We start from the raw sequence: 72,089 nt of genomic DNA on the forward strand, positions 1-72,089 counted from the left end.
GTTCCTGCCAATCTAGTCCATGAGATTGAGCAGGTTATAGGAATGAAGAGAAGTGCAGTCCCATTCAGATATTTAGGTGTTAATGTTTCCTCTAAACGTCTGTCTATAATGGACTGCAACTGTCTGATTGAGAATGTGGTTGCTAAAATTAGAGCCCTGGGGTCTAGAAAGCTTTCTTATGCTGGAAGGGTTGTGCTGATCCAGTCTGTCCTTAGCACCTTGCACTGTTATTGGGCTCGCATATTTATCTTGCCTAAGACTGTCATTGATGCAATTGAAAAGATATGTAGGCAGTATCTCTGGTATGGTAAGGATCCCAAGGAGAACCCTGCCCTGGTTGCTTGGGAGAAGATTTGTCGACCTAAGAAGCAGGGGGGTCTTGGTTTCAGGGACCTTCAAACCTGGAACATTGCCACTATAGGAACGTATGTCTGGTGGGTGCAACAAAAAACTGACCATCTGTGGGTTCGTTGGGTGCATGCAGTCTATATTAAATCTGTTAACTGGATGGATTATGAACCTCATAGTGGTGCTAGCTGGGCCTGGAGGAAAATTTGCCAGGTCATGAATAGGCTCAAGAATTTACTCTACACAGGTGAGCCTTATACAGCTCAGAAAGGGTATTTCTTTCTAAAACCTCTCACTGATAAGGTTGCCTGGTATCCTTGGATTTTAAACAAGTGGATCTGTCCCAAGCATTCTTTTTTCTGCTGGTTAGTAGCACAGAATAGGCTACTTACTCAGGATCGTTTGGTGATAGCATTGTTTTGTGTCGGTCTAAGAGGGTGATTTTATCACCCTCGTGTCTTTTAATATGGGTCGTTTGGTTCACTTTTCCTAACAATTGGCAATCGGTTATATGGTGGTAACTTGTGCATTTTTACTCGGTTGAGCACATAATCCTTATGCATGGAACCCGAGCGGCAATAGAGCACCTTTCAAAGGTCAAGATAAGGCACAAGAAGATCACTTGTAACCCGGAAACAAGTTGGGAGAAGTAGGAATGAAGACTAGAAGAAATGAAGGCAATTGAAGAGGTCTAGCTCGTGGCAAATAGAAATCCCAAAATGCGAGCCGGTCAGCGCACCTGCGCAAACAAAGTGCGCAGTGCGCAATATTGCAGGCAGTCGAACAAAGATTACAGCAGCTCTCGCAGCTACCGCTTATGGTTTTTCTAATCTCGTTTGTGGGCTTCTTAAGTGGAAATCTTTCTAGGTTTTCGTGAAGCCCTATATATACCCGAGAAGTTTGAAGACCTGGGATTATCACCTACCATCATATCATCTCTTCTAATCTCATTCTTAGGGTTTAATCTTGTAATAATTTAGAAGACTTTTTGGATGCAAAGTTGTAATCTTTCTCTATTTCTTTGGGTTTTGAAGACTATGGAAGGCTAAATCCTTCCCTACTTGGTGTAATCCATTGCAAGTTTCCATCTTTATCATTGTATTGACTCCTTAATCTCTACTCTTTCATTTGTTTCAATTTCTAAGTTCTAATGACATGATGAATGTTTTGTTGTGAGAAGTAATTACCCTTGCCTCTTTTTCATTCATCTATTGCTTGTTGTTGCAAAGTTGCTTGCTTTTGTAATAACTTGTTGAAGCATCTCATGATTGTTGTTATCTTGGTTTAAAGTATCAACCTTTGTGAGTAGAAATTGATTGTATCATAGGATTTGTTGGTTTAAACATATCTTTGTGATATCCCATTTACTTTCCTCTTGGTTTTGTTCTTCATGCTCTTGATTACAATTCTTACATGGTTTAATGTTAGAATTTGTAGTTGAAGTAGGATTATCATTGTTGGCTTAGATAGTGGTAATCACATGCTTGAGGATTGTTGTTGGGTAAATGAAAACTAGAGAGAAAAGAGTCTTGCTTTCAGAAAAGTTGGAACTTGTAGAATTGCACCAAGTTCTCTTAATTATTGAATCATCTTACTCACCAAGTGTTTGTTATATTGCTTGTTAGAATAGGATTGCAAATTTCACCTTGTTTCATGTCACCAATCAACTCAAAAACCCCCCTTTTTATGTCCCTCTATTGTTTGTCATTGTGAATAACCATTGTTTGTTTATAATCTTGTCTTTAGTAATCAATAGTTTACAATTCAAGTACTTAGCTTAATAGACCTTCTCTTGGGTTCGACCCTTACTTGCACTATATTACTTTATCATTTAGAGTAGTCTAGAGTATAGTTTGGCTTATAAATTGTTAATTTGGTACGCTAATTCTAGTATATTAACGACCTAGTTTATTGCTTATCAAATTTTGGCGCCGTTGCCGGGGAAGGGCAACATAGCTAGAACTTGAGTTTGTGAATTTTTTTTTTTTTTTTTTTTGCATTTGCATTTGCATTTGACTTGAAAAACAATTTACATATGTTACAATTCTCACTCCCCCACACTTAAATTTCACATTGTCCTCAATGTGAGGGAGTGCCAACTTCTTCAAAAATTTAGTTGGAGGGGCCCGAGCCTTCGCCTTGCTCATATGCCCCCCGGTTCTTTCTTCTTCTTTCTCTTCTTTCTCTTTCTTGTTGGGCCCTTGTGTAGGCCGCATTGACTTGAGCTTCATTGATGGAGGGTTGGTAGGTTGGGTCATTGGGGTGAAGAGTCATGCCGAAAAGGCCTTTAATAAGGCCAAAGGAGTCTTCATGGGCTTTGGCGTCGTAGTAGGAGTCGTCAAGGTATTGGTGGTGCCTTTCGTTTTGCACCCCAAATTGTTGACTCACTTCTTCCCGCCACTTGTTTTGTTCTTGCCACATGGCTTGGTTTTCCGCCCAAGCTTTGGCACATTGTTGTTGCCATGCAAGAGACTCCTCTTGCCTCTTGGCAATGTCTTCAAGGATTTTCTTTTGGGCCAATTCGGCCTCATCTCCTAACCGTTTATGCTCTTCAAATGATTTTCGAAATTGATCAAAACTCTCCAATCTTGGCGCTTGTTGTTGTTGCCAAGAATGGGAGCTCTCAACCCTCCCACTAATCGCTTCCAACGTCCCCCGGGTGTCCTCAAAGTACTTAAACATTCGGTGTTGCCAAGGTGGTAAAGGTGGACTTGAGGAACCTCCGGCCTCAAACATAGGAGTGTCTTGAGGCGGATGGGAGGATGAAGGAATGTGTGGGGTCTCATGGAAGCCCCTCTCAATAATCTCAACTTCTCTTTCTTCTTCTTGTTGGGGATCATGGGAAAATTCAACGGCTCTCCTCTTCCGAATTTTTGGTGGGGGTGGGTTGGGGAGATTGCCCTCGGGGGGACAAAAGAAATCCCGGGAACGTGGTCCACTCGGGAGGGGGCCATTCAAAGGGAGTTTCATGTATTGTACTTTCCCCTCCCCTAACCAATGACAACTCCATGGAACCGTATCCATTGGAAGAATCATGTGAGTCTCTATCAACCCCGCTTCATTGTATAGGTGATTCCCCCACACTTGAGGTTGCTCTTCCGGAATATCCCCAACCAAACTAGCCACAAAAAGAGTGACCAAACCTCCACAATTTATACTTCCTTTCTTTTCACGTTGCTTAGTCGCACCCACCACAAAAAGCCTTGCCCAATCCGGCACTCCCTCCCCCTCGGGCAACATCGCCCACAAACACTCACGGACCCCATCATTGAGTTTGGTAGGTTCCCCCATCGTAAAGAAAAAACATGAAATCATCCGAGTAAGAATCCGGATGGGGGGATTTGTGATTGAGGAGATTTTGTCATTGTTTGTCCGGGGAGTTTTTCTTGTGAGCCCAAACCAAGTATCGTCCAAGGCCGTAACCGGTAAGTTTAAGGAGGAGGGTGGTTTGGTGATTCTCAAAATTTCCCTTACCCGCTCAAAGGTTAAGGTATGCCAAGTTCGGTTCAACCTAAAGTTCACCCGTTCATTCCCTCTTTCCCCCGTGATTTCGATGGTTGAGAGGAATTCTAAGGTGTAGGCGGGGTAGGTACGAAGTTGAAGGTTAATGTACCTCTCTAACCCCACCTTGGTGAGGAAGGCAAGGGTGTGGTCGTAAATACCCAAATCCCTCAAGGTTTCCGGGTGAAGAAATTTGGAGATCGGTAGGGGCTTACTCTCAAGGAACCTAAAGTGAGTCTTAAGGTTGTTTGGTAACCCTTCATCCCCCTTAAAAGGTTTGGGTGGTGCATTTGGTGGAGGTTGGTTGGATGAGTCACCCTTCTTCTTAGATTTTCCCTTGCCAAGACCAAAAACCATCTTGTTCTCTTTTAAATTTGCAAAAACAACCACTTAAAAACAACCAAAAATCTGAAAAATTTTCTAAGGGGCAATTCAACAAACACCTTGTGTGCACTAGCACCAAATTGTGTATCTAAGGTAATTTTGTTGAATATTTGCCTTCCCTAACAGAAAATGATTGCCAACAATCCCCAAACAAGCAATTACAAGCAAGAAATCAACTCAACTACTCAAAGGAAATCGAATTGAAAAAAAAAAGGATAGTGAAGAAAGTTGTTATACCTTCCCGAAAAATCCTCAATCTTGCTTGAATACGGAAGAATGTTGCATAAAAACCCTTTTATAACCCAGAAATCCACTTGAACAAGCTTCAAATCAACCCGGAAAAATTCTAGGGTTTGGGAGATTGGGGGATTTTTGTCAGAAAATTGGAGATTTGATGGTGTTTTTGATGCCAAGGATGAATTTGGTGAAGAAATTGGTGATGAGAAGGAGGGTTGTTGTTGATATGGAGTGATTTGGTTGAATTTTTGTTGAATGAGAGGAGGGGAGTTTGGGTGTTGTCGAAAAAATGCTGGTGAAATAAGAGGATGAAACACGGGATAAGAGAGGATAAGGAAACGAGATTGCAGACTGCGCGGCAGTCGCGCATTCACTCGTTCACGCTCGCAAAAATTGCGCACTGCGCAAGCCTTTATGCGCGCAGTCGCGCCATGCTTCAGCTTTTAACTCTTGTTCTTTTAATTCCAAATTTTCTCCTTAGCCAAAATTTTCCCCATTTCTTCTTGTTCTCTTTTCTTTGGTCTCTTCCTATAACTTTGTTCACCAAACCCGACTCTCATCTCCTCTTGGGCACGCCTTCCAAGAGGGTTCTTGCAAATCACTATATCATTAAACAAACCTCAAGTGCCTTTTTACATGTCAAATGCAAATGAAATTAATTCAACGAAAATTAACATGCGAGTAAATAAATTGCGGAATTAAATTGCGAAAGTAAACTACTCTAAGAAAGCAATTAAATTGGGATAGAATATTTACAAATTTGTCGTTATTTAACGTCGATGGCTCGACTTAGTCAATGTTGGAGAATCAATCTTTATAAATTGGATCTTCTAAAAGAAGATCCTCTTCACCTTGTAGTTCGATTCCTTTGTAGTACTTCTTCAACCTTTGCCCATTTACCTTTATCACTTTCCCCGAGGTCGGGTCTTCCACCTCCACCGCTCCGTGGGGAAAAACCTTCTTGACTTTGTAAGGTCCATACCACTTTGACCTTAACTTGCCGGGAAAATTCTTGAGGCGACTTTGAAAAACCAACACATCTTCTCCCTCTTTGAAAACTCTTCTTGTGACCATCTTGTCATGCCAAGACCGAGCCTTTTCCTTGTAGATGTTAGCATTGTCATAGGCATTGTGCCTAAGCTCTTCCAATTCTTGTATTTGAAGCTTCCGGTGCAATCCCGCCTCATCGACATTTTGATTAAAAGCTTTGATTGCCCAATAGGCTTTGTGCTCCACTTCGACGGGAAGGTGGCATCCCTTCCCATAAATGAGCCTATATGGGGACATGTCGATTGGGGTCTTATAAGCCGTTCTATAAGCCCAAAGAGCATCTTCAAGCCTCTTGATCCAATCCTTTCGGTCGGGATTGACTGATGAGTCATAATTATATACATATTTATGCCTCCTCTTAATTGCTTTTGATACGGTTTTCGTGCTAGTTTATAGCATTTACATGCCTTTTAAGTTAGAATGTCGATACTTCCGCCTTTTGATGTTTAATGCAGGAATGATGCATTTGAGGAGCAAAGGATTGAAATGGGCATCGTGGAGTGAGCATGAAGGGATACACGAAGCATGGCACGAGAATCCATAAGAACGAAGGAAGAGAAGTTAAGAAGAAAACACGAAGAAAAGAGCTTCTTATTACAAGTGCCTAATTTGAAGAGTCATATCTCGAGTTTTACAACATATTTTCAAGTGATTCCAATTGGAGGTGAAAGCCTATCCTCTTAGCTTTCCAACGCCGCGAAAATCGCTTGTTTCTAACAAGTAACGAAGAAATGGCGGCCGTTTGAAGTTCAGTGCGCGAAGCAGGAAATTGGTGCCTCGATCGAGTCAACCTTGGCTCGATCGAGGAACTTCATGCTCGATCGAGTCACCCTTGGCTCGATCGAGGAACCTTCCAGTTTTATAATCCCCGCAACTTTCCTTAAGTCGGTTATGTATTGCTATAAATACCAAAACTCGTACCCTAGGTTATTTTATGCTTTATTTTCAGTAGGTTTAATATAGCTACCTTAGAAAACTCTCTAAAATACTTAGTTTAGTTTATTTATTGTTCTTACTTCCGGATCTAGCTATTTACGGTATTGTTCTTAATCTTTCCTTTATTATTAGTCATTCATTTCATTGTTCATCTTTTATGCTTGCAATCATGTTTCTTATTAATGTTATTGTTGTTCTTCTTTCTATTATGCGTAGCTAAATCTCTTATCTAGGGTGAAAGGGGACTTAGGTTGTTAGAAAAGGGATTATTATGAATTGATTGTTAAATTGCTCTTAATTGTTGTTTGATTATCGTACTACTTCTAATTAGTTAATTACTGATCAGAATTGATTAATTAGTCTTGCATAAACTAGGATTATCACCGACCGGGTTAAGACTAGTATAGGCCACGATAATTGAATAGAGATAATTTAATGATAGCGACCGCATGTTAAATTAGATCTAAAAGAAATATTGAATCGACCGATCATATGACTTTCAACAATATAAATTGCTCAATCAATGAATTAAATTCTACCCTTTGACGACGACCTAGTGAACCCAATCCCTAGACCTTTTTAATATTATTGTTATTCATCTTTTATTTACTTGCAATTAGTTGATTAGCATACAAACAATCAAACCCCCAAAATTGGTTACCTTAAGACGGAATTAAATATAAACAAACTAGATAATCACCGCCTCCCTGTGGATTCGACCCTGACTTACCGCTAGCTATTTTGTTAGTAGTAGTTTAGGTTTACTTTGATTAAGGTGATACGACTTTAGCCTTATCAAATTTGGCGCCGTTGTCGGGAGGCAACAATTGTTCTGTTTGTTTCGTTTATTTTTGTCTTTTGTTTCGTGGAATTTCGGTTCCTTGAGACAGCTTTTATCTTTTCTTGTTGTTTTTCGTGTATGCCTGTGTCTAACAGGTTAGAGATCCTACCGTTTGATCCCGAGCCGGAAAAGACTTTTCGCTACATGCATTTAAAATTTCAAAGAGAAGTAAGTCAAGTGGAAGACTTGAGTACACTTGACTACGAGCGGTATACTTTCGAGAAGACTCGTCCTTAGAAGAGGACACACTTATTTCTCTTGCAATTGTGACTTCTACAACACCAAAGATGCCTACATTAGCAAGTCACTCCGAACCCACTGGTTGATTCCATTCCTAAAGGCTTCAAGCTCCCTACCGCTGATAAGGGAACTTTTGAGATCAAGCCTTCTTACATAAGCTTGATAGAGAGGAATTTATTTGGAGGAAAAGCAGGAGAGGACCCCGCAAAACATATGGAGAAATTCGTTACTTATTGTTGTTCTATTCCTTTAATAAATGGGGTGTCTCAAGATCGTGTCAAGCAAACTCTCTTCCCTTTCTCTTTGAGAGATGATGCAACTGAGTGGTTAAGGGACTTAGACATGGAGACCGACGCGATTACCAACTGGACTTCTCTAGCTCTTGCATTCTACAAGAGGTATTTTCCACCACAGAAAACTAATGCATTGAGAAGTCAGATTACAAGTTTTAAACAGGGTCCTACTGAGGATTTTAATGAAGCTTGGATACGGTTCAAAAGACTAGTGCGGTCCGTCCCTCACCATGGATTTGAGATTTGGTTCCTTTGCAACCGCTTTACAACGGTTGTATGATGATCATAGAGCTTTACTTGATTCTCTGCTAATGGGAGATTCCAAGATAACACTAATGACAAGAATGCTTGGAAGTTGATTGATCGATTGCTACTCACACACAACGAGTATGGTAACCCCGGAGGAAGTAAGAGAGGAAATGGCTCGGATAGTGCGGTCGTGGCACGCTTGGAGACTATATTGGCTCAAATAGCCAATTGAAGACTACCCGATCCTTGGGTAAGCAAGAGATGGTTCATATGGTTCAACAAGAAGTGTCCTGCGAGAGATGTGGTATAGATGGCCACAATGCGGCCAAATGTATGAGTACTATTGAGCAAGTTCATGCCTTCCAATCTTTCAAGCAAGGTACACCATATTCTAATTTCTTTCAAGCTCCTCAACAAGGTACCTATATTATTCCTCCAAATCGTGGTAATCACCACAAGGAGGTTATCAAAGGCCAAATCAAGGAGGTTTTCAACAATTTCAACCTCCTCCTCAAGTTCCAAGTAATGAAGTATCGGAGTTAAAAGCTCTATTGCAACAAACTTTGATGATTCAAAAAAAGCAAACGGCTCAAATCTCCGAACTTATGGCTCATAATAAGATGTTGGATACTCAAGTTGCTCAAATGGCGGCTCAAAATCCATCAAAACAATCCGGTCTTCCTCCTCAAGGTAAACAAGCTCATGAGCAAGTTAATGCAATTTCTTTAAGGAGCGGTACTTCTTATAACGGTCCGGACATGCCCATTAAAGATGATGAAGCTCCATACATGCATCCTAAGGGGTTCGGAAATTTGGAGCTAAGTGACGATGAAAAAGAAACTTGCAAAGATGAAACACGAGATTTGACGAAAAGCAAAAAGACGAAGAGAGTGAACTGCGAGAGGTTCCTCGATCGAGTCGGCCCCGCCGATCGAGGAACCAGCGTGCTCGATCGAGTCACCTCTCGACTCGATCGAGGCACCTCTTCGACGGATGGCGGTGTTTCAAAAGTTGTTTCTAAGGTCAAGCCAGCCGAGCCCATAACTATTGCACTACCTTTTCCTCATCGACAACAAAAATCCAAGCTGGATAAACAGTTTGGAAGGTTTATGGAGGTAGTAAAGAATCTTCAAGTGACAAAGTGCCATTTCTTGAATTGGTAACTCAAGTGCCGGCGTATGCTAAATTTTTAAGAGAAATCTTATCAAAGAAGCGGTCTTTTGATGAAGTGGAGACAAGAGCATTTACTCAGAGTGCGCGGCAGATTACAAGCTAACTCACCACCAAAGCTTAAGGATCCAAGGAGTTTTTCTATTCCTTGTCATATTGGTAGTATAGCTATTGATAGAGCCCTTTGTGATTTAGGGGCTAGTGTTAGTGTCATGCCGTATTCAATTTGCAAAAAGTTAAATATGGGTCAACTCCGTATTACTAATATGACCTTACAAATGGCCGACAGATCTTTAAAGAAACCTATGGGTGTCTTAGAGGATGTGCCCGTTAGAGTAGGGAAGTATTTCATTCCAGTTGACTTTATTGTTATGGATATGGCTGAGGACTCTCAAGTACCCATCATTCTTGGTAGACCATTCCTTCACACTGCAGGAGCACTCATAGATGTTAGGGATGGTAGTCTGACACTAAGAGTTGGGGATGACACTATTAGATTTGTTCTTGATAATACTTTAAAACGTCCTCCTGATTTAAAAGCTTCTTGTCATATGATTAATGCTCTTGATCCTACTTTTGATGATTGTCTTGCTTTATGTTTTGATAGGAATCCATATGACGCCCCTGCTTTGTTGGGTCATATCCATGGAGCAAGGAAGTGGATGAGATAGAGAAGTCGATTTATGGAGATGATCCTCTTCCCGAGATGGTTTACAAATTTGTGTTGAGAGTGTTGAAATAGAAGTCGAATTGGATGCTTTGGAAGCTGAGATTTTCAAAAAGGAGTCAGTTAGAGTTTTTGATGAAGCTTCTATGACAGACGAAGTGCCTTATCTCCTTCCTCAAGAAGATGACCTGAAGAACGATGAACATTGCTCTTATTTTACATTAGATTTTGAGTTTGATGAGCCAGGACATTTTACATTGTTTTTATTCTTTGCTTGGACTTTTTATTGGTGCTACTTATGTTTGTGTGTAGCACATGCGCTACTTTTTGATTTACTATTACGAGCTTTAACTTGTATTGATTATGATTCGTGTGCGCATTTGTTTTAAATGCAGAAATCACTGACAGAAGGGTTCCTCGATCGAGTGTCATGGGGCTCGATCGAGTCACCTCGTCTTTTTGGTCAATAACGTAGCTTGACGATGATAGGATTTGCGAGGATGATTATTTACCCTGCTTTTTGCTGGTTTGGGGGAATCATAAGCTCTTACCCGGTATTCTCTTCCCTTGTACCTTCTTTTATTGTATTATCTAGTTATTTCCCATTCTTTTTGTTAGTTGTGTCCTTTAGGTTCTTTGGATTTTTGTGTGATTGCTATCTTTGAGGCGTCACAATGAGGACACTTTGACATTTAGGTTTGGGGGAGGGTCTTTTATTATGTTGTGTGCTTTTTATTTATGTTGTGTGCATTTATATAAAAAATCCATAAAAATTAAAAATTTTATAAAATACAAAAACATGTTTTTCCTTTGTTTTAGGTCGAGTCTTGGTGAATTGAATAACAATGATGTTAAATTGCATTGTTTTTGCATTTGAATCCCAAATAGTTGTCCATGTACATTGTTTTGACTCGTTAGCCATGAAAACAAAGCTCATAATTCAAGTCTTAACCATATTGACATGCCTTATATTGATTAGATTTGACATAATTACGTTGGTAAACTACTTAAATTCTGAGGTCTATAGAGCTTCCTAGGCCAGGAACATCAATAAACTGGTCTCATTGTCAATTAGGCTTGAGTGTGGTTTCTCCTTGTGGAATGTGTAATATCAAACTGCATAAGTGTGACATTGATTTCTTGATACTTTTATTGCTTTCATTTGACTAAGTACATGTGGATAGGCGATTCTTATCGTTCAAATAAGCCTTACATTACCTTTTGTTAGCCCGTTTGAACCCTTGTAGCCAATATTAATTACATCCTATGAGCTACAATCCAAGAATTTGCCTACCTTTTCGGGACAGTCGCAGTTGCTTGTTTATCATGTCTATTTTGCTATTATGGTTGGGTTGGGACTTATTGTTGTCATGTGGGTATAGCAATATACTTTTAGCAATTGTGTTGTATCCTTGTGTTGAAAAAAGAAAAAAAATATGAAGCAAAAGAAAGAAAGAAAAAAAAAGACAGAAAAATAGAAAAAGAGAAAAAATAGAAAAAGAGAAAAAATAGAAAAAGAGAAAAGAAAAGAAAAGAGATTGCTTCATTTGGTTTTGTCAAGGATCAAAAGGATGGTTGTTAGAGTCTAATGCATAGTTGGAGAGTAATTTATTAGCTCTCATATGTTGTAAAGTTGAGATCATTTCTCTAAGTTGGGTTCATTTATTATCAAAGATTTGGTTTTTGTTTTGGTTTTGGTTAGCGCTGCGACTACCGTCTTAGCTCCACATATCCATAACGTGCTTTGGCACAAACCACTTCTATTCCTTTAACCCATTTGCCACCCTTATTGTCCTTGATACATGTACTTTTGTCTACATATGATGATTGCATATTAGTTGGGGAAATCCCTATCACATTAGATTGCATGCATGTTTCATAAGTTGAGTGAGTGTTTCTACTTCTTTCTATCTTCACATATAACTCACCCTATATACTTATGAGTGCATGAGTGAATCCGCGAGAATCCGACTAATTTGTCTTGCAAGATCGAAAGGTATTTGGCATTTGTATCTAGTATGGTGACTTGAGACTTGAGTTACGTTTTCTATTTCCCGTACCTTTGAATTTGTTTTATTGGTACACTTTAGTCATTACTTTGTTACAGATATGGATAGCTTGGGATTTGTATGTGCATTAAACATTAGCTCTGAGTCGTTTATTCGCCATTTGTATGATTGCCTTTTGTATTGTGTGTTGCTTTGCTTGAGGACAAGCAAAGATATGGTTTGGGGGAGTTTGATGAGTCATAATTATATACATATTTATGCCTCCTCTTAATTGCTTTTGATACGGTTTTCGTGCTAGTTTATAGCATTTACATGCCTTTTAAGTTAGAATGTCGATACTTCCGCCTTTTGATGTTTAATGCAGGAATGATGCATTTGAGGAGCAAAGGATTGAAATGGGCATCGTGGAGTGAGCATGAAGGGATACACGAAGCATGGCACGAGAATCCATAAGAACGAAGGAAGAGAAGTTAAGAAGAAAACACGAAGAAAAGAGCTTCTTATTACAAGTGCCTAATTTGAAGAGTCATATCTCGAGTTTTACAACATATTTTCAAGTGATTCCAATTGGAGGTGAAAGCCTATCCTCTTAGCTTTCCAACGCCGCGAAAATCGCTTGTTTCTAACAAGTAACGAAGAAATGGCGGCCGTTTGAAGTTCAGTGCGCGAAGCAGGAAATTGGTGCCTCGATCGAGTCAACCTTGGCTCGATCGAGGAACTTCATGCTCGATCGAGTCACCCTTGGCTCGATCGAGGAACCTTCCAGTTTTATAATCCCCGCAACTTTCCTTAAGTCGGTTATGTATGGCTATAAATACCAAAACTCGTACCCTAGGTTATTTTATGCTTTATTTTCAGTAGGTTTAATATAGCTACCTTAGAAAACTCTCTAAAATACTTAGTTTAGTTTATTTATTGTTCTTACTTCCGGATCTAGCTATTTACGGTATTGTTCTTAATCTTTCCTTTATTATTAGTCATTCATTTCATTGTTCATCTTTTATGCTTGCAATCATGTTTCTTATTAATGTTATTGTTGTTCTTCTTTCTATTATGCGTAGCTAAATCTCTTATCTAGGGTGAAAGGGGACTTAGGTTGTTAGAAAAGGGATTATTATGAATTGATTGTTAAATTGCTCTTAATTGTTGTTTGATTATCGTACTACTTCTAATTAGTTAATTACTGATCAGAATTGATTAATTAGTCTTGCATAAACTAGGATTATCACCGACCGGGTTAAGACTAGTATAGGCCACGATAATTGAATAGAGATAATTTAATGATAGCGACCGCATGTTAAATTAGATCTAAAAGAAATATTGAATCGACCGATCATATGACTTTCAACAATATAAATTGCTCAATCAATGAATTAAATTCTACCCTTTGACGACGACCTAGTGAACCCAATCCCTAGACCTTTTTAATATTATTGTTATTCATCTTTTATTTACTTGCAATTAGTTGATTAGCATACAAACAATCAAACCCCCAAAATTGGTTACCTTAAGACGGAATTAAATATAAACAAACTAGATAATTACCGCCTCCCTGTGGATTCGACCCTGACTTACCGCTAGCTATTTTGTTAGTAGTAGTTTAGGTTTACTTTGATTAAGGTGATACGACTTTAGCCTTATCATTGACCGTTCTTTCCAAGATGTGTTTAACCTCCCGGTTAGAGACTTCCGCTTGGCCATTTGTTTGGGGGTGATATGCCGTAGAAACTTTGTGAAGCACACCATATTTTTGAAGCAAGGTTGAGATCACCTTGTTGCAAAAATGAGTCCCCCTATCACTCACAATGGCTTTTGGGAAGCCGAATCTTGAAAATATATTGCTTTTGACAAATGCTTGCACCGTCTTTGCATCATCACATTTTGTGGGGATGGCTTCCACCCACTTAGACACGTAGTCGACCGCCAAGAGGATGTAGATGTATCCATAGGAGTTAGGGAATGGCCCCATGAAGTCTATTCCCCAAACATCAAAAATTTCCAAGTAGAGCATCGGTTGTTGGGGCATTTCGTTCCTACGTGATATGTTGCCAAAACGTTGGCATCTATCACAAGTAGTAACGAAAATATGAGCATCTTTAAATAACTTGGGCCAATAGAAACCGCACTCAAGGATTTTACGTGCCGTTCTATGAGGCCCAAAGTGACCCCCACAAGCGTACTCATGACAATGCTTTAGGATGGATGGAATTTCTACATCCGGCACACAACGTCGGATGACTTGGTCTTGACACATTTTCCATAAGTATGGCTCATCCCATATATAGAATCTAGAATCGGACTTGATCTTGTTCCTTTGACTAGATGAAAGTGAGGTGGGAAACTTCTTGGTGACCATGTAATTGACAAGGTTGGCATACCAAGGCTCAACGGCCTTCATGGAGTAAAGGGATTCATGTGGTAAGCTACCATCAACTACCCCCATAGTCTTCACGAGATCTTCATTGATGTGAAGCCTACTCAAATGGTCGGCCACCACATTAGCACTCCCTTGCTTGTCCTTGATCTCTATGTCAAACTCGCTCAACAAAAGCACCCATCTCATGAGTCTTGCCTTGGTGTCTTTCTTGTCTACAAGTTGCCTTATAGACTTATGATCGGTATAGATGATGACCTTTGCACCCAAGAGATAAGCCCGGAATTTTTCAATGGCATACACCACCGCTAAAAATTCCTTTTCCGTGACGGTGTAGTTCCGTTGAGCGTCATTCAAGAGTGAAGAAGCATATTGGATCACATATGAAGCTTTGTCATCTTTTTGTCCCAACACGGCTCCAATGGCAAAATCGCTTGCATCGGTCATGATCTCAAAAGGCCGATCCCACTTGGGTGCTTGAATGATTGGGGCCGATACAAGTCTTTCCTTCAACAAGTCAAATGCTTCCCTACAATGATCATCAAACACGAACTCCACATCCTTGTGCAAAAGTTTGCACAAGGGGTTAGCTATTTTGGAGAAATCCTTAATAAACCTTCGATAAAAACCCGCGTGTCCCAAGAACGATCTCACGTCTCGAGTATTAGATGGATACGGTAAGGTTTTAATCACATCCACCTTTGCCATATCCACCTCAATCCCTCTTTTCGACACTATGTGTCCTAGCACGATTCCACTACTCACCATTAAATGACACTTTTCAGAATTTAAAACAAGGTGAGAGTCTATGCACCGTGATAGGACCATAGCGAGATGGTCTAGACACGAGTCAAATGAGTCTCCATGAATGGTGAAGTCATCCATGAAGACTTCCAAAATACGCTCCACATAGTCCGAGAAAATGCTCATCATGCACCGTTGGACAAAGTCTGGGCATTGCACAATCCAAAGGGCATGCGGCGGTAAGCATAAGTACCGAATGGGCAAGTAAAGGTTGTTTTGGATTGATCCTCCGGGTGAATGGGGATTTGAAAATACCCGGAATATCCATCCAAAAAACAATAGTACTCTTTCCCACCTAACCTCTCTAGCATTTGATCTAGAAAGGGTAGGGGGAAATGGTCCTTCCAAGTGACTTGGTTGAGGCGGCGATAATCAATACACACCCTCCATCCCGTTTGCAAACGGGTGGGGATCAATGCCCCTTGAGTGTTTTTGACTACCGTCACCCCTCCCTTCTTTGGCACAACTTGAGTAGGACTTACCCATTGGGAGTTACTAATTGGAAAGATAATACCCATTTGAAGAAGTTTGATAACTTCTTCCTTGACAACTTCCATCATAGGTGGATTAAGCCTCCGTTGTGGTTGCCGGACGGGTTTTGCATCCTTTTCCAATCGAATTTTGTGCATGCAAGTGCTCGGGCTTATCCCCTTGATATCCGCGATGCTCCATCCAAATGCTTCTTTATACTTTTGCAAAACATCCACCAACCTCCTCTCTTGATCACCCTCAAGTTGGTTTGAAATTATGAGGGGTAGAGTGTCATTTGCCCCAAGAAAGATGTATTTCAAATTGTCGGGGAGTGGTTTGAGATTGGGGGTGGGTGGTTTAATGATGGATGGAAGGGGTCTCTCAAGGGAAGCCTCTAAAGGAAGAAATGTGGATGGATTGTCATAGGAATAGGAAGAAAACACGATTTAGTGGGGTGGAAATTGCGCAGTCGCGCATAGGGTCTTGCGAGATTGCGCAGTGCGTATTGGGCATGCGCAGTCGCGCCCCGCTCGACATTTCGTCCTCAATTTCTTACACTTCTTTTTCTTCCTTTGATTCTTCTAATGGTTCTTCCTTTTCCAATGCTTATATACTTTCCTGCACATCATGAGACAACAAAAACCGCAACCCTTCCTTCTCGACATTGTTAGTGAGGGCCACCTCAAGTGGGTCCCTATGACCAATTTGGTAAACCCGATTTGCCAAACTTTCAATCTTGTCAAGAAAGTAGCAACAACTCAAATCATCGGTCTTTTTCATCGTCCCATACACATTATATTTCAAAACTTTCCCTTCAAATTCCATGGTCAAAGTTCCATCATACATGTCAAGCTTGGTTTTAGAGGTTCTCATGAAAGGCCTCCTAGCAAGAGGGGTGTAGCCTTAGAGTCCTGTTCCATATCTAAAACATAAAAATCGGCTAAAATATGAATTTATCAACTTCTACCAACACATCCTCTACAAGACCCTTGGGGTGAATTGTGGAACGGTCCGCCAATTGGATCACAACATTGGTCCTAGACAAGGGAGGCAATTCTAAGGTCTCATAAATGGAATAAGGCATGACATTAATAGAGGACCCCGAGTCTAGCATAGCTCTAGCAAAATCTTTGCCTCCAATTGAGCACGGTATAGTTAGCATGCCCGAGTCATCACACTTTTTGGGAAGATTTTGTTTGAAAATGGCCGAGACATGCCTACTAACCGTGACCCTTTCTACTCCTTTCCTTGGCTTCCGTTTAGGGGTGCAAAGTTCTTTGAGAAACTTTGCATACCTAGGAACGGTTTTGATGATAGTAAAAAGAGGGATGTTGACCTCACATTTCCTAAAAGTTTCATAAAGATCGGTGTCTTTATCAAACTTCTTGGGATTTGTGAGGGCACTAGGAAATGGTACCTCCGGTTCATATTCCTTTTCAATCTCTTGGAGTGAATCCTTTGTGTTGGTGCTTCCTTCCTTTCCTTTGTCAATGCTCAAAGGACTCCTCTCTTTTTCCTCATTAGCTTTTGAAGATGATCCTTTCCCTTGTTCAACCACAAGTTCCTCTTCAATTTGATCTTCAACCTTAATAACCCTTTCTTGTGACTTGCCCCTTCTCTTCTTCTTGGGAGGGGATTCTAAAGTTCTCCCCTTTCTCAATGTCATGGCACTAGCATTCTCTCTAGGAGGAAATGTAGTGGAGGGAATAGAAGTTGAGGTCCTTTGATTTTTCTTGGCAAGTTCTTGGGCCATTTGGCCAAGTTGGACTTGTAGGTTGGCAACCTTGGCATCACTAACATTCTTATCGGCATCAATCTTGTCAAGCCTCTTGTTTGTTTTGACTTGCTCTTGCAAAATGTTTTTAAGCAAGTCTTGAACACTTGGTTCCTTTTGAGAATTGTTGTTACCTTGATTGCCAAATTGGGATGATTGACCTTGGTTTTGGTTTCTACCTTGGTTGTTGAAATTCCCATTCCTATTCCCTTGAGAGTTTGAACCTTGACCTTGTCGGGAATTTTGGTCCCTCAAGTGGTTGAATTGACCATTCACAAAACTCTTTGAGGTGTCACCACCCCAACCAAGTCTAGGATTGTCTCTACTCCCAACATTGTAAGTATTGCCACTAGGGTCATAATTGTAGTATCCTCCCCCTTGAGGATTTCTAGCATTGTAATTCCCATACCCCATTGCACTTACATTCTCCTTGCTTATTCCTTGCTCTTCCATGATGGGACAAGCTTCCATTGGGTGTGGCCCTTGACAAAAATTACACTCCACATTAGATCCTTGTGCTCCTCCTTGATTGTTCCCCACTAGTTGAGCAACCATTTTTGTGAGATCATCCACGGTTTTCTCAAGCTTGTGGGTAGAAGGAGAAGGTGTCTCAATGGAGTTAAGAGTCTTTGACCCTCGGCTTCTTCCATAGTTCCTTGTGCTAGCGGCCAACCTTTCTATGATCTCATTTGCCTCCGCCACGGAATAGTTGTCAACTCCACCACCCGTAGCGGAATTAACCATGATTTGGTATTGTTGTGTAAGACCATCACAAAAGTTGACCAAAAGGTCATCACCACTAAGGCCATGGTAAGGACATTGAGCAACTAACTTCTTGAATCTCTCCCAATACTCATATAAGCTCTCACTTGCATCTTGCTCCGGAGAAGTGATGGCTTTCTTTGCATGGTTATGTCTTGAGTCGGGGTAGTATTTCTCAAGAAAAGCCGCTTTCATGTCCTTCCAAGTACGGATTGTACCCGGTTGAAGGTAAAACAACCAATCTTTTGCCCCATCTTGAAGTGAAAATGGGAAAGCTCTCAACTTAAATTGATCTTCCGTGACACCATTTGGAATGGCACCCTCACACATCATATGGAATTCGGAAAGATGGCGATTTGGGTCATCTCCCGCATGTCCATGAAACTTTGGGAGGTTGTGAATGAAATAGCCCTTCAATTCAAAGTTGGCATTAGCCCCCATGGGTGGGTAGGCTATGCAAAGAGGTTGAGTGTCATAATTCCTTGCCCGGAGCTCCCTAATAGTTCTAGTATCATTCGCCATTGAAGGGTATTCCACTTCAATTGGCTCTACGTCAATAGGATCTTCTTCAATAGGGGCTTCTAAAGGTGGTTCTTCTACTCTATGTTCTCGTTGGGCTCTTTGGTACCAAGGGTTAGTGAATAACCAAGAATAGGCTCCAAAAGCGTCTTCGTCCACGGGAGTTGATTCACCGTGTTGTGGGGAATCAAACATAAACCTTCGCACTAAGCAAACAAGTTAGAACTTCCTATTACTTCTAACAACAAGAGGAGTAATAAAACAACTAAACATAAATTCACAAACTCAAGTTCTAGCTATGTTGCCCTTCCCCGGCAACGGCGCCAAAATTTGATAAGCAATATATTTTCAAGATTCGGCTTCCCAAAAGCCAAAATGAGTCCCCCTATCACTCACAATGGCTTTTGGGAAACGAGCTCTTTTTTGGTTGTGCATTCAGTAAACAATGTCATATGCTGGTGCAGCTTTGGTGCAATGTACTGGTGCCTGCACATGACTGTTTTCAATGGTGGATTAAATGGAGAATACATTCTGCTACTAAGAAGAAGATAATTGGGGTCATCCTAGCAAGTCTCATGTATCATTTGTGGCAACATCGTAATGCTTGTAGGATAGACAAAATTGTAATGAAACCTGTGTGTCTTGTTCTGAAGGTGAAGCAAGATGTTAGAGCTCGTTTGCAGATGCTTGATCTAAAATGTACTAGTAGGTCTGTACTTGATTGGGTGAAGAAGCTATGAGGTACCCAGCCTTATAGTTTCTTCAACTAGTTTGGGTCATTCATATAGATGTAATGGGATACTTTTTCTGATTAATGAAAACTACTTACATTTTCTCCAAAAAAAAAAAAAAAATAGATTACAATTGATCATCAGTTCATCATATATGACTAATACTATGAGTTGCTGCAAGCTTTAAGTTGTTCAAACCACAAAATTTTACTTCGGTTATTCTTGGTTTTGTTCCTCTACGATCTAATGATCTACACATTCTTATTTAGTATAAATTAATGAAACAAAATAGTACTCCCTCTAACCCGATCAATAGTTTACACTTTTCTATTTAAAGTGAATAAGTCAAATAGTTTACACTTTTCTTTTCTAGTAAATAAACAAACTCATGTTGGTGGGGACCATTTTATTTCCTCCTCATTTCGTGTTTCTTTTGTTTTTTTTAATAATTATAAACTCATTCCTCTCTCATTACCTTAATAATCGTATATAAAGTAATTATAAACTATTGACCGCGAGGGAGGGAGTAACGTATATAGATCAGTGAATTATTTTATATGTATTGATCACTTGAATGCATGTGTATCGAGGCATGTATGATTTATATACACACTCCAATAATTATTTTGTGATTATATTTTGATGAAGTAACTGTAGTTTATACCTTACCATAACACTTTTATCAAATAAATTCATTATTTATCCATCAGCTTCTTGAATTTTGATGCGGGATTACAAACTATAAATGTATGAGACCATAAGTGTGAGAAAAATAAAAATGATAACTTGGCCTATTATAATTGTCTGTTATCTGTTTGATAATTGTAACTACTTATATTAGGATAATTTTACTAAAATATATTTGATCTACTTATATTAGGATAATTTTATTAAATTTTGTTTTAAATATTAAGAAATCTACATGTATTGGGATAATTTTAGTAAATTTGTTTCGAAATCTACTATTGTTAGGATTGCTTAAAAAGTTGGACTCTCTAATATCGCTCGAAAAGTTTCTACCTTATATATATGTATTGATTGATTGATTTGAGACATAAAGTATCGTGAAATGATATAATTTGAGAATTTATTGTTGATTGTTGTATTATTCGAATAAATTTTATTTTGATTAGTAAGATATTTCACAAGTCACAAATTTATTTATAAAATGTTGATCATGCATAATTAATTATCAGTTATCAGTTTTAATTAAAACTCTTACGTATTTTATTTTAAAACATTGAAGTTAAACCTAAAAATATTAAATTTGAGAAAAAAATATTTATCAGAGAAAATATTGAAAGTCATATATGAATTATATAATTTTTCTTCAATTACAATCATAAAGTATTAAAACAGGTCGCGCGAAGCGCGAAATACTACCTAATTTAAACTCCGTATAATGGGGGAAGTTCAAACTTTTATAAGTGTAGGATTAGTAACACATCTCCATACAATTCACCTCTATAAAACTCGACTCCCACCTTATCACTCAAAACCCTTCCTTTTTCCCACCCTATCTCTTCTCCCTTCCTTCTCCTCCCTCCATTTTCTCCAAAGGGAGTTGTAGAACAAAAACTTTTCAGTTTCACACCCTTAAACAGTAGTTAAACCCTAATTAAACATCAATGGCTTCCTCTTCAATTGTTGGTGTATCTTCCATACTAAATTATCAAACCGCTTCTTTACAAATCCCCAGAAAATTCCCAATTCCCACCTCTAATTCCCTCCCATTTTCCGAAAAATCAGTTTTAAATTCACAAAAGATTCAAACTTTGAGGTGGGTTTGTTTTGCTATTGCCACTCCTAACTCTGTGTTGAGTGAGGGTGCTTTTAAGGGTATTACTGGGGAGTTCTCTCAGGATTCGTTTAACGTTCGTCGAGGCGGAAGCGGAAGCGAAGATGAGGATGTGGATGAGTTTAGTGAGGAGTTTGATGAGAGTGAAGGTGAATTTGAAGGTGTTGCGGAAGGTAAAGGAGTGAGTATTGATGAACTTGAGGTTGCCAAGTTGGGTCTTCCTCAAAAACTTGTTGATTCTCTTATTAAACGTGGAATTTCTCAGCTTTTTCCGATTCAGGTATGCATTTTAATTGTTAATTACCTTTTTTTTTGTTACGAGTTTTAGTTTTTATGTGTTTTTGAGATTATGTTTTGGATAAGGTTATTGTTTTGTAGGTTTCTGAAGGTTGTGTTAATTAGTCGGATAGAGTTACTCTTGTTTAAAACCGTCTTTAAGCTTACAACTTTAGTCATTGTAGCTATCATTAAGTGAACCACTTAGCATAGCAATAACCAATAGGCTGTCTTAAGCTTAAATGGGATATTTCGATGTGGATAATGTTGTTGCTTGTGGGTTTTTAGAGATTATGTTATACTCCCTCGGTCCAACTCATTTGTTTACCTTTGATTCAATACCCCTACCCTCACAAAGAATAAAAAAAGTAAACAAATGAATGGGAGGGAGGGAGTACTTAGTTAATTAGCGTCCAAGACATATTGAGTATGTTGAAGGATGATGGGATAAGGTGTTGCGGAGCTTTAGTAAATGTTGTTTATAATGAGTCAAATTTTATGTGTTGAATCGATATGGATAATCCTAAATTTCGCAGATTGTAGAGTTGTTATTAGGTTATTGATTGGTGAGCTCTTTGGGAATGAGTAAGACTGTACATTGCCCCCTTACCTCACTTAGGCAGTACCATTTTTAAGGAATAGGGGCAACGTATGATGTAAATTGTCTATGCATCATTCTGGTTTCGAGTAGATACGCAACTACATGTCAATCTGCAAGAAACAAATGCTATACATAGCCACAGGGTTATGCTAAGCGTGTCGTGGACTCATGGCCCAGATTTGTTCCATGCTTTAATGTCTTTCCAGCTTCAGCCTGTTGTTAGCTGTCCTCTACTTTTTGAATATGTGATTATTTTTCATTTACCAGATTTACTTGTTGTATTGAAAGACGAATTTGAATTATAGAATGTGCATGTTCTTGTGGCTGTTAGTCCAATTTGATTGGTTGGTATGTTTTCTTACTCTTTGATGCATTGTATTTTGGCTTACAATTTCTGGTCTTATACAGCGTGCTGTGCTAGTTCCTGCACTAGAAGGTAGAGATATTATTGCTCGAGCAAAAACTGGGACCGGAAAGACTTTAGCTTTTGGAATTCCTATTTTGAAACGCGTTACTGAAGGCCATGATGAAAGGAGTAATCTAAGGTAGCTATGAATCGTTTGAATGATGATGTAATAATATTACTAGTTTGCGAGCATGGTATTAAAGCAACCATCTATTTTTCGTTTTGTTTGTTTGAAGGCGGTTAGGACGGCTTCCCAAAGTATTGGTCCTTGCTCCAACAAGAGAGCTGGCGAAACAAGTTGAGAAGGAAATGAAAGAGACTGCTCCATATCTGAACACGGTCTGTGTTTATGGTGGCGTTTCTTATACATCACAACAAAGTGCACTTTCTCGTGGAGTTGATGTGGTGGTGGGAACTCCTGGTAGAATTATTGACTTGGTCAATGGTAACAGCCTAAAGCTTGGGGAAGTTGAATTCTTGGTTCTTGACGAAGCTGACCAAATGCTTGCTGTTGGGTTTGAGGAAGATGTGGAAGTGATATTGGAGAAACTTCCAAAAGAGAGGCAAAGTATGCTTTTCTCAGCAACTATGCCTACTTGGATCAAGAAGTTGTCAAGAAAATATTTGGACAGCCCCTTAACGATTGATTTGGTAAGTTATTTCTTACCTTTTTATGACAGCAATGTGCATTATTTACCTCCGTATTTGGTCTGATGTGAATAAAGTTTTAGAAAGTATTAATATGTCTAGTCATCAAGAGGCTTCGTGTTGCAAGATAATGTCCTCCATCTGAATTCTGATATAGTCAAGTTGTAGGAGACTTGACGGCTTCATGTATATTTTTCTTTTCGTCATACACATTTCTAAGATTAAACATTAACTAGTCACCGGCTCACCACCTACGATATTATTTTTTTCCGAGCCTGTCTTAATGTATTAGAGAATATAGATATATTGAGATATTAGGAAAGATATTATTATGGATATCATAATAATATCCTATGGATATATTCTCTAATATAATGGTTCATGCACAACAATAACAACAGCAAAGCTTTGATCCCAAAAAGATTTAAGGTTTAAGGTTTGACTAACATGAAACATCATTTTAAATTGTTAATGATAGCTATGTAATGGGGAAATATAGGGAAATTACCCCATAAGTTTGATACCATGTGCAATTAGGCCCTTCATGTAGCAAATTAACCCCATAAGTTTCTCTTGGGGTGTGTTTGGATTGAGGGATTTGGAGGAAAAGGGAGGGGAGGGAATTGGAAAGATGAGAAATCCATTGTTTGGTTAGCAAAATGAAGGTAGAGGGATTTGGAGGTGAGGGAAAATGGATCCCTCCATTTCCCTCCTACAAGACAAATTATTTCCTCACCAACATAGGCAACATAGGTAAGATTTGGAGGGAAAATCACCTCCACCATTCTCCCTTCCCTCCATTTCCCTTCGCTTCCCTCCTTCCACCTTCCCTCCTTTCCCTCCTTTCTTCCTATCGAAACAAGGCCTTAATGTGTAATTAACCACATATCTTATTTTTAAAAATGAAATTTACTTAAATAATACGTATTGCCATGACCCTAAACTTGTATTCCGTCAATTTTTCCGTTAAGTACCTGATGGAAAGTGAGGTGGCTAATTTAATATTGAGTTTTTTCTAAATGGTAACCTTGTTTTTTTAAAAAATCATACACGAAAACCCTATTTTTGTACAAAACGCGCATGCTTACAAAAATACTCATTCGATTAATTGTTTTTCTCTCATTTTCACTCGATTACTCTTATCTGTTTTTTATACGCTCATGCTTCGGGAGTTGGGGGCATGTTAACGAATTGTTTCCACCTCCACCTCCACATCCTTGATTTTATTAATTTCATTATTCAGATTGTTTCCAATTTCCAATTCCCGAACAATTAATCATTTGCCTCTTTTTGTCGGAGGCTTATTCATTTGGTCAAAGACTCGCTTCCGGCCAACAAATGGACGAGCACAAGGAGGGAGACTAAGTTATTCACCTTACAGACAAAAAAGAGAGATAGAAAGTGAGCCGCCCGAAGAAAAATAATTCAATCAAACACATTCCTCTAATATCCTTCATATAAACGAGTATTGAAATATCTTTTTTCGGTATTGTAAAAGCCTTAACTAGATCTTTAAATTACAAAGTAAAACCCCCCATAGGAGTGAAAGGAAGGAGATGTAAAAGATTAGTCATTATTTAGTATAATCGAGTGAAAATGAGAGAAAAATGATTAATTGAATGAGTATTTTTTTTAAGCTTGTGTATTTTGTACAAAAATAGGGTTATCATGTAGAATATTTTAAAACACAAGGTTACCATGTAAAAAAAACTCAAAATTAAATTAGCCACGTCACTTTCTGCTAGCTACTTAACGGAAAAACTGACGGAATACAAGTTCAAGGTCATGTTAATACATTTTAAGAGAGTTCAGGGTTACCACGTGTGTGTTTTGAAAAGGGAAGGTTACCATGTAGAATCGGAAAAAACACAGGGTTACCATGTAGAAAAACCCAATAGTCTACTAGTATTGAAAATAAAAATTATTGATCAAATATAAATCCAAAAATTCCTAATTATTAAAAAGCATGTCCCAATATTTTATTTATTTATTTTGATGATCAAGTATTTACCGCTTGAGACTTTTTAGTACAATGAGATATTACAGTACCAAATTTTATTTAAATTAAATTTGTATCACATTTTTGCTGAATTTGTAGAAATATACTGAATATAATTCTTTATAGACATGTAAAATGGTTTTTAGAGTAGAACATGATAATTTTTTTTTAGTAAAAAAGATGGGTAGAAAATTTGATTTGTGTGTAATTGCACATTATTATAAACTTGTGGCGCTTATTTGTTACAAGTGAAAGTTAAGGAGTTGATTTACACATAGTGGTTAAGTTATGGGGGCCATTTGCTACATCCCCATCATGGGGAAATAAATGAAAAAAGGTAAAATAAAGAATATGTGATGTATTTTTTTTCTTGTAGTAAGCTTTATCTATCTAGTATAAAAGCTAGGTTATTTAAAACATTTTGATTGGTCCCTTAATTTCGGGAAAAAAAAACCAAAACTTCACTTTTTCAAATGTGGTTCTCCTTAATTATAGGATGATTTAATTTCCATTTCACTTCTCCACAATTTCCTAGGATATCTACGGAGTACAAGTATTTTATTTCTCTATTTCTATAAAAGTGAAAAGTTTTCAAATAATTATACTATATAGTTGAATACAAAACAAAATACAATTCCAACTTTCTAATAATACGATTTATATATAAGTTAATAAACTAAATAAAAACTATTGAAAAAAAAACAAAAACAAAAATTAAGATCAAATAATTTACAGAATTTAAGTAAATAAGAAAATTAGTGATATAATTTATAAGAAATCAAAAAACAATAAAAAAAAATGGGTACCAATATTGTTTTAGTATGGTGAAAATTAATCAATATCAAATCATTCATTTCACTAGATACTAGATATGAAAGTGCAGGATTGATGAATAAAGATTGGCCCTTTTTAACAAAACTTTGATTTTTATTAACACCAAACAATCATGCATACAAAAATTATTTACATGCATGCATAAAAAAATCCAGAGTTCCAAATAATAAAAATATTTAAGAAATACCCGTTTTTCTAAGCTATGAGATCTATTTTAATCGTAATAGTCTTTCTTAAAAGTAGGGGTACCATGGACAAAGTGACAAACCACAAGGGTACCATGGAAAATATCCGAATTAACTTTTAAGGGTTTTAGAGTATTAACATCGTGAGGAAAAGATATTTAATTAAGAATTTATGATGGTTGCAAATTGCAAATTTAAGTTAAGAGTTTTCATCTTAATCTACGTAACGAAAATTTAATTAAAATACAATTATGGAAGTCATCACCAAAACAGTTAGACAAGTTATAGCAAATTAACTAAATTGTGAGGAGAAAAAAGAGTACTCCGTATTTGATAAGGTGATGATATACCTGAGTAACGTTTATAATTACTTTTTCGGTCTTTGTATATTTAAGTTATTAGATTGTTGAAATTATCTTTATTGAAAATTTGAATACAAATTTTTTAGTTATGACGAATTATTGCAAATCTACATAGTATAAAATGAGTCTTTTAAAGGATTTCTATTGGCTGGTTTTTTTGCCCCTTATATGGAGACCCCATGATCTCTATAGAATTAATTACACTCCTAGTACTCTCTTAATCTTATTTAAAAAAATTCATTTTACACATCAACATACCTCATTAATTATAAAACTTCTTATTTCACCTCAATGGTAAAAGTTTCATACTTTTTATGTGGTCCCTCCTCCTCCTCTCTTTTTCCTAACATGAAACTGGTTTCTTACTTTAGAAACCGGTTTCATATAAGGAGCTCCTTAGTTTGTAGCTCAATGGTTAATGAGCTCCTTATATGATATGAAACTTTTTATTTGTTGCCATTGATATTGCCCTAAGATTACACATTTACACAAAACCATACATTATACAATTACACATTAATAAATTACAATTAATAAAATTTTCAAATAATCATCATCCTACTACTAAGCCAGACAAATAAAATGTGAATAATGCGTATTGATTAATCATCCGGAATTAGTAGTCAAATCCATTGTGTAAATCAAACAAAAAAATCAGCATGACTATTATACTCCAACATCACATATACGGAGTATATTAGATCTAAATATTTTAACAAAAAATATTTACTGATATGACATTTGTATTGAAAGTACTTAAATTAGATGTAAATATGTGGAACTATTTGATACAATTTCAGAAAAAATGTCAATTTTGTATATAAAACATAAAAAAAATTACTTTGAATTTTATAAAATATCGTAAAGATGATCTCAAATAATCTAAAATTACGATCTTTCAAAAACAATTACTCAATAAATACTTTTGTAGTACAATCAATAAAAGTAATTAGACTCATGTACAAAACGAATTTTATATGTAAAATACAAAAATTAGAACATCAACCTTGAAAAAATCTAGCTAAATCAATTTTTGATTTGTTCATCTACAAAATAAAATAAAGAGCAGGAACATGTTTATGATTGTTATGGGTTGATTATATGGAGATGGAAAAGGCACAAATTAGAATAGTGAGTAGTGACCGAGTGAGGCAAATGAATATGAGCGTTAAGGTTAGTAGGGTCGCTGAAGACGTTTATTAGGGTGGGTTGGGTTTATGGGCTGTAATTTTAAAATTTGTAGTTGGGCTTATCATTTTCTAATTTATTACTTTTCCCGTCCGAATTATTTATTAAACGGGTTGTTTCTTTTAATTGTTGTTATTAATAACTCTATTAAAAACATAATTATTTTTATCTTAATTATTTCTATTATCATTATTTGTATTTAACATGTTAAATTAGTTTTGTTATCAGTATTCACCTTTACCATATTAAATTTTATTGTAAGTAGACGTTTTTGAAAAAAAAAAAAATTGAAAGTGACTAAAATAAAATATGGGTGTATATTACCTAATATTCATATCTTATATATTAGCTCAACGAGGCAACAAACAAAGCGAGTATCATCACCTGCATCTGTTCATATTGATCCTCAACTAGCTACTCCACCACGACTATTTATAATGTCATGATATTGAATATTTAATCGCACTTATTTATATGGTCTGTATTCAATGATAACGCCTGCTGTTACAACCCGTGCATTTTTTGCACGGGTTTAAAACTAGTTTAGGTGTGTTTGTTTGGTTAGTGATATTTCTGTCTCATTCATCAATTGTAATTTGTTTGTTGTGTAAACATCCTTACAGGTTGGTGACCAGGAAGAGAAGTTGGCTGAAGGGATTAAACTGTATGCAATATCAAGTACTGCTGCGTCAAAACGTACAATGCTTAGTGACGTTATTACGGTAAGTGTGAAGGATGAAACTTGCTATTCTGTCTAATTAGGCTTCATTGCTCCCATTTTATAAATCTTTTGTCACTCGTGACAGTCGTGAGTTTAACCATGTGTCTTAATATATGATTTGACACAACTATTTCTATATTCGACTATATATATAGTCAGATTTGAGGTTTGCACACAAAATAACAACAAAGCTTTAATGAGTCCATTTTTGAAATAATGCTCAAAAATAAAATATTTGTCGTTTTGGGTCGGTTTTGAAAATATTTGTCAAAATGGTGTCCACGTAGGCTCCTGAACCTAAAACACGCCACTACCAATGGCGTGTTTATAATGAATAGGAAAAGAAACTTCATTAAAAAATGGACTAAAATAAACACGCCATTGGGAATGGCGGGTTTCGGAGTGGAAACACGCCACTCGCTATGGCGTGTCTTAGTATAATTTTTTTATTTTTTTTATTTTTTTTTAAAGTTATGTCAGTTGAAGAAAAAAATTGTTGTAAAGACACGCCACTGCTAATGGCGTGTTTCTTTCACAAAACACGCCATTGGTAGTGGCGTGTTTCAGGTCTAGAAATCCTGATCCTACGTGGACACCATTTTGACAAATATTTTCAAAACCGACCCAAAACGACAAATATTTTATTTTTCGGCATTATTTCAAAAATGGATTCAGCTTTAATCCCAAAATGATTTGGCATCGTCTAATGTGAATCATCGATTGAGCCTTTTCATCATTTCATGACATGTGTAGCAAAAAGTAAAATAGAAAAAAAAAAGGAGAATGCTACAAAATAGTCAACATAATACAACAACAACATCAGAGCCTTAATCCCAAAATGATTTGGGGTTGGCTGACATGAATCATCCTTTCGAACCGTCCATGGGTGAACGCAAGCCTCAAAATGCGAATAAAAAAAGGGAAAATGAAAAACAAAAAGGAAGAACGAAAATGTAATGGAAAGTCAAGATAAACTTAGGGGTTTTAAAATCGAATTCCGGATTTCTTTTATAAAAACTTAAAATTTAAATCGAGAGAAAAGATTAAAACGATTTTTAAAAACCGAAATAGAATTAAGGATCCGGAATGAACCAAGTAAAATCTATAAGAAAGTGGTTGATAAAAAAGTGTAATAAATGAGAGAAGAATAAATAATTTAATTTCTTTAAATTAAATAAAAAAAACACTAAATATGTCAAAAAAACATCAAATACTAAAAATCCACATGTATCATTTCCCTCCATTGTGCCCTCTCCGTCAACATACTCTCCTCAAGCCCCATAAATCTCATATCGTGCTCTATCACTCTCAACCATGTCTGTCTCCGTCTTCCTCTACTGGTGCGTCCATAGGTCTCCTTCTCATATGGCCAAACCATCTTAGTCGGTTTTCCATCATCTTGCCCTCTATTGGCGCCACTTTTACCTTTTCCCTAATCACCTCATTCCTGAACCGATCTTTCCTTGTATGTCCGCACATCCACCTCAACATGCGCATCTCCGCCACACTCATCTTTTGAATGTGACAATGTTTCACGGCCAAACACTCGGAACCGTAAAGTAAGGCAGGCCTAATTGCCGTGCGATAAAATTTTCCTTTTAATTTTTGGGGCATATCTTTATCGCATAGAAACCTGAAGCACTCTTCCATTTCAACCATCCCGCTTTAGTTCTGTGAGCCACATCTCCGTCTAACTCCCCATCTTTTTGAATAATAGATCCTAGATATCTGAAGAAATCAGACCCCTCAACAACATTCCCATCGAAAATAATACTTCCCGCCTTTGTCGATCTCAACCCCGCCACCTGCCACCTTAGTGAACTCAAATACTCAGTTTTACTCCTGCTCAGCCTAAACCCACGAGTCTCCTAAACCCACGAGTCTCTAAAGTCTGCCTCCAACTTTCTCTCCACCCCCTCTTTTGTCTCATCAATCAACACAATATCATCGGCAAACATCATACACCAAGGGATGTCGTCCTGAATATCCCTTGTCAACTCATCCATAACTATAGCAAAGAGAAAAGGACTAAGTGCAGAACCTTGATGCACCCCGATGGTAATGGAAAATTCTTCCGTTCTCCCAACATTAGTGCGAACACTTGCACTAGCCCCCTCATACATGTCCTTTATGAGGTCAATATATTTTCGCGACACACCCTTTCTCGCCAAAGCCCACCAAAGTACTTCTCTTGGTATCCTATCATATGCCTTTTCCAAGTCAATAAAAACCATATGCAAGTCCTTCTTGTCCCGATGGTGTTCCATCAACTGTCTCCTGATAAAAATCGCATCCATAGTCAATCTCCCGAGCATAAATCCAAATTGGTTATCCGAGATGTCTACACATCTCCTAAGCCTTTGCTCGATTACCCGCTCCCATAACTTCATCGTATGACTCATAAGTTTAATTCCCCGATAATTGGAACACTCTTGAACATCACCTTTGTTCTTGTACAAAGGGACGAGTGCTTCTCCTCCAAGCTGATGACATCTTGTTGCTCCTCCAAATCTTGTTGAAGAGCATGATTACCCATTCGATCCCTTTCTCCCCGAAGCACCTCCAAACTTCTATGGGTATACCATCCGGTCCCTCTGCTTTCTTTGACCCCATCTTCCTTCACGCCTTTCTAACTTCACTCTTTTGTATTTGTTCAACATAATAATGCTAAGAAAATCATAAAATGCGGATAGCTTCACCTGTTAAAAGACTTGAAAAAATGGAAATATTAAAGACACGTATGAAAGTGCTCATAGGAACTACAAATTGATGATGCGAATTTTTTTTCCTAGGTTGTCCGGACAAGAGTCTTGAAATCTTGTTATTTTTCTGCTCGAATATCCATGGTTATATTATTTTCTGAATGCTGAAGAGCTAATTATGCCATTTAATTATATGTGTCTGCCTTGTAGGTGTATGCAAAGGGTGGGAAAACAATTGTGTTCACACAGACTAAACGAGATGCTGATGAAGTCTCTTTGGCATTATCAAATAGCATTCCGTCAGAAGCACTACATGGCGACATATCTCAACACCAGCGGGAAAGGACATTGAATGGTTTCCGGCAAGGAAAATTTTCCGTGCTAGTTGCAACAGATGTTGCATCTCGTGGTCTTGATATACCAAATGTTGACCTGGTTAGTCTTCATTCTACAAGACTACATTGCAAATGCTGTCATTTGATTTTTATTTCTATGCTACATGTCTGAAGTCTGCGTTGCTTTTCACCTGCTTATGTTTCTCATTTTGACATGGGGGTCAAACAATATTATTAAGTTTGTTTCAAGTTGAATCATGTGATGGCTGATGCTGGACCATTTTACTCCATGTTTGCCTCTCACCACAACAAATGGTTAATGTGGCTTTGTTTAATTCTTCTCCAGGTTGTTCATTATGAAATGCCGAATGATCCAGAGACTTTTGTGCATCGTTCAGGCCGTACTGGACGTGCAGGGAAGGAAGGCACTGCCATTTTAATGTTCACTACCAACCAGAGGAGAACAGTACGCTCCCTTGAAAGAGATGTGGGGTGCCATTTTGGGTATGTAGGTGCCCCATCGGTTGAGGAGGTCTTGGTGTCTTCCGCTGATCAAGTTGTTGCTACTTTGCGCGGTGTCCACCCTGAGTCAATTAAATTCTTCACCCCAACTGCTCAAAAATTACTTGAAGAGCAGGGAACAGGAGCTCTTGCCGCTGCTATAGCCCACTTGAGTGGATTCTCCCAACCTCCGTCAGCGAAATCCCTCCTCAGTCATGAGCAGGTAACTAATAGCCTTACACCCTGCTGCTATATCATCCCATGTGTATTGATAGTGATATTTTTCTCGGTGAGCTCTTTCATATCTTTAGTGATCGTCTGTTATCGAAATTTGAAGCGAGCCCGTCTTGCATGGGATTAATGGGGAATTGGTGCCCTAGCTTAGTTTAGCCGATCACATATTATTTATAGACTTGTGCACATTTTAGCTAAGTTTGTGAGTTGTAACCTGCTTGTTTAATGCTCCATATTTTTCTTAGTGATTCTAGCAAAAGACTTCCTCATTGAATATGCTAGTATAGCTTCCTGTACAGCACAAACTGTGGTGCATTCACAACCTTCAGCCTTGTATTTTGGATTTTTGTTTAACAATCAACATTCAGGCATGAAATTTCAATTTCAGGGATGGGTTACGTTGCAATTGAGTCGTGATTCGGGTTATTCAAGAGGATACATGTCTGCCAGATCTGTCATGGGATTTCTATCTGATGTATATCCTACTGCTGCTGACGAAGTTGGAAAGATACAGTTGATTGCAGACGAAAGGGTGGGTTATGGGTGCTGTTTTTCTATTTACAGTTTTCAGTTTTTTATTTTGATGTTTTATGTTATTAACGTCTGTCTTTATTTCAGGTGCAAGGTGCTGTTTTTGATCTTCCCGAGGAAATTGCTAAAGAGCTTCTGAAGAAAGAATTACCACTAGGGAACACTCTGTCGAAGATTTCGAAGGTCTATTATTATCTCTTGAGACTTAATTTAAGTCAATTATAGCAAAGTTATCTTTTTAATATGATAGGAAGTAGGCTTCTTTCTTTAGTACCTAATGACATCCACAGTTGTACCGTTATACGAGCTCCTTTCCAACTCTTACCATTGTCGCATCATCCACTTCATCAATTTAAAGACCACTATCCTTGAAAATTTTTATCGATGGAAAACATCGAGCAAATTTTGAAATGGGCAAACTTTTATCGATGGAAAACATCGAGCAAATTTTGAAATGGGCCGGGTTCAATGGACGGGATGACCCATGAACAACTCTAATTTTCTCTACTAGTCCATTCTGAAGACAAAAACCCACTCCTTAATAATAAAGGACCTGCTCATACGCAAGGAGTGGTCATAAAGAGTTGCTCTTTTAAAAACCGCATTTATAAGGAATTAAGGATCATTGTGGATGTTGATACTTTGTTTCCTCGCTCTTGATGTGATATTACTTGCAGTTGCCTGCCTTGCAAGATGATGCACCTCCAAGTGACAATTATGGACGATTTTCTAACCGAGGACGTGGTTCTCGTGGAGGCATGTCAGACAGAAGAGGTTCTGGAGGAGGATCACGCACTTCCCGAGGGTGGGGTAGGAGTCAGGACTTTGATTTTGAGGACAGTGGTAGTGATTCATTTAGACGAGGTGGTCGCAGCCCAAGGCCTAGCACCAACAGGTGGTCCTCGGGCTCAAGCTCTAGCAGCAGTGGTGATGATTGGTTAATTGGCGGTGGGCGATCAAGTAGATCATCTCCCATGGGAGGCAGGAGGGATGGGTAAGCTTTCTTATTCTTGCTTTTAGATAGACATAGCAAACAGTCATTCAGGTGTATGCTTATTAAATCATTTGGGTTAGGTTATTCCAGTAGGTGGTTACCAGTCAGTTGATTAGGTCATTTTTCGGGTTGTAAATAAAGCTGGTAAAGGTTTTTGCTTGAAATTTGTCAATTTGGGTCGTGTAAATTTGGGTTTGAGTCATTTGATGCCATTTTCACATGATTTCTCTACATGGCTTGCAGAAACTTTAGTGGGGCGTGTTTCAACTGTGGAAAATCAGGACATAGGGCAACAGAATGCCCTACCAAGCAGTCTTACTAGAACTCTGCCTCCTAACCTAAATCGGGTTGCCCAAAGTTTTGCCAGTCTGGGGCAAACTAGTTTCCCGAATGCTGTTACCGTCATTCTGTGCTCGGAGGGAGGGGGGGGGTATGCTGCTGTAACCAGGGAGCGTGATTTTGAAATCCTGTGTAGATCGCTGGAGCTGTACTCACCTGTTTCCGCTGCTATGATCATCTATGTTTACTACTGTAGTTCACACAACCAAACATTTTAGCAATTACAGCCAGTCGGTATTTTTTGTTCTATTTTGTGTAGTGTGTTTATGCTCCATATCTACCCATGTAACCATGTTATGTCATCGAATCAGTATAATTTGATTTGTTAGTGTAAGTTACCGGTAAACTAGTAAAGGACGTTCTGCTCAGTACAAGTGGAATTAATGAACGTATGCAACTTTTGGAAACTAGAACTATACGTTTATGTACGTTTTTATGTGTTAATTTCCGAACATTTAATCTGAGTGCATCCAAGACTCCCGTCTACAACAAAAATCGATTGGGTATAGTGATATACGAACCATATAATCAATGAACCATGGATAAGTTATCTCAAATACATAATCAGCCACCAAACATCTAGCTATATCGCAGGCGGTGAAATATCTGACATCAAAAGTCTTGGGAATTCAAGCTCAAAGCTAGCGCTAGTGAAGGCGACATGAGAGAAATTGAAGTGACTACGTACGCCCTAAAAAAGTTGATGATTGAAGATGGAATTTGATTGCGTATGCAGCATTTGTAGTGGGGTTTTACCACGGTAGTGGAGGTGGTTACAATGGTGGTAGGGTGCGTCGGACCCAATGTGAAAAATCTGTCATGAATCATCTAAATTCCGACTCGATAGAACCTCAAAATTTGGTGAACTAAAATCAAGCTAACCCGAACCGGATTTGAAAGGATTACATGTGAAAACGTTATTTGTCCCAATCTGAAGATAAGACGTATCGGCTCAAGATAACATGTGGCCTAGACCTGTCAAATTTTGACCCGACCCGTTTTCCAGGGCCAAAACCCAAAAAGTTTGACCCGTTCGACCCGAACTCGAAGTGACCCGTTATTTTAGGGTCGAAATCCGACCCGGCCAAATGGGTTGACCAGTTAGGTCAAAGGTAAATCAAAATTTTTATTAAAATATTAATATTTATATATTATACTTGAAATGATAGTTAAAAAATTATTTTTAGTACTTAAAATTACAAATACAATTAAAAAATTAATTTTATATAACTTTTATAATCAATCTATCTATCTATATTATTAAAGGAAGCTTTTTTCGAGCGATTATAGAGACTCCAATATTCGCGAAAGACTTTCGACCAATAATAATAGAATATTATTTACGTATTGAAGGAAAGATAAAAGTAAAATTCTACTACCAAAATAAGTGCAATCAAACTCTACTAAGGCTCAAATTTGTGTAAGAATTTGAGTCTACCTATCTTACCTTTATCATAAGAGTTGTTACGATATACATTGTCAAGCTCTATTTATCCTTGAGTTGTATTTGAGTTTGGAAAGAATAGTTGGTCACTATAAAAAGAAGTTCAGGCGAAAGTTGCAGAGATGCTCAATTGCTATGCTTCGTTTCCATTATATACTTCGTAGTTGCCTAGCTATTTTGACAACCTTTTCCTTTTGCTTTATTATGATATATATGATATATGATTGTATGATGTATGTATGTACGTTTTTTTTTATTAAACGCCTACGAATATTATTTTCTAATGATGATTTTTCATTATTTTTTCAGGGCACAAATGCACAATGCACAATATTATGAAAGATTGTCACTTGCCTTTTCATACGTGCCTAATGTATAGTCTTTTTAGCCTATTTCAGCACGTATTCCTATGCATTTTTATACTATTTTTATAGTATTTTGCCCCGAATTGGCTACTTTGGTTTGTTTTGTCCATTTTGTAGAAATGAACGCGAAAGTAGTGGAATCGTACTCTTTTTCGTCCTTTTTGCATGCATTTAGAGGAGACAGGATTTTCCAGAGTGAGATACGGTGTTTGGGAGCGTCATGGCACGGATTACGAGGCATTAAGGCGCGGACTTGAGCTGAAATGAAGTCAAAGTACTCGATCGAGCTGTTTTACCACTCGATCGAGTGGTTTCTGCATCCCAGAATGGTCGATCGAGCACTTTATACTCGATCCTTAACTTGCAGAAAGACCATCTACTCGATCGAGTAACTTTCTGGTCGATCGAGTAGATTTGGTTGAGGTTTTGCTCGATCGAGTGGTTTTAATCCACTCGATCGAGTGGTTTCGCTGATCATGGGCTTTAAACAGCCCGTGTGTTATTTATTTTCGTTAAACTCATTTACTTTGCTATTTAAACCTACATTAGTTAGGTTATTAGAGGAGTTTTTACTTACTACTTAGGATCTATCAAAACTTTTACTGCGTACTTCATTCTTCTCTACTGTAACTTTATTTCGGGATTGCTTTCGCTTGGAATTTGTGTTCTTTACGCCGGATTCGCATCGATTGTAATTCTTTCTCTTCCTTTATTAATAATTACTCTTTTGTTTTCTTTAATCTCTTGTTTCGTTGCATTTAATCTTTGCCCTAATTTACTTTTATGCAATTTATTGTTTATTTCATAATGTTTATTGCTGGGAATTTAATTGCTGTTAGTTTAATTAGCGACATGAGTAGCTAAACCCCCTTCATGTTGGGATTAGGGGATCTGCGGTAGAAATGTGACGATGTAGTAAATGAATTAGATGAATTAGTTGTGAGACCACATCACCATAGCAATTTAATTGTATTTATTCGACTTAGTTGAGTGCACGCTTCTATGTCATCCTTTAATCTTGCTAAAATTAATCCTAGATCGAAAGATTGGACTAAATAGGCCTCGCTATGAACAAAGAGACTACCCTAATGAGAATGAAAGTTAAGTTAGTGGTAATTTAGGATAGAAAGTGGACCGAAAGGACCTTTCAAAGATCCGTCTCGCATATAATTCGTCTCGAATCATTTACAAACAGTCACTAGACTACCGTAGTGAACCGAATTCCCGACATGTCCCTTCTCTCTTGATAGTTTAAACTTATTTCTCGCTTTCATCGCTCTTTTACTTTATTTCTCTTCCTTCAAACCTCGTAGTTTAGCAACCAATTCAACAACCCCCATTTGTTACCTTAAGATTAGAATTAGGCAATCGATAATTGCACCGCCTCCCCCGTGGATTCGATACTCGACCGCCTCTACTACATTTTAGTTGAGACCGTTAGGTTTTATCTTTGACAGGGTACACGATAGCCGTGTCAAATTTTGGCGCCGTTGCTTCTTGAGGCAATTGTTTAAATTATTAGTTTTTTTATTTTTAGTCTTTCTTTTAGTTTAAGGGGCATCCGTTACTTAAACTATTCTTATATTCTATTTGTAGCTTCTTCTTATGCGCAGGTCACAGGGTGGTGAACTACTACCGATCAATCCTGAGATTGAGAAGACTTTGCGTGAGTTGAGGCGATCATCTAGGATATTGCCGACAGAGGAAGAGCTGAGTACTGGTCTAGTTACTACGAGAACGCTCTGTTTGAGGAGGATCCACCTTCATATCCTATTTCTAATTCATCACGAAACCGTCACTTCTCCGGACTTTCTAGAAATGGCCGAAGAAGCAACTATTGCCAGTCACCTCGAGCCGACAAATGCGAATCTCTATAAGGGATTTACATTACCTGGGAGGCAAGGAAATTCGAGTCGGTCGTCCTATATCAATTTGGTTGAGAGAAACCAATTTGGGGGAGCCGCAAATGAAGATGCAACCAAGCATATGGAGACTTTCATTGATTATTGCTTGTTCCATACCCCCACCACCCGGGCGTGACCGGATCGGATAAAAGAAACCATGTTTATTTTCTCACTTCGCGATACTTTAAGGGAGTGGTATAGGGATCTGGACCGAGCTGTTCATGGGATAACCGACCGAATTCGCCGCTCGGCGTTTTACAAGAAGTACTTCTACTTCCTCGAAGACTAATGCCATTAGAGCTCAGATCACGAGCTTTAAACAGGGTCCTGATGAGAACTTTCATGAGGCATGAGTCCGTTTCAAGAAGTTGGTGCGAACCATTCCGCACCATGGGTTCGAAAAATGGAGTCTATGCAATCAGTTCTATAATGGGCTGTATGACGATCAGAGGGCTATCTTGGATGCTGCAGCTAGTGGCCGATTTGCTGAGAATATGGGAGAGACTAAGGGGTGGAAGATCATTGATGACTTAGCCACCCATAAAGCTGAGTATGGGAATTCCAGAGGGAATCAAAGGAGGAGTGCTGAATCTCCTTCTGTAGCTGCATTAGAGGCTCTCACGGCGAGATTCGATAAGTATGAGTTGGGAGGAGCCTCGAAAGGAGGAATCTACCATGTGAATGCTGTTTCAGACAGTCCTTTCGTCTGTAAGAGATGTGGAGGAGAGGGACATGTTTCAGATAATTGTCCACATTCTTATGAGTCTTGTGCTGCCTTTCAACATTACAGGCAGACAAACACCTATTATGAGCCGAACGTCCACCCCAATTTGAGGTGGAGCAGTCAAAATGTGCTCAATCCTACTCCTCCTCCGCACCAGCAGCAGCCGTATGTCCCTCCACACAAGAATCAACAAGGCTTTCAGAAGCCTCCTTCTTTCACTCCTTCTAATCAAGGTGCATCATCTTCCGGTGGGGTGAGTGAAATAAGTGAGATAAAGTCTATGTTGCAATCCATTACAAAGCAGTTTCAGCTAAGTGATCAATAGAAAGATGCGTCCATTAAGGCACTTGAAACTCAAGTTGCCCAACTAGCCGCGAATCAATCCTCGAGAAAGCAGGGTCATTTACCGACTCAAAATGAGAAGAATCCACATGAGACGGTAAATCTGATAAATTTGAGAAGCGGTCTTTCTTATGAGGGACCGGAAGTGTTGAAATCAGACCCGAGGAAGGCTAAAACTGAAGGTGAACAGTGTTCTGTCGAAGAAAATAAGCTCATGGCAAAGCAAGTGCTCGATGGTCGATCGAGCATAACTGGAGACGAAAGTGCTCGATCGAGTGGTTTTTCCACTCGATCGAGTGAACAGGAAGAGTAGACTGGTCGATCGAGTAGTTTTTCTACTCGATCAAGTGAAGCAGAAAATGGAGTTGCTCGATCGAGTGAAAATTTCACTCGATCGACTGATATTGATGAGGAAACTGCTCGATCGAATGAGGAATTTGGTCGATCGAGTAGTTTTGATGACGGGAAGCTTGTTCGAGAGCCTGCTAGTGCTCGATTAAGCGAGAAATCACCGGAAATACCTCGTTCGAGAGGTAAGAAGCGTCCAAAGGATACAAAAATTGCACCGGAAGTTACATTGGAAGCGAGAAACAAGGGACTCGAGATACCCATCACGGTTCCCTTCCCGAGGCGGCTGCAGAATACAAAGGCCAATCAACAATTCGGCAAATTTGTCAAACTTCTGAAAAGCTTGGAAGTCACTGTGCCGTTCACTGAGTTGCTGACAAAGGTACCCTCTTATCTTAAGTTTATGAAAGAAATTTTATCGCGTAAGAGGACTATTAGTGATAGTGAGACCGTAGCTTTGACTGAGGTGGGGTCAGCCCTATTTCAAAATAAGTTACCTCCTAAGCAGTCAGACCCGGGTAGTTTTTCGATCCCTTGTCATATCGGTATCCATTTGATTGATAACGCGTTATGCGATCTAGGCGATAGCGTGAGTGTCTTACCGTTATCTCTAGCTAAGAGATTTGGTTTGACAAAGCTGAGTTGCACCAACATGACTGTCCAGATGGCCGACCGTATTTTATCACGACCATTAGGTGTAGTAAAAGACGTACCTGTTCAGATCAGGAAGTTCTTTATTCCCGTTGATTTTGTTGTCTTAGACATCCCCGAAGATGCACACACCCCTATCATTTTAGGGAAACCATTTTTGTCTCGCCCCGATTATAGACGTCGGGGAAGACTTTGACTTTTCAGGTAGGAGACGAGGAGCTGATTTTTCATCAGTCTAAGTTCCGGAGAGCTCCCATGCAAGCTCAGCCTTGCAATGCTCTCTCTTCTATTGATCCTATTATTGACACTCCTGATGAAAATTTGGAGAATTGTGCTGCTATTGTTACCCCTCCGCCTCGAGATGAGAGCAAAAAGGAGGAAAGTTCGTCTGTTTTCCTTGCTGCAGGTACAGATGAAAGCAATGAAGGAGCTGTCAAAGGAAATGGTGCAATTAAAGTCGATCAGATTGGAGATGATGACGCTACAACTGGTGATAAAGGAGTAAGGACGAGGAAGGTGTTGGAGCTTGTGTCCTCCACAAATTAGTGTGATAACATTTGTAAATCTCTTACAGGTTCACAAGGGTATACTTCGTATATTTAATCAGTTGATTAACGTTTACCTAATAACGGTTGGCTTGCTAGAAAGTTTGACGTTATTATCATACAGATGGCGGTGATCAACTAGTCCCTAAAGGTCACACCTATAGGATGTGTTTGAGAAATGTGGTTATAGAAATATAATCACATGCCCAAAATGACTAAAAAGTTAGTCAATGTGTTGATGAGATAATTATTTAATAAAAATTAAATAATATTAGTTGAGACGAATTAACTGTCAATTCGTAAAATAAATATAATAAGTTATATTTAATTAAATGTATGTAATGTTAGCTTGGACGAATTAATCTGTTAATTCGTAATTAAATATAATCAGTTATATTTAATATCAACAAGATGAATGTGTCATAGTGGTAATAGTGAGGGTACACAAACCAAGAGGTCATGGGTTCGATCCTCACTAGATGACAATTCAACACATTTTATATATTTTTGGAATTGAAAGACCAAAAATAAGGAGATATACTCCTTATTTCGGTCAGTTGGGACGAGATTAGGAAAGATATTATTCTTTCCTAATTGACTACATAATTCGGTCAGTATAAGAAAGAAAGGGAGAGAATTATTCTACCCTAATTCTTTTTCTTGACCTAGCCTCCTCTCTCATCAGAAAAAACACAAAACAACTAAATTTTACAGAAAATTTTAGATCGATTCTAGCACAATCAATAGGGCATATCTCATATCGTCTTAGGTGCAAATGATAGGCGAATATCAATTTTGATATTGTTCTTAGGCCGTTTTGCTAGGACCGAAGGTTATTTCTGAATCCTTTACTTTGTTTATGTATTTATTTTATGACTAGTGATCGTCTTAATTAAATTCGTTATAATCCTTCATTATTAAGGGACTTATACAGATTATTTCCTACAAGTGGTATCAGAGCACTAGGCCACGGATTTTAATTTTGATGATTTTCGTAAAATTGTATGTATACAATGGGATTTTCGAAAAAAAAAAAATTTGGGTTTTTCGGCTGAAATTTTTTTTGGCCGAGAGAATTTTTTTTTCAGCCGTTTTTTTTTTCTTCTTTGTTTGATGATATTTTTCCATTTTATTTTTCATATTGTTGTTTTAATCGGTTAAAATTATCATATGAAGAATTGGTAGTTTTTTTGATTTAATGCAGATTATGTTAAAATTAAATGGAATCGTCATGTTTATGATATAAAGATTGTTTTGCTATATAGTTTTTGGCATATAAATTAATCATGTTTAATTATTTCATATGCTAATCATGTTCTAAATAGCAAATGTAAACAATTTTGTCATCAAATCTTGTTTTAGGGCATATTGCCGCGAAAAGAAAGAAAAAAAGGGGCAATTAGGGTTCTTGTTTTTTTTTCCGCCATATTTTTTTTCTTGGTTCTGCTACTGTTCACGGTAGAATTTTAAAAAAAAAAAATTTTTTTTTTCGGTTTTACTGAAAAACCGAGATGGTTTCATGGGGTGTTTTTTTTTACCGTATGAAAAGAAAGATTTTAGTTTTCTGTTTTTTTGGCCGAGCTGAAAAAAAAAAAAAAAATTTCTGTTTTTTTTCCCCTTTTGCCGAGACCCAAAAGGAAGAAAAAGGGTTTTTTAATTTTGTTTTGTTTTTGGCCAATTAGTTATTGTGAAACAGTCCACAATATAAAGATACCGAATTATTTTAAAGTAGTTTAAAATTTTGACGGATAGAATTCATATTACAAGTTTAATATGTATTAAGAATGAAATTAATGTGATTAATTGAGGAATTATCGCTTAATTTGATTTAAATAGGTGGTTTGGATAAATTAATGAACATAATTAAGGAATTGTGTCATGTATGTTTATTTTTTTTAGTTGATGCTTTTAATTTTGTTGAATGAATCGAATGAATGAATTTTATTTACGTATTTAATTTTGCAATCGGTTGTAAATTGTAATACTTAGTGTGACCTTAGTCAAATTATGTTTTCGTAATGAAGGAAACATGATTTTTATGTAATTATGAGATCTTGAATCTTTTTTATTTTAGTTTTGGGTTTTGAAATTAGAATGTAAGAAATAGGTCAATTATGTAATTTTATTTATTGTAATTTCAAAGAAGATTAAAGATGGAGATTGGAGCTCACTCCCGCTACATGGATCAAGATGGAACATCAAGACAAGCTTCTCGGGTCCAAGGATGGATTCCAAACTTGTATTTATTGTTCATTTTGATAGGATAGGCCACACTAGGACTTTTACTGTTTTTACGTTTTTTTCTTTCTTATTGCCTTTCATTCACAAGTTAGTTTTATGCATCATATTCCGCCTAAAACCAAACCACCTACTACTTCTAAAATGCATGAAAATTGACTCATATAGGTTGTATGTTAGTTTTCATGGACATGCAGATGTCACAGTCTTTAAGCCATCACCTTAGTTTATTCATTATCGCATGCTAGATTATAGTTCACTTAAAATGAATTAAAATAAAGTTGATGGGATCTTCCTCTAAAACGGAAATTGAGATTAGTCTTTATAAGGGCAAACAACTATGAATCCCTTCTTCGTCGGTAGGCCTAATATGACCCTTTCTACGTTGGGTAAGTAGTTGTGTTGACTTAGTTTACCTCAACATCATAGTCCGAAGAGTTTCTCGTGATTATGATGTACTAACGATAGAATTTACAGAAATTTATCGACCAAGAATTCTAACGGTAGAATTAGCTAAAAGGTTAGCTTATCAATTTACAGAGAATTGAGTCTTGGGATCATTTATATAATTCTTGAGGGAGGTCAATTCTATAAATGTTTTGAGTCTTCGCGTTATGACATTAGTTCATTAGACTTAAAATCAAAACGATGCACATGCTTATTATTTTATTCTTCTTTCGCAGTGTAGAACACGATTATTTACGATAATACTGTTACAACAAATGGCTGGAAATAGCGCAATCCCAATGCCTAGTGCCACACTAGATCGTTCGTCCTGGCTAAAAATATTCATGGACCAAATGAATCAGTCCACACGACTGAAGAATGATGGGTCCAACTTTTCGGACTGGGAGGCGGCACTACGGAATGCTGCCATTGCTGACGGTAAGCTCAGGTATTTAACTGAGCCAATACCGGTCAACCCAGGCCCAAATGCAGGAGCCAACGAGTCACTCGCTTATAGTGATTTCGTTATGGAAGCGGGTGCGATAAAGAACGTACTCATCTTTGCAATGGAAACCAATTTGCAGAGACGCTTCATTGCCCAAGGTGCAAACAAGATTTTCACCACGCTCACTAACGAGTTCTCAAAGGCACCGAGAATCGTTACATATGAGCATACCTGTCGCTTCTTTGATGCGAAACTCCAGAAGGGCCAATCGGTTAGCCCACACATTCTTCACATGATTGAGAATGTCGAGAAGCTGGAGGCACTGAATTGTAAAATCAGTGAGAGCATTGTCATTGATCGAATGCTTCATTCTCTTCACGATGGTTTTGCCCTTTTCAGGGCGAACTACTATATGAATGACTTGAAAAAGAGTCCTCATGAGCTACACTCCCTTCTCGTACAGACCGAGAAGTATATGAAATTGAGTGGGAGCGTGAAGCAGGATGTTCTCCCGATTTACAACAAAGGTAAGGGTAAGGGCAAGGCTCATGGCGACCTAGCTGTAGGTAAGTCAAAGTTTAAGAAGCCAGGAAACGGTAAGAGTGGGCCTGGTGAGACTAGTGGCTCACAAGGCAAAGCAAAGAGCAAGGGCGGTGACATAGAGTGCCACCATTGTCACAAGACTGGACATTGGAGGAGGAACTGTCCCGTCTACCGTGGGGACATCAAGGCAGGCCGCGTCGTTCCTGTTGGTATGTCATCTTATATTCATATGATTAAGATTAACCATGCAAGTTTCGGAACTTGGGTACTTGATACTGGTTGTGGTTCTCATCTGTGTAATCATTTGCAGGGCCTAAACAACATCATACCTCTCGAAAAAGGTGATGTGGACCTGCGAGTCGGGAATGGAGCACGAGTTGTTGCTGCCTCGAAGGGAACATATGTAATCCAACTCCCTAGTGGTTTTGAGTTATTTTTAAATAATCACATTACTATGTACCCAGTTTATCTAAGAACATTATTTCTGTTTCCGTACTTGCTAAAGACGGTTTTACATTTTCAATAAAGGATAATAGTTGTATTTTCTCTTTTAATGAAATGATTTATGGCAAAGCAGTTTCCATGAATGGAATTTATATCTTAGATCAAACCACGGAAGTATTACACATGAATAATAAGAAATTAAAGGTTGGTGACAAAGATCAAACTTATCTATGGCATTATCGAATGGGACACATAAATGAGAAACGCGTGAAGAAACTCGTCGATAATGGGACTATTCCCGCATTCGATTTTTCTACATATGGCACGTGTGAATCATGTCTCATTGGCAAGATGACTCGAATTTCCTTCAAATGTATTGGAATGCGCGCTAGTGACCTATTAGGACTCATACATACGGACGTATGTGGACCTATGTCAATTACCGCTAGAGATGGCTATAGATATTTTATCACTTTCACGGACGCTATGAGTAGATACGGATATGTCTACTTAATGATGCATAAAAGTGAATCCTTTGAGAAATTCAAGGAATACCAGAATAGGGTACATAACCAACTGGGTAGAAAGGTTAAAGCACTCCGTTCAGATCTGGGTGGCGAATATCTTTCAAATGAGTTTGATCAACACCTGAAAGACTGTGGAATCGTTTTTCAGTTAACTCCACCTGGAACACCTCAATTGAATGGTGTGTCCGAACGGAGAAATCGAACCTTACTTATTGATATGGTTCGATCCATGATGAGTCACACGGTAGTGCCTGATTCATTATGGGGTTATGCTCTTTTGTCAGCCGCTCTTATACTTAACCGAAGTCCGTCTAAAGTCAAGCGACAAGACTCCATATGAAATATGGAAGGGAACGTTCCCTAACTTGTCCTTTATTCGGGTTTGGGGCTGCGAGGCTTATGTCAAGTGGAGACACGAGGATAAGCTCGGCCCGCGATCGGTCAAGACATACTTTATAGGTTATCCAAAAGGAACATTTGGTCATTACTTCTATTCGCCTACCGAACATCGAGTCTTTGTTGCGGCTAGTGCGACGTTCTTAGAGAAAGAATTTCTCGAGAACAAGACAAGTAATAGAACCTTCGAGCTGTCGGAGATTCCAGAACCAACGACCGAGGAACGGATGGAGGAAGTGGTTCCTCCAACTGATGATACAGTTAATATTCCTGAGGAACCTAGGAGGTCGGGTAGAGACTCTCATCCTCCGGACAGATACATTGGTATGGTCGAGGAGAATGATGTTTTACTTCTAGAAAGTAATGAACCCGCAACCTATAAAGGTGCTATGGCCTGTTCTGACTCAAAGCTATGGCTCGAAGCCATGCAATCCGAGATGGACTCCATGTATGAGAATAACGTATGGGATCTAGTTGATTTACCTAATAAGGTAAAACCTCTGCAGTGCAAATGGCTTTACAAAATAAAGCGTTCTGTAGACGCGCAACCAGATACCTATAAGGCACGAATTGTGGCAAAAGGTTTCACTCAAGTGCACGGATTGCATTATGATGAGATTTTTGCACCTGTAGTCATGCTACGTTCCATTCGGATGATCTTAGCGATTGCCGCATTTCATGATTATGAGATTTGGCAAATGGATGTGAAAACCGGCTTCTTAAACGGTTATTTGGAGGAAGAGTTGTACATGGTGCAACCCGAAGGTTTCATAGATCCTGAGCATCCTAAGAAAGTATGCAAGCTTAAGCGTTCCATTTATGGACTTAAGCAAGCTTCTCGGAGTTGGAATCATCGTTTCGACCAAGTGATAAAAGAGTATGGTTTCACTCGATCGGTCGAGGAACCATGCTTGTATATCAAGTCGAGTGGGAGCAATATTGTATTCTTGATATTGTATGCCGATGACATACTCTTGATTGGGAATGACATTCCTCTCCTATCTTCGGTTAAAGAATGGTTGAAGAACCATTTCCAGATGAAAGATCTGGGTGAGGCACAACACATTTTGGGAATCCGTATCTACCGAGATAGATCACGACGGACGTTATCACTTAGTCAGGAGTCTTATTTGGATAAGGTTCTTGAGAGGTTCAAAATGACCAACTCCAAGAAGGGGAACCTTCCTATGACGACGGGATGCGATTGAGCAAGTCTCGATCACCCACGACGCTGAAGGGATAAAGCGCATGAGTCGTGTTCCTTATGCATCCGCAATAGGATCGATCATGTATGCCATGATATGCATACGTCCGTACGTGGGCATATGCATTGAGTATGACGAGTCGGTACCAAAAGACTCTCGGTGAAACACACTGGATAGCAGTCAAAAATATCCTCAAGTACCTACGGAGGACTAAGGATTGGGTATTGACTTATGGAGGCGATACTAAGCTATGCGCAACCTTCTACGCAGATGCTAGCTTCCAAACGGATCGAGATGATTCAAAATCTCGGTCCGGGTTCGTCTTCACTCTTAATGGTGATGCGGTCACCGGAAGAGTTCCAAACAGAGTGTTGTAGCAGATTCTACTACTGAATCCGAGTACTATGCCGCTTCGGAGGCAGGAAAGGAAGCGATATGGATGCGTCAATTCTTACAAGGGCTTTCGGTAGTTCCTAGTTCGAATGACCCGATCACCATCTATTGTGACAATAGAGGTGCCATCTTCCAGGCTAAGGAGCCAAAGTCTAGCAACAAATCTAGACATGTACTTCGGAAAGCTCACCTGATCCGTGATTACGTGGAGCAAGAAGAGATAGTGATTGACAAGATTGCGACGGATGATAACATCGCGGATCCTCTCACCAAACCGTTGAATTATGATAAGCATGTAGGGCATGTTAATTCCATGGGAATTAAACATGTTCCTGAGTTGTAGTACTTGATTATGGATTTGATACATTATCTTTTTCATATACTATTTATAACTTCATCGTTTTATATATAATATTTTGTTTTTCATGTGGATTGTACTGACAACATTGAACGCCACAAAGTGAACTGAATTACATTACATTTGTTTTGGTCCGTAATCGCCAATGTGAGCTGATAACTCCGGATATTATATTGTGCAGTCGATTGATGGTGGGTTCAAGGAGCCATAAGTCAAACGGTTGGCTGATCGATCACAGATACGAGATTATGACGATACCTCGTAGGACAACTTTTTGTGACAACGTAATGGAGTCCTAAATGTTTAATAACATTCGGTGCCAGGTCATGGATTGGACATCCATTGTGTTCCTAGAGTCGATTCTTTTGACTATCGACTGTCTCTTGAGATTAAGGCAGTTTTTGGGTGACTTTGGTTTCTTTCTCACGGTCTTCCGTAACTGGAGGCTAAGTAGATTTTTTCTGGGTCATTTCATACCGTGCTTACATCTGCAGGATTCGAGTTGAGGAAAATATCCAACCCTTATCAGGTATAGTTATTTCTCAGGGCCACTCGAGGAGTTGTAACTGAAATGCATGGCCATGCTCGAATGTTGATTCGTTTATCAGTTAAGTTACTCTCTAGTCGGGGAAACCACTCTTGATATTGATCACTTGTAAAATACGACCTTTGTGAATGCGGATTTGCAAATTGTTTTACATTGAGTGGGAGAAATTTTAGGATATGAGAATCGGTTATCGCACATACACTTGTGAGGACAAGTGGGAGTTTGTTGGAGCTTGTGTCCTCCACAAATTAGTGTGATAACATTTGTAAATCTCTTACAGGTTCACAAGGGTATACTTCGTATATTTAATCAGTTGATTAACGTTTACCTAATAACGGTTGGCTTGCTAGAAAGTTTGACGTTATTATCATACAGATGGCGGTGATCAACTGGTCCCTAAAGGTCACACCTATAAGATGTGTTTGAGAAATGTGGTTATAGAAATATAATCACATTGATGCCCAAAATGACTAAAAAGTTAGTCAATGTGTTGATGAGATAATTATTTAATAAAAATTAAATAATATTAGTTGAGACGAATTAACTGTCAATTCGTAAATTAAATATAATAAGTTATATTCAATTAAATGTATGTAATGTTAGCTTGGACGAATTAATCTGTTAATTCGTAATTAAATATAATCAGTTATTTTTAATATCAACAAGATGAATGTGTCATAGTGGTAATAGTGAGGGTACACAAACCAAGAGGTCATGGGTTCGATCCTCACTAGATGACAATTCAACACATTTTATATATTTTTGGAATTGAAAGACCAAAAATAAGGAGATATACTCCTTATTTCGGTCAGTTGGGACGAGATTAGGAAAGATATTATTCTTTCCTAATTGACTACATAATTCGGTCAGTATAAGAAAGAAAGGGAGAGAATTATTCTACCCTAATTCTTTTTCTTGACCTAGCCTCCTCTCTCATCAGAAAAAACACAAAACAGCTAAATTTTACAGAAAATTTTAGATCGATTCTAGCACAATCAATAGGGCATATCTCATATCGTCTTAGGTGCAACTGATAGGCGAATATCAATTTTGATATTGTTCTTAGGCCGTTTTGCTAGGACCGAAGGTTTTTCTGAATGCTTTACTTTGTTTATGTATTTATTTTATGACTAGTGATCGTCTTAATAAAATTCGTTATAATCCTTCATTATTAAGGGAAGTATACAGATTATTTCCCACAGAAGGTTCGTACTTACGTGGATGTGAACTACTCCCCTCGTACCGTTTCAAATGATAATTCATGCTCATGGAAGTTGAAGGGGACAGTCAATGTTGCTGAGATGACGTCCTCTAGTCAGGAGCCCACCAAGGGGCTACTGAATTGCATTGGGAATTGAGCGGGGAAATGCCCCGTGTAACACTTTGTAATACATAATTTTTGAACTTTTCGTTGAATTGTTTTATTACTTTTAATTAGGACAATTAATTTTAGATAGTTTTTAGCGTAGATTTAAGACTATAGACTGTCCTTATGCGTATTTGGTATTTTGGGAAATTTTTGCATGTCTTTTTATGCAGGTTTGGGGAAGTTTTACGCACTCCAAGGAAGAACTGACGAAATTAAAGAGCTTACGCGAGAAAAGAGCTCGATCGAGTACTTTTTGTACTCGTTCGAGTGAAAATTTGGTCGATCGAGCACTTTTACAGGTTGATCGAGTAAAGCAAAAAGGGGGACTTCTCGATCAAGTAGTTTTCTACTCGATCGAGCAACTGGAGCATAAAAGTGCTCGATCGAGTGGTTTAAAACCACTCGATCGAGTGAAAATGAATAGGACGCAGGGAGTTTTTACTTTAAACTCTTTCTTTTTGTTCTAATTTCATTTTATCCCTTTCTTTCGTCTAACACCCCTAATTGCGATCAAAATCAACCCCAAATCCCCATATTTTCTTACCCAATCTCCAATCCGCCACCTACAATCTCTTGCTTGCATTTTAATCTTTCAAAACCCCTTAATTTCCCCCTTGATTGTGCTCATTTTCACGGTTTTTAAGAAGGGTTAGGGTTTGCGGTTTTTAGCTCGAAAAATCGCCTATTTCTCTTGTTCTTTGAAGATTAATTGCTTATTGTAGGTTCATTGCCATCAAGTAAGTGATTTATATAACCTCTTTGCATTTTAATTTCGATTAATTCGAATTTTATGAGGAAAAATTGGTATTAGGGCTCGAAATCCCTGTTTAGTCGAATTTTTCGACATGATTGTGTTTGTATGCCCTTAATTATCTTGCTTGATGATCATAATTCTCCTTCCTCGCTGTTTTGCATGTTTAATTCGAATTTTACATGAAATTTTTGCGATTTGGACTCAGGATAGTCGAAAATTTCGACTGTCAGACGGGTTTTTGCTGCTGTCATTTGTCTAAGCTAGCTTCCTTGTTGCGATAATGCTGCTGTTTGTAGAATGTTTAACATGCCTAACACGCTTCCATTCGAATGTGCGCAAATTTTTGCGATTAGGGCTGCCTCAGTCGAATTTTTGACTGACAGACGGGTTCACATGCTCCTTTGCCATACTTAACCTCAGTTGACACTTACATGCTCTTGTTGTTGACTGATATGCCCCACCCTTATCGCCATTTCATGCTGCTATTCAAACTTTTTTTTGAGGATTGTTGGGTCTTATAAGCTGTAAAGTCGAATTTTTCGACTTGTAGGGGATTCACATGCTGCCACATGCTGGTTTTACGTGCTGTTTTAGCCACGGTTAGCAGTTGTTTTCTTATCCTACCCCTTGCTTTGCTTACAGGATGGAGTCTAGTACTTTACCTTCTACTAGTACCACTTCTAGCCCGTCCTTGAGGGAGACAGTGGCCCATGCTGTCGCCACTGCCTCCGCCTTAGTCACTACTGCAGCCCCGGTGTTTCTAGTTTCAGCTGCAGGGACAGTTTTTGCTCCAGCTAGCTCAGCTGCTAGCTCAGTTCAGGCTGCCACTTCCTCTACAGTCACCACCACAGCTAGCACTAATGCTAGTTCTTCTTCAGTGGTGACCACAGCAGCCCCTACTCCTACACCTGCCATTGCTTCTACTCCTGTGGCAGACTCGCCAGCAGTCGCAGCTGCTTTTAGAGCAGCCCCCGTCCCACACACCGTCTCCGGGACGGGCTACTACTCGGGTTCCGAGGCGGGGTCGTAGACAGTCTCGTTCTACGCCGCTCCGGTCCACCTCTCCTTCTGCTTTCTACTTCACTGCTGCCGCTTCTACACGGGCACGGTCACGGTCCGAGGTGACACTTCCCTCGACCCTCACCCAGACTACCCACATGTACATTTTGTTAATGCTTTACATCGCAAGAAATTTTATAACCTGCTAGGCTGTGTACATGTTCCTTCCCGATTTCTAGAGGAATCGGCGCTTACGAAACTCGGCATTTACGAGTCGGTCTGTACTTTACTACGGGGCACGGGGATGACCGGACTCATCACTATGAGGGGCCGTACCTTTTTAGAGCTGAGCCTTGAGTTTCTCTCTCTCTTTTACCTTCTCCCCGGGGCACACGAGGCCGACCCCGATAGTCTTTCAGTGTCTTTCCGGTTGTTTAACCGGACTTTTCAGAGGACCTTAAGGGAGTTTGGTAGGTTACTTGACCTTTCCTCTACGGGCTTGACTGCTGCCCCGAGGAAAGTCTACCGTCAGCTTTGGCGGTGTCTGGCCCAGACCACTTTTAGGGAGCGAAAGCTCCATCAGGTCCACCTACCCCCTGTCCGTGTTTTCCATAGACTAATGGGGAGCACTATCTTCGGCCGAAAGGAGCCGAACAACATGACCAACACCGAGCTCTCCATCCTGGGCGGTTACCTAAACATCGACTGCGAGGGTCCTTTCACCCTCAACATAGCTTACTTGACCGCCCAGTACCTTCAGAGCTAGGGGCTGAAGGAGACGAGAACTATTGCTTGCGGTGGCATAGCCACCATTCTTGCCCGTTCTCTTTTTCCCGTTTGGCCTCGTGACTTGCAGTACCTCGCTGAAGAGAGGCTACTGAGTCTGGACGCCATGCTCTCTCAGCATTGGCTTACCCCAGACTACCAGACTTGGAAGATTGACGGCTCCTTGTCTGTTGACTTACCTTGTGAGACTCTCCCCCGTCTTGAGCCCTTGCCTACTGTTGCAAAGGGCCACCGTCTGCCACCACTGCCTGACTTTCACCTTCCACTCCGACCTACTCCCACTGCACCCGCCGCCAAGAAGCGGCGACTTGAGACCGGAGAGGGGTCTACACCTTCAGGGATTGCCCAGCCTTCCACGGCTACTCCCGATCCGACCCCCACTCCCACTACTACTACCACTCCTACTCCACCTCCCACCGACTGACACACCGAGCTTCGGGGTGTTACCGGCTACTTTCGTACCACCTCCTCCTTTTGTGGCGCCCGCGGTCCTGGACCAAGGGGGCGCAGTTTACGGTTTGTTGCTTGAGGTTGCAGCGCCTCAGGCTCGTATGGAGAGGGACATGGCTCTTGCCTTACACCCTCTGTACGAGTACCACTTGCGGCGACACAGACCGATCCCGGAGGGTTGGCCACACCCTTCCTTCTTCCGGTACCCACCTGAGGGGTACCCAGTGTCCGAGGAGGAGGAGGAGGAGGACCCAGAGGTGGCAGTGGAGAGAGCTCGTGCTGAGGAGCGGAGGAGGAGAGAGACCAGGAGTACAGGGCGGAGGTCGTCCGTGAGAGCAGTGACGACGACGACGAGTAGCTACTGGTCTACTCACTTCCCTAGTTTTCTGGCTGGTTTGGGGAAGTTCGTATTTTGTATGTATCTCTTACTCTTTTATTTTGTCTCCTTTATTTTATTGTTTTTATTTTGTTGGTTGTATATTCCCGTTCCCCTGTATATATCTGCTGGTGTATGCTGGAGGACAACGAGGACGTTGTCCATTTTGGTATGAGGAGGGTATTGCATCCTTTTGAGTCTGCATTTGCATTTGTTTTTGCATTCACGTTTATTTTTCAGCTTTGCATTGTTGTTTATTCTCAATTAAAAATCAAAAAATCAAAAAAAAAAATTAGAAAAGTTTCAAAAATCAAAACAATTTCACGTTTATTTTTGCATATAGGTTGAGTCGGAACGGTAGATTTCCATGATGATAATGCACTATAACTTGTCATTTTGCTTGAGCCTTGCACTTTTATTGATAGTTATTAGCTTTGTCATACGCATAGTCTAAGAGTTTCTGTTCAAATATAGCTGATTGTTTAGACTTGACCTGATAAATTGGCAAACTACTTGAAAAATTCTGAGTTTTAGAGCCTTACAACTGGTGACATTCATGACCAGTTTACATAGGAATTGAGAGTAGTACTCCTTGCATAGTATGTATATCTTTTTTGCACTTTTATGACATTCAATTTCGAGTCAAATGCACATATTCGGGTTTGTGGTTGGTGTCACATGCAGGGAGGTTCTTGCAGATTTCCCTTTCCTTATATTTTTCGCCCATTTAGCTCCACATAAGCCAGATTTGCCCTTTTTGACCCATTATCTACATTCCAAATTAAGCCTGCCCAGTCAAGCTAGTTAGTATGTTCTTTTGGGTATGAGTTTTATGGTTGCATTTTTGGCCCGTATTTCTTTGATTGGGGTTGTTGGAAAATTGAGGAAGGAAGAAGAAAAAAAAAAGGAAAAAAGAAAGTGAAAAACGTGAAACAGGAAGAAAAAAAAATGAAATGAAAAATGAATGAAAAAAAAAATGAGAAAAAAAGGCTGGAAAACGTGAGAAAAAAAAAGAAGTTGTTCTTCTTCCAGTTAGTTATTTCAGACGGTGTTATTTTTGACCGTCTGACTCCTCTATTCTTATTCTATATTTTTTTGAGGAGAGTGTGTTTGAGTTTAGTGAATTTTGTGCCGAATGAAGGGCACTTGTGGTTGATTTTTCAGTCAGTTGAGATTCGGATGGTTTCATTATGGTCCTGTTAAGAACTAGCTTGACGCTTTTATCTCCACATTTCCATAACATGTTTTGCCTTTTCTCACCTGAACCTCACTTTTCCCAAACTATTTGTAAGCCCTCGGCTATGACGGACATTATTGGTTGGAGTGTGTGCATTAGTACTTGAATTGTCTTTCATTTTTGTTGCATGCATGCTGTGTAGGTCGCAGTTAGGTGAGTGACTGTCTTTTCTTCTCTCTTTTACATATAACATTCACCCTTTGCTTCATGATAGAAGAGTGACCACGAGAGAGTCCGATTTTGTTGGTTTTGCAAGGTCGATAGGTTGGCTATATTTCTGAACAGCTTATAATTCGTTTGCGTATTGACTGCTTAGCTTTAACTGTTAGTTTTTGTTGCATTAAATTGGTTCAAGTAGACAAGTTAAGCTAGCTCTGAGTTATCATTTCCGTTCCATTAGGTTGTGTATAGTTTTGAGTTTACTCGAGGGCGAGTAAAGGTTTGGTTTGGGGAGATTTGATACGTGCCTAATGTATAGTCTTTTTAGCCTATTTCAGCACGTATTCCTATGTATACTATTTTTATAGTATTTTGCCCCTAATTGGCTACTTTGGTTCGTTTTGTCTATTTTGTAGAAATGAACGCGAAAGTAGTGGAATCGTACTCTTTTTCGTCGTTTTTGCATGCATTTAGAGGAGACGGGATTTTCCAGAGTGAGATACGGTGTTTGGGAGCGTCATGGCACGGATTACGAGGCATTAAGGCGCGGACTTGAGCTGAAATGAAGTCAAAGTACTCGATCGAGCTGTTTTACCACTCGATCGAGTGATTTCTGTATCCCAGAATGGTCGATCGAGCACTTTATACTCGATCCTTAACTTGCAGAAAGACCATCTACTCGATCGAGTAACTTTCTGGTCGATCGAGTATATTTGGTTGAGGTTTTGCTCGATCGAGTGGTTTTAATCCACTCGATCGAGTGGTTTCGCTGATCATGGGCTTTAAACAGCCCGTGTGTTATTTATTTTCGTTAAACTCATTTACTTTGCTATTTAAACCTACATTAGTTAGGTTATTAGAGGAGTTTTTACTTACTACTTAGGATCTATCAAAACTTTTACTGCGTACTTCATTATTCTCTACTGTAACTTTATTTCGGGATTGCTTTCGCTTGGAATTTGTGTTCTTTACGCCGAATTCGCATCGATTGTAATTCTTTCTCTTCCTTTATTAATAATTACTCTTTTGTTTGCTTTAATCTCTTGTTTCGTTGCATTTAATCTTTGCCCTAATTTACTTTTATGCAATTTATTGTTTATTTCATAATGTTTATTGCTGGGAAGTTAATTGCTGTTAGTTTAATTAGCGACATGAGTAGCTAAACCCCCTTCATGTTGGGATTAGGGGATCTGCGGTAGAAATGTGACGATGTAGTAAATGAATTAGATGAATTAGTTGTGAGACCCTGTCACCATAGCAATTTAATTGTATTTATTCGACTTAGTTGAGTGCACGCTTCTATGTCATCCTTTAATCTGGCTAAAATTAATCCTAGATCAAAAGATTGGACTAAATAGGCCTGCTATGAACAGTAGACTACCCTAATGAGAATGAAAGTTAAGTTAGTGGTAATTTAGGATAGAAAGTGGACCGAAAGGCCCTTTCAAAGATCCGTCTCGCATATAATTAAATCTCAATCATTTACAATGAGTCACTAGACTACCGTAGTGAACCGAATTCCCGACATGTCCCTTCTCTCTTGATAGTTTAAACTTATTTCTCGCTTTACTGCTCTTTACTTTATTTCTCTTCCTTCAAACCTCGTAGTTTAGCAACCAATTCAACAACCCCCATTTGTTATCTTAAGATTAGAATTAGGCAACTGATAATTGCACCGCCTCCCTGTGGATTCGATACTCGACTGCCTCTACTACATTTTAGTTGAGACCGTTAGGTTTTATCTTTGAAGGGGTACACGATAGCCGTGTCACCTTTGACAAAGCGTAAGTGATTTCGAGCCCATCACCACATTTGTTTGATACCATGTAAGTGATTTTGATGTTTTTCCTATACATGATGAATTTACCTGGACTATGAAAATATCGTCCGAATTAGTTAAAGTTGGCTCTTTTAACCTCTCGCGTCGTGCTACGTAAAAAATTTAAAGGATTTACGAAATTAGAGAGGTTGAATAAGTTTAATTAGAGTTATAAACTTCGTTTATTATTTAGTGAAAAAAACTTCAAATTAAATACTTCAAGTTCACACCATACTTGCGTTTTTTTGTTTTATTTTTTAAATTGAATGATTATTATCTAAAGCAGGGTACGGATTTATGATCATGGGATTAAAATATCTACTTATAGTGAAGGGCATGATGGTTAACGATACGAATAAGGAACCTTCATCGTCACCGAAGCGATTTTATATTCAATGTGATGGCTAAAATTGAATAGTTTACTTCGTTTTGGTTTATCATTGTATACACATGTACGATTTCAAAAGTAAGAGATCATTTGTGTGAGATACAAGATGCGACTACATGTATTTAGCCTATATATCAACATAAGTCTTACATTAACTTAGCAACATGTCCGGTCGAGATCACTTGTGTGAGATTTGGTAATCATTTATTAGAATTTAGCCTGTATTACGTGGGTTTTAACATGCATGACATTAGGGATTTTTTTTTTTTTGACAATAATATGACATTAGGTAATGCTCCTACTTTTTTTGGATAGTTTTGTTAGCATATTATGATATTTGATTTGCAACACGGAAACTAAGAAAATTAAGGTTAATCTTGGGCTATATTCATGTAAAAATTGTAGAATAAGACCCTCTCAAATGTATTGATTACTGATTTGTAGACAAAGAAGAAAACACCAATGAAAAATTATAATTTTTCATAAGAATAATTATGTGTACAAAGTTTCACTTCTAATGATTTGTTTTGTCATTTTTATGCTATTTGTGCTGGCAAGCAATTTGAGTTTTCTATTAAGGTTAATTGACTTCTTATCGTACCTATATAAAAAAGGTTATCTCACAATTAAAGACTTCTATTTGACTTCAAATAAGTATTTAACACTCCTATTACATACGGAGTACTACATATCTTATCTTAGCGAATAGTTTATGTTTGCTTTGTTTTGTGAGGAAAAATAAGTCAAATGTAAATTATTGACTGGAACAAAGGAAGTAATATATAGTTAATTGATCATAATTTTCGTTCCTTTCTCTATACATATGTAAAGTACACCTTAAATGGCTGGTAAGGGATGAAGAACGTGCAAAAGTTAACGAGATATGTCGCAATTCGAAATATATAAAGAAGATCATATTGAAACTTAAGTAAAAAAGAATACATAACCACCTATTTGATTGGATTTAAGCAGTGGTGGAGCCAGGATTTGAATTTAGGGGGGCAAAAAATTTTAGGAAGGACGAACGACTAATTAATTTCATAAGGCACCCTCGAAAAAATTTCGAAAAATTTAACTAAAACTTCGAAAATTTCATCCACCAGGAGGGGCAACCGCCTCTGCTAGCCCCCCTAGCTCCACCACTGGATTTAAGTAAACTACCCTAGGACAAGGGTATTAGAACTGCACAAATAATTGTGTGAGACGATTTTACACAAATTTATCGTAAATGGAATCGTTTAACAACAACTTTAATTATACCCATTAATAAAGTTACATATTTAAATATGTTTACAACTATATTAGTGTAAAATCGCCTTATACATACAACGCTAAAATTTAAAACTAATAGAAGACCTAGATGGAAGAATTAAAGAATGGGGAGTGCTAGGGCGACACCGGGTGTTACGGAGTTTGAGTAACACCCTAATTAAATTAATAAAAATATTCCAAAATATTCTCTTAGAAATTTGTTTAGCACCAAATTTAAAAAGGGCAAGAATGTAATTGATAATTAAATTTACTTTTAGAAATGAGATAAGATCAACATATGATGAACACAAACAGTAGTTTTATTAGTTGCATAATTTGAAGATGTAATTGGATTATTTAACATACGTAATTTTTGATCCCAAACATCATTCACATTGATTGAGTTAGTTGATCATGCCATTGGAAACATATAGTACTCTATCTAGTTATCATATCATCTTGATACTTGTTCTTTAATGTCTCCACCTCATTATCATCATTCCATCATCTTAATACTTGAAGCCTTCCATCCCAGCAACTTTGAGCCATGGTAATAATATACTCCCAGACTTATTTACATAGAATACCAACTAATTATATAGGGAGTATATTGCAATACTTCAGACCTCGCATCTCATCAAAGTCATGGCTTATAACTTCATCATTAGTCAGTCATCTTCATTAAATATATGGTCAACGGTGTGATAATATCACATAACATAAGTTGAAACCTTTCCTAAAAATATGCCATAAATTTAGTGTGTGTTATTTTTATTATTTAATTAATTAAGTAAATGTAAACTTCCTACAATACCCTTGAACTCTTTTATTATTGAAAATATTTTAAATAATGGAATATAAATGATAATGTTAGCGAATTTACAGTTATACCCCGGGTGTTACTCAAACTAAGTGCCACCCGGTGTCGCAATATCATTTTCCTTAAAGAATTGACATAACTATCATAGAAGCACCAAATAACAATGAATTTTTGCAAGTAAATAAACGTGGGGCTCTACAACTCATGCAATCAATATACGGAGTATATAGGTGAAAAGACCTTGATTTCTCATAAGTCTATTGTGAACATAAAAGCGAAATGGATAAACATTCTTTATTACGTACAAAAAAAATTAATATTGAACTATTAATAATTAACAGTTATTATAATAGGCAACATGAGATAACTAATTTCACTTTTCATCATTCTTATTGTATATGTCAATTTTATCAGTTAATTGAGACAAAGCAAGACGGCATTTTTGCGTGCTACAAACAATCTCAAACTACTACTCTCTCCATACCACAACAATGGTAACATGAACCCACTTTTTATGAGGAGAAAAGTGGGTCCATATTGTCAGTGGTGTGGTATGGAGGAAATATAAAAGACACTTGACAATCTGTTATGAAAAACAAAATATATAAGATGTCTTGCGTTAACTTGGTCGAGAGACTGATTGAGAGACCGTTTAATAGAAAAATTATTGATAGTAGAATGGACCCAAGCCATTCCACTTTATTACAAAACAATCAACCAAACTTATAAGTTACAAATTGACTATAGTTAGGTATTTTGACTTGAGTTGCGTTATGAGTAAGAGGTCTCTACCTTTAAGATTAACTTTAATGTTATCATTGTCATATAAATTTAAACTCCAAGTTTTAGGTTAACTTATATCATCTTATTTGATCACTTGCGATCATAGTTAGATTAAAATTAGTGGCAAATGTTTAGTAGTTAGGTCATGCTCTTTTAGATTTAAAGCACTCCTTTTAAATTCGGTTTAACTTTATAAGTTCAGTTTAGAAAATAAAGTAAAGCTCCTATAAGTTGAGTTTAAAAAAGTTAAGCTCCTATAAATTTAATTAGTTTAACTCTTTATAAATTTAGTTCAGAAAAGTTAAACTCAATTTCTACTCATTTTTCTATAAGTTAAGCTCTTATAAGTTCAATTCAGTTCCTATAAGTTTAGTTCAGGAAAGTCAAGCTCTTAAAAGTTTAGTCAGCTTCTAAATGTTTAATTCAGCAAAATTAAGTCCAAGAACATGACTGTAGAGTATTATTACATCAAAATCATATGATAATACAATTTGGCCCGGGCATCGCCTGGGCATTAAATCTAGTACATATATATAAAGCAGGAACTTTTTGAGCGATATTAGAGAGCCAACTTTTTTAAAATTCCTATATATAAAATAATTTTTATATAAAATTATATCATTATCCTAATAAGTGTAGATCTAGCTTTTTCTTCTTAATAAATTATGAGAGCATTATCATAATCGAAGTATATCTAATAATTTACGAGAAAACAATCCTAATAGGAGTAAATTTAATAATTTATGAGAAAAATAATACTAATAGAAGTGGATCTAAAAATTTATCGATTATTCTTTACTAAAACAATAATAGAAAACAACTTTATAATGAATATTTATCTTAGAAATATCTATAACGCAAAAAAAGTCATATAATAAACGTATAAAAGTGTTAAAATTGTACTCCCTCCGTCTCAGTCAATTGTTATCTATTCCTTTTTACACAAAGACCAATGCATGTGACACAAACTAATAAAATAAAGGAACAATTGCCACTTGCATACACTAGCCACTTGTTCAATATTTACCCAAAATAGAAATAGATAACAAATGACTGATACACCTCAAAATGGAAATAGATAACAATTCACTGGGACGGAGGGAGTATATTTTATAAACATAAAATTACTCTTTGTGAGAAAAAAAAAGAAAAGAGATTCTAATTTATTACAAATATAAAATAATATTGTCAAAAATCTAAGTTGTTCAATTTTAAACTCTTAGTGAAACTCGTGTAGTAACAAAGATAGTTTTATTTTAAAACCTTTTTTAATATTTAGAAGATTTAAAAACAAAAGATTCGAGTTGTTAATTATAACCAAATCCGTAATTATCTTACAAAACCTTAGGAAAAAGCTGATTTATTATTTAAAAAAATACTTCAAGAAAAAGTAATATGTCATAATAGGAAAAAGAAGTAAACAATGACATTTACTTATCATTTAGCTTTTACAATGGCAGTAGAAGGTGAAAAATTTCTACAATGACAATAATAGAAATAAACAACTTCAACGATGACATGAAATAGTTTTAACTCTAACTTTCTATAACGTATCAAATGTGTATGATCAGATTACCAATGAAAAAAATAAATAAAAAGTCTAACTATATTGAAAATTGGAACAAACAAAACTTTGGAGTTGATTTAGTTGAATATTGATGGATCATCAATCCCTTTAACATAAAAGGTAGTTGTATGACATCCAAAGACACGGTTGTATGTAGTTACCTATTTTTATTGTTGTACACACCACAGGTTTTTAGTTAATATAAAACGTTATTGCCCAAACTGTGGTTTAATTCTCCCAAAATAAACACGTGATAACTGAGGCTGATCTTGCAAATTAGATTAACCTACAACATCTACCTATATATTCCAGCCTGTAAGCATATGACGGTGTAAAAGCTGAATTGTGGTACGCAAAGCAACATATATCAATTATATGTATACATTGTTTGGAGAATTTTTTAGATTTGATCTTAGCATTTGGCTTTTTACAATGGTGGTGGAAGGAGAATTTTTTCTTTAGTGACAATACTAGAAATAAACAAGTTCAATGATGACATGGAATAGTTTTGGCTCTGAGTTTCTATAAGGTATCAAATGTGTGTGTGCTTAGATTACCAATAATATTCATAACAGATTAAAAAGTTTGAACTACCATTTAAAAATATTAAATAATAAGTCTCACATCAAAATTTTGTCAAAGGAGTCAAAAAATTGAATACAAATGAACAAAGTTCGAGCTACCAAAAAATCTAAAATTTTAACAAAGAGAACGGCCTTATCAAAGAGGCCGGTTCTTATATGCAACCGTTCTGTGTGATATATCAAAGAGAACGGTTGTGGAGCTCGACCGTTCTGATTGTTGTTACAAAGAGACCGGGTTGACTTGATTTCAACCGTTCTCTTAGATCAAAGAGAACGCTTGGCCACAGGACGGTCCAAAGTACCTATAAGAACGGTTAGAGACCGTTCTCTTTGATCATTTTTGTAGTAGTACCCACCACCTACCCCACCGCCGCACGCCACCCCAACCCCAGATCTGCCACCGCCTCACAACCCACACCCTCACCCCACCACACCGAAACCACCTCACCCTCACTCCGTCACCCACACCCTCACCCACCACACCGAAACCACCGCACCCTCACCCTCACTCCGACAACACCCTCACCCCGCTCACTATCACCCTCTCCTTTGACCCACCCACGACCACCTCTCCTCGCCACCACGTCCTCCCACCTCACACCACTACCTTCCTCCTTTTGTCCAGATCTGCAACCACGCTTGCCGCCACCCCCTTCTTCTGCCCGCTGCCTGCAGCCTCCCTTTTTTTTTTTTTTTTTTTTTTCCAGATCTGGGGAAAAGGTGGGTTGCTATTGTTGGTGTTGGTGGTTGGTCTTGAACGACTATGGTGGTGGTTTTTTTGTTTTTTTTTTTGCTTTTTTCAAATCTCTAGTTTTTTTTTTTAATTTCAGTTTTCGGTTTTTTTTCTGTCAGATTTGGTCTCACGTTTTGATGTTTCAGATCAGGTATTTTTTTTGAGTTTGTTGCATGTGTAGGCGGTTGGAAATAAATATGACATTAGGTATAATTTTTAAATTTTAGATGTAATTTTTTGAAAATAAATTTGATTTTTTTAAATTTTAGAACTCACATAATATCATTTTTTATTTTTTATATTAAAGTTACACTTTTCTCCATTAAAATTACACTTTTATCCATTAAAATTACACTTTCTCCATTAAAATTACACTTTTATCCATTAAAATTACACTTTTTTCTATTAAAGTTACATTTTTTCTGTTAAAGTTCTATTATTAAAGTTACACTTTTCTCCATTAAAATTACACTTTTTTCTATTAAAATTACATTTTTCTCTCTTAAAATTACATTTTTCTCTATTATTAATACACTTTTTTTCCATCAAAATTACACTTTTATCTATTAAAATTACACTTTTAATTTGTCTATTAAAGTTACACTTTTTTCTGTTAAAGTTACATTTTTCTCTATTATTAAAGTTACACTTTTCTCCATTAAAATTACACTTTTATCTATTAAAATTACACTTATCTCCATTAAAGTTACACTTATCTCTATTAAGGGTACCCTCTCAAGGACTAAAGTTATACTCTCAAAGGACTAAAGTTACACTCTCAATGGATTAAAGTTTACACTTTGAATATACACTAGAGATAAACTCTCAATGGACTAAAATTATAATTTAATGGACTAAAATTACACTTTAATGGACTAAAGTAACACTTTTGGACTAAAATTACAATTTAATGGACTAAAGTTACATTTTTGGACTAAAATTACAATTTAATGGACTAAAATTATACTAAAATTACAATTTAATGGACTAAAGTTACACTTCTAAAAGACTAAAGTTACACTTATAAATCACTCAATTTACAATGAGTTGTGTTAAAATTTGAAAAAATTCTCAAAATTTGACGTAAACTGCTTCAAAATTTCAAATTTGTCGTAAAACGCAAAATTTGTCGTAAACTTGCTTCAAATTTTGAAATTTCAAAATAATATCCGTCAAAACCGCTTTTTTTTTTGTTAAAATTACACTTTTTTTTGTTTGAGTTACACTTTTAAAACAGTAAAAGTGTCCTAAAATGTATAAACTTTCTCTCAAAAAAAAATTGTAAAAACATGAAAATATAAAAAGGCAAAAGATAGTGTTAATTGGGTAGATTAATCAATTAGTGAATGTATAATTAAAGCTAGAGAGAGTAAGTATAATTAATTAGTGTATAAGAAACTAATTAGTGTTAACTGTGTTTCTTGCTTTCAATCTCAACCATCAATATTGGAAGATCCAAGAGATGTTTTGAGGACTTAGGGACTCAAAATATATGAAGGACTTATATGAACTTTACTCTCTCTCTCTCTCTCTCTCTATATATATATATATATATATATATATATATATAGAGGCGGGATCCGGTGAGTCCACCTAAATATTTGAGTCCATGAGTCCATCCACAATATCACGCGTAAGGCATAAGAATATCACGCTGAATATTGACAGGAAAATGGCGCTTAAACTTCTAAAACAAAACAAAACCGTTCACTTTTTTTTTTTAAAACTGTTTCTCTCTCTAAAAATCACACAAAAACAAATACTCCCTCAAAAATCTCACTAAAAATCCGCAAAAATCTAAAAATTCAAAGACGATATCAACTTGATATCAATAATATAGATTCAGTCGTTCAATCCTTTGCATAATATCAGTTGAATTTCGAAATTAGGTTGAAAAATCGTCGAGGTACGCTCTAATCAGTTTCTATTACATTTTTGCGATTTTTGTTCATCTTTTCCAGTTTTAATTTGATTATACATATTGATTTTGTTCTTAATTACTGTAATTGAGTTCAATTATATGATAAAAATAGCATTTACGCACTAATTTTCGACTTGTTAATGAGTTTAAATGTTTACTTTCAAGTTGTTGTAAATTTAGACAGTGTCTTAGTTGTTAATGAGTTTAAACAGTATTTTGTTGATAACATGGATACATTGAACAAAAACTATGATCGATTGTAGTTGTAGATGATTATTAGTTGTTTTGTTTGTTTCAATCGCGAAAAATAGGGTTAGCTATTGTTCAATGTGAAATTTAGCGTTAACCAGTAAATTTGGACTTGTTAATGAGGAATGTCTCGTTTTGTGTTGACACTATTAAGAGTAGGTAGTGATACTATTTAAATTTGATAGTTGTAGATGATTATTAGTTGTAGATGATTATTAGTTGTTTTGTTTGTTTCAATCGCGAAAAATAGGGTTAGCTATTGTTCAATCTAAAATCTAGTGTTAACCAGTAAATTTGGACTTGTTAATGAGGAAAGGCTCGTTTTCTGTTGATACTATTAAGTGTGATACTATTAAGAGTAGGTAGTGATACTATTTAAATTTGATAGTTTAGGTCAATTGAGAAACATTTCTTTAACCAGTGATATTGTACAGCATCAGGTGTGACACTGTTAAGAATTGGTAGTGATACTATACTATAACTTGATACTGTTGTTTATATGATCTAATACTATTAAGCACAGAATGTGATACTAATAAAATTTTAAATGCAGATAGTTACTAACAAGAAAATGGAACTGGCAGTTACAGATGAACCTAACATAACCATTAGCGAAAAGAGGCCAATAGCAGCAATTCATAATGTTGAAGAAACAACATTAAAGAAGTATAAACGTAGGAAAATAAAGAATAACAAAGAAAACAATACTATGGAGCTGGTAGAACAAAACACGAACAAAGAAGTCGCAATTCAAGAAGTTGAGGAGCCTAAGGTACACAAAAAGAAGGGAACACAATTTCAGACTAAGTGCAGGCCAAAAAAGTTGGTTGAGTTGATTAAGAACTTAAATGAAGAACAACAGAACGCTGTAAGGGATATTGGATTTGGAGGTTTGTTAAAGTTAAAGGTAACTCAACTACCACATGGAATCCTGAATCGGGTCTTGAAAGCATATGACTGTTCTAGCAATATGTTTAGAACAAAAAAGTTGGATTTTCTTCTGTCAAAGCATGATGTCCATGACATGTTTCTACTACCTAGGACAGGTGATAAACCACCACAAAAAGGGGGAATGCCACTACTCTGATTGACACCAAAATGAAAAATGATTGGAGGATGAAGTTTGGTGTGAAAGGTACTTCTGCTCCAATTAATGTGAAGGATGTGCATGATAGATTGATGGCGTGTCTTGAGGTGTGATGAGTTTAAGAGAATGTTTGTTCTGTATAGCATGTCCATTTTCCTAGCGCCAAATACAAATAAAACCCTAGATTTAAAACTTGTTAAGTCTGTTGCGGATGTGACTAAAATTAGAGAATATGATTGGTGTGATTATGTCTTTGAAGAGATGACTGCTAGTATTAAGGGATGGAAAGAAAAAAAGAAGTCGAATATCACCGGTTGCCTACTAGTGATTATGCTAGCCTACTTCCATAGGTTCAATTTTAAGGGCAAGGCTATGAAATACACTCTACCGCTAATCCAACATTGGGATGATCAGAGTCTGGCATCAAGAGTTGAAGATGAGAAACAAACAGCAATATTGGGGAATGCACCAATTTCGAAAATTAAGTACCCAATCTGTTTATCACATCAAGGTCAGGAGAAAAATACAACATTTCTATGTATATTTATTATTAAGTACTCAAGCTGTTACAGTATGTTTCTTTGAGTCTTTGATAAAGATAAAATTTCAGTTGCTAACAAGAGATGATTAATTTTTCAGAAGAACCGGAGATGAGACTTACACAAACCTCTGAGAAAGATGATGATGAAGCTGAACCTGAAGCAAAAGAGGGCTACATCATGATTAAGCTGCCTAAAGGAGTTAAAACTGATAAAGAAATCAAAGCAAGAGCAATGGATGTAAGTACTAATGTCTTTTTGTTGTCCTTACAGTTACATCTATTCCTTTTCTTCTTACTTTGATATTGTTTTGAACACATTGTGATACTTTTGTTTACCCAAGTTGATATTGTTTTACCATAATCTACAAACTGCCAGGGAGACTAAATTTTGTTAATGATAATGATATTTTATCAAACTGTGATATTGTTCATTACGAACTGTGATATTTATGGTGGCTATTTGTGATATTTTTTCATAATAGCAACCAATTGTAATGCTTATGATAGCAAGAGCAATGGATGTAAGTACTAATGTCTTTTTGTTGTCCTTACAGTTACATCTATTCCTTTTCTTCTTACTTTGATATTGTTTTGAACACATTGTGATACTTTTCTTTACCCAAGTTGATATTGTTTTACCATAATCTAAAAACTGCCAGGGAGACTAAATTTTGTTAATGATAATGATATTTTATCAAACTGTGATATTGTTCATTACGAACTGTGATATTTATGGTGGATATTTGTGATATTTTTTCATAATAGCAACCAATTGTAATGCTTATGATATTGATTCACAGTAAGACAAATAGAGTGATATTGTGTCACATAAAGTGTGATATTGTGAAACAATATCACACAAATAGGTAACATCTACTAGCAAGTGTAATGTTGTGATATTATTAAAGAATAATGGTGATATTTTTTCAATAAATTATAATATTGCTGTGATTAAATATTTAATACTCTTGTTTAATATTTTTATTATGTCATTTGGCAGAGTGCTCATGAAGCTTATCTGCGTATAAAGAGGGACAACGAGTTGTTCTTTTCAAGATTTGTACATAACATGAAGAAGTTCATCAAAACGAAACCCAACAATTCAATAGATGAAAGAACTATTTCTACCCAAACTGCTGCCACAAAAGACTGTAGTAAAGATGTTGAAAATGAAAAAGAAGCTGCTGAAGAAAACACTGATAACTGTGATACATCAGAGAAGCAAGAACAAGATACTCCCAATACACAAACTTTGCCTTTCATGAAAGATATTGGATATCATGCCTTTATGGATGGGTTGATAGCAAGGTCTTATCAAAGGGCGAAAGCAAGAGATGGGCTTCCCTCGTTTGATGTATTGACTGACATGTTAAAAATTCAGTACGCGAAATTGAACAAAAAATATGGAGGATGTACAGATCAAGATCTTCAAATCAGCAGTGATCACGAGGAAGAAGGTGAAGAATTGAATGATGTTACAAACTTGAATAGTGCTGATGATGAAAAAAAAAGATGATGAGGATTATGATATGTATTCAAATTTGAATGATATAGTAGACAATATTGTTTTCGGAGGAGGAAGGGCTAGTGAGGATATGAATCGTGTTACAACTCCTAGAGCCAGCACGGAAACAGATAATGAAACCATTAATGAAGAGACAAATGTGTTGACTCAGTTGAATGAAAACATTAATTTGGAAACAAATGAAGGGTTGGGAGCTATGAAGACTGTCCAAGAGGCACACAATGAGGTGGGTAATAATGGTTCAACAAATCAGGAGGACATTGATAGAGAGGCTGGAAAAAATAACGAGAATGTTGAAGATGAGGTTATCAATAAGGAGGTTGATATTGCTACAAGGAAAAAAGCAGAGAAGGAGAAGGACAATCAGGTTACAAATGTGGTGACTCAATTGGAGGAGGTTCTTCCAAATGTTGATTTTGGAGTAACACAGCCTGTTGAAGACAAAACAAATGAAGACGTTCATCATGATACAACATATCAGCATTGTGTTGAAAAAGAGGCCGAGAAAGAGAAGGCCAATGAGGTTCACGAAGTGGCGACTCAATTGGACGAGGTCATTAATCGATTCAATTCAGGGAAGGGAGTTGAAAAAGATGTTGTGGTTGATAAGGAGCCTGTTGAAACAGAACTTGTGGTTGATAAAATGAATGACGATAGTAATGTGGTGACTAAATTAAAAGAAATTGTAACAAATGCTTTGGTTTAGATACAGCGAGGAAGGGAAATATCGGTGAATATTTGTTGCACTCGGAATGATACACCTTGGCCGATATGGTACCTCACAATTTGGGGTGTACTTTTCAATGTGGTTTGCCAGTCAAAGATGATATCCTTGTATCAAAATCGATGTTCAGAAGCAACAATTTATTTGAACCTGTCTTGAAGAATCGGAAGGACGTCATGGATTATTGATTCCTTACGGACCATACATTCAGCAATTTGTAAGTCACTCTTTAAACAATTTTTTAAATGTAAGACATGACTTAATTTGCACCATATTAGTACTTTAAAAAAAATAACTAATATGCTAATATTTTTGCAAAATGGAATAGAGAAATTGTCTGCAACTTTGGAACTTTCCATTGTATACAAAGGGAAGATATTGAGTCCTTGTTGCCTAACACGAAGATAGAAGCAGTGGTAATTGAAGCATGGGCAATATTGCTAAATGAGTTCCAAATTGCTCAAAAGGGAAACGACAAATTGACAAGAATTTTCTATGGCATTGCCCACTCGGTATGGAAACACACACATTTATCATCTTTTAAATTAGGTATTGTAGAATGTGTTTTATGGAGACTAATAAGATGCCCTTATGAACAACAGGGTGATATAGAAAAAATCTTAAAATTCGATGAAGATAATATTGATGAATTGGCAAAACTTAAGCAAACAAAGATATGACACATGGGACACGTGGTCAACTCTTTTTAAGGAGCCACTGAATTTGAATTCAGATATGGTGAGACATTTCTACTTTATCGAGTGATATTGTTATGTATAATGTATGATATTGTTAGCAGTTACTATTGATATTGTTCTTAAAAACAATTCTTAAATTCAACTGTGATATTGTGCATAATATTGTGTGATATTGTTACTTCTTAATTGTGATATTGTCTCCCAAAAAATGAAAATGAATCACTTTTTTTTTCCTAATATTTGACAGTGTGATATTATTATGTACAATGGTTGACATTGTTTTATAGCTTCTTAAAAATAACAACAGTCGATAGGGATTTAAAAGTCTGTTAACTTTGATATTGTTTTGGTACAGACTCTGATATTATTGGGTACACTGGTTGATATTATTTTACAACATACAAAAAAACTTCAGAGGGACAAAAAATATTATTAAGAATGATATTGTCTAGTATGTACTGTGATATTTTTATTCAGATTTTTGTTAAATTGTTTCATAATATTATTTTCATCTAAAGGTGTTCATACCTTTGGTCTACGAAGAGCACTACGTCTGTATCTGTGTTGATTTGAAGAGGCAGAAAATGTTCTATTTGGACAACAGAGAGTATGATGAATTCCAAGACGAGGAGCACGTACACATGGCTCATATGGTACAAAGTACAATATTGAAAACAAAGAACTAATGGTATAATGGTTTTGTTCGATAAGCTTGAAATTGAAAAGTTGTTTACATTAATCATATACAGGCGACTCTTTATGGTGAATACCTCAACACGAAAGGTATTGAAAGTGGGCTAAAGGTGAAGGACTACGAAATGAATAATGTGAAGTTTCATTGGCAATCGAAAGAGTTGAACCTGGACTGTGGACTATTCATGATGTTTCACATGATGTTCTTTGTTGGTGAGCCTTTTGATTGTGAACTAAGCGATGCAAACATGAGACAGTTATACGGGGAGAGGTGGCGGCAAACGCTCGTATTGAGTGATTTGAATAAAGATAGGAGTCGGTGCGGAAGAGAGTTACGACCTTTCTTCGCCACAAAAGGTATCTTTGTTAACTAAGTTGTTGGCAAAAAGACAAAGAGGGAAAAAACAAAGCAAGAGAGAAAAAGGTGGCAAAAACAAAGTTCAGACCCCGCTATCAAAAATAAAAGGTTATATTTTAAAACACTGACTTCTACATTGAATTTTTTTTTATTATTATAAATACAAAATATATATTAAATACTGTAATATAAAACGTTTCTAGCTACTGGAGAAGATGGTTCGCGATGTCGTTGGTAGCGGTAAAAGGGGAAATCCGATGGCCTTGGATGCACGTTGAACGTGGTGTGGCGATCCTAAATTTGAGTTCGTCTCAAGATTTATGAAGTTAAACAAGTCATTTGTGTGCAAACATGTTGACTACGAGGAAAGAAGTGATTGACTATCGCCTATTGGATTTGACCCCGCTATCAAAAATAAAAGGTTCTTTAAAACATATATTTTTCTGCAACTTTTTTTATTAATGGTCTGATAATATTTGCAATGATATCTAAGTTTGACAAAAGAATTACAAAAGGTGATATTGTTGCTAGTGTCATGTGATATTGTACGTTAATGGGTTTGATATTGTTTTAGAGTAGAAACTGGTATAAAAGCATGATATTGTATATAATCAAGTGTCACATAAAGAAAGATATTGTTCTAATTTTTGTTCACTTAATTTTGATATTGTTGTGGTACATAGTGTGATATTGTTACATACACAGTATGATATTGTTAAATTGATTCTGAAAAATAAGTAGGGCTTTTAAATTTATAAATGTTGCCAGTGATATGTGATATTTTTTTTAAATGATTGTGATATTGTTTCAAATTAGACACCTTTTAAATAAGTGATAGTTTTTAGTATTGGGGTGATATTGTCTACAATCAAGTATGATGTTCTGATATTGGTTCAGAAGGGCACTGATATTATTTAGCGTGGACTGTGATATTATTTAGCGTGGACTGTGATATTTTTTATCAGGATCACCTTTTAAATATGTGATATTGTTTAATTTTGATATTGGTTATCACATCACGATTAATGTGACAATTTCTAAACATTGGTGTTAATGTTTTGAGCAAAGGAGGTTGTTGCCAAGTTCAGTGATGATCAATGCCTTGCAAGACAGGATATATTGTCGTTGCTTCCAAGTGTACATGTCAACAACAATGTGATTGAATGTTGGTCACTAATTCTGAATCACATTGAGCACACAGAACCCTGTGAACAAGTTTATTGTTTTTTGGAATTCGACACATGGTAAGCTGACATTCTGTTTTGATTTATACATATGCACGCTTTGATTAAAAATATCACTTATTTAAAATGTGATATTGTTGGGGTACATAGTGTGATATTATTGCGTACACAAATTGATATTGTTTAATTGATGCTAAAATTAGATAGGGATTTAAAATTGATAAATGTTGCCAGCGACAAGTGATATTGTTTTTAAATGATTGTGATATTGTTTCAAAGTAGACACCTTTTAAATAAGTGATATTTTTTAGTATTGGAATGATATTGTCTACAATCAAGTATAATGTTCTGATATTGGTTCACATCCGTACTGATATTATTTACCATGGACTGTGATATTTTTTTAGTATGCACTGTGATATTGTTTATCAGGGTCACACTTCATGAACTGTGATATTGTTTATACATATTCACGTTTATACATATTCACGTTTTGATTAAAATGTAGTAACTCTTAAATGTAAAGGATTTGTTAACTTATATATATATATATACATATATATACACTACATGAATCAATAGTAGATGTTACTGAAGGCAAAGAAGCAAAGAGGGAAAAGATATTCGAAGAATGGGACAAATTCATAAGAAGAAACACAGTTCCATGTAACATGGAAGCAGATTTGGTTTTTATTCCGATGGTGTTGCAAGAACACTACTTCTGTGTTTGTGTAAATTTCAAAACCGAGACGATTGAAGTGTTAAGACAATACAGAGTACGACAACTGGGAGCAAACTGAAATATACAAGGCTGCAGATTCGGTGGTATGGTTTATTGATATTCTTGCTAGTGACATGTCATACGATTGTCTGATATTGTGGCTAGGATAGGTTGAGTGTATACAGTAAATGAATATGATTGTTTGATAAAATAATGACTAATAGTATAACTAATTATTGTAGGCCTATCACATGAGTGATTTCCTAGCAGGGAAAAATGTTGACAGAGCGCATAACGTAATAGATTTTGATGTTGTCAACACGAGTTTCAATTGGCAAAAGAAAGATGCAAACAATACTGAATCGGGAAACTTCTTAATGATGCACATGATTCGCTATGAGGGACGATTGTTTGAAGGCGATTTGCGATCGAA

General features: G+C 37.2%; 1 protein-coding gene and 1 non-coding gene across 2 annotated transcripts; one reads left to right on the forward strand and one right to left on the reverse strand.

Annotated features, from left to right (window-relative positions):
- Nucleotides 1-20,811: 20,811 nt before the first annotated feature.
- On the forward strand, nt 20,812-34,100 carry LOC141633104 (DEAD-box ATP-dependent RNA helicase 3, chloroplastic-like). The gene is made up of 10 exons (XM_074445588.1): nt 20,812-21,438; nt 22,444-22,580; nt 22,678-23,092; nt 28,281-28,379; nt 31,291-31,515; nt 31,762-32,139; nt 32,539-32,682; nt 32,769-32,864; nt 33,359-33,675; nt 33,919-34,100. Exons 1-10 carry the CDS (start codon nt 20,989-20,991, stop codon nt 33,995-33,997), a joined length of 2,340 nt encoding a protein of 779 aa, XP_074301689.1. The 5' UTR covers nt 20,812-20,988; the 3' UTR covers nt 33,998-34,100.
- A 3,917-nt stretch (nt 34,101-38,017) lies between these two features.
- On the reverse strand, nt 38,018-38,124 carry LOC141636577 (small nucleolar RNA R71). Its single transcript, XR_012541183.1, has one exon. It is a non-coding gene; the product is annotated as a small nucleolar RNA R71 (small nucleolar RNA).
- Nucleotides 38,125-72,089: the final 33,965 nt, after the last annotated feature.

This window comes from Silene latifolia, chromosome Y, assembly GCF_048544455.1.
Source record: "Silene latifolia isolate original U9 population chromosome Y, ASM4854445v1, whole genome shotgun sequence".
NCBI lineage: Eukaryota > Viridiplantae > Streptophyta > Magnoliopsida > Caryophyllales > Caryophyllaceae > Silene > Silene latifolia.

Bases quoted from the DNA above. Each gene is read 5' to 3' on its own strand.
- LOC141633104 (XM_074445588.1), top strand. From the start codon at position 20,989: ATGGCTTCCTCTTCAATTGTTGGTGTATCTTCCATACTAAATTATCAA. The intron at 28,380-31,290 runs GTAAGTGTGAAG...TCTGCCTTGTAG, and splicing joins TGCTTAGTGACGTTATTACG to GTGTATGCAAAGGGTGGGAA. The intron at 33,676-33,918 runs GTAAGCTTTCTT...CATGGCTTGCAG, and splicing joins ATGGGAGGCAGGAGGGATGG to AAACTTTAGTGGGGCGTGTT.